This window comes from Lacerta agilis, chromosome 2, assembly GCF_009819535.1.
Source record: "Lacerta agilis isolate rLacAgi1 chromosome 2, rLacAgi1.pri, whole genome shotgun sequence".
Classification (NCBI taxonomy): Eukaryota; Metazoa; Chordata; class Lepidosauria; order Squamata; family Lacertidae; genus Lacerta; species Lacerta agilis.
The window spans coordinates 52474874-52533605 of record NC_046313.1 but is presented as its reverse complement, the minus strand read 5'-3'; the positions used below and the strand labels follow the sequence as shown (position 1 = coordinate 52533605).

The 58732-nt window shown below is 42.8% G+C and overlaps 1 protein-coding gene across 2 annotated transcripts; it reads right to left on the bottom strand.

Moving 5' to 3' along the window:
* Positions 1–5096: 5096 nt before the first annotated feature.
* SEPTIN8 (septin 8) lies at positions 5097–52656 on the bottom strand. Of its 2 annotated transcripts, none has more exons than XM_033140046.1 (10): positions 52332–52656; positions 31250–31364; positions 28439–28634; positions 26479–26665; positions 21972–22133; positions 19911–20007; positions 18174–18342; positions 17767–17899; positions 16234–16424; positions 5097–5271 (listed from the first exon to the last, which is right to left on the bottom strand). In XM_033140046.1, exons 1-10 carry the CDS (start codon positions 52359–52361, stop codon positions 5217–5219), a joined length of 1335 nt encoding a protein of 444 aa, XP_032995937.1. In that variant the 5' UTR covers positions 52362–52656; the 3' UTR covers positions 5097–5216. The 2 variants fall into 2 exon arrangements, with proteins under 2 accessions (XP_032995937.1, XP_032995938.1); XM_033140047.1 differs by lacking the exon at positions 5097–5271 and adding an exon at positions 11329–11435 and having other exon boundaries at positions 52332–52651.
* Between the last annotated feature and the right edge of the window lie 6076 nt (positions 52657–58732).

Here is a 58732-nt window from a genome sequence, read left to right as displayed (position 1 = left end):
GTTGCACTTAGAGGAGAGATTGCAGGAAAGTTATTCAAGGGTCACATTTAGCAAAAAGAAAAAAAGGGGGCAGCATTTAAAATTATTCATATTTAAAATTATGTATGGAGCAAGCTTCCCTTTCCAGTTGTCAGGGAGCTAACCATTAGTATACACACCATCACCACCCTGTATTAGGTTTCTTTTACAATGACATGCTCGGCTGAAGCATACCTGTATCTGATCATGCAATTCAGCTCTGAATGAATACTGCAAGCATCATGCAAAGTTCATTTGAGTAGATAATTGTGAAGTCCTCCTGTACTTGGTGCCTTATTCCTAAATGCAAGAAATGGGCAGGCCTGTATTGATGCAGGTGAAATACGCTTGCTAATGAGGTTATGAACAACAAAACGTTGGCTTCGGGCCCTCTTATCATATCTATGGGAAGGGGGTGCAACCATTTCTGCACATAGCATTGGAGAAGGATGCTATAGCCACACTTCCCCAGCTATGCCATAGAACTGTGGAATGTTGCAGAATTCACCATCCCAGATTCTTTTTCATAAAAAAAAGATTCTAGCCCTATGAAAGGACATAAAATACGCCTGCACAACTTGTGATTCACACAGTTGAACATAGTATCCCCAGCCATGTATTGTAGCTTACCAAATAGTTCTCATTGCTCTTACAATTATAGTCCCTGGCAGGCAATAAAAATTGTTGTTGTTGTGGAGGGACACCATCTCTGGTGATCTGTATTTGGTTTGATGGGCCATGTAGTTCAGGACTGATACAGACAATACAGTGGTGCCGCCGGTTGCGGATGGGATCTGTTTCGGAGCTCCAGTAGGATCCCAAGGTTTCCGCAACTGGAGGGACCGTTTCTGTGCATGTGCGTGCGGCGGTAGACCAGATTGCTTCTGTGCATGCACGTGGTGCAGTACAGTGCTTCTGCGTATGCGGCGAAACCCGGAAAAACACTTCCGGGTTTGCTGCGTACATCTCCCGAAGGATATGTAACCAGAGGTGAACTTAAGTAGAGGTACCACTGTAGTTCTATTAGATTTTTATTTATACAAATATATTACCTGTCTTTTAATGATAAAATCAGTTATCCTGTGCTTCTTTCAGAGAGCTCAAAGCGACCCACATAGTTCTTTCTGTTTTTATACTTTTATACTATAGGTTAGGCTGAGAGAATGTTGCAGCCCAAGGTTGCTAAGTCTAAGTGGGAATCTGAACACAGATTTCCTCGGAAGCTAAGCAGGTTTTCTAGTGATGCAGAGTAGGATATCAGGCAGCTGGATCGTCTATTGCCCTCCCACAAAAGCAGAAGTAAGTTGTGCAAAATAAGCCTTGATAATGCTTAATTTTCAAGAGTCTCACAGATTTTAGCTTTTCTTGATGCAGCATTCATATTAACTTGAGCATGTTGCTTCAATGTTAAAAAGCATACAGAGCCCTGTCTATGAAAGCTCAAACCCTTGTTTAAGCAGGAAGATGTACAATAGCACAGTGCTGAGCTGTGCACAGAAATAGGCTCAGATTCTATAACGCTGAAGAGTACAGTGGAGCAAAAATAGTTCAATTGTGATTGGATACCACAAGGAGACACTAGATCAATGTCACATTGGCAGGTCTAGTCTGCAGCAAGCAGTTGAAAAGAGAGATAAGGGAATAGGTACAGATACTCACTGCAGGTCCAGTATTGCTAGATGAGCAGTCTCTCCCTGGTCCCACTTGGTGTAACAATCAATAAATAACTATGCAACAAGAATCCCACGCCTGGTCAGTGCTGCAGCAGAGGTGCATTTATCACCAGATACAAATGCATTATGTGCTCATGCCAATTGTCCTTAGCATTTTGGAAAAACTGTGTCTCAAGTTAAATGCATTAATAAGGACACACCTTAAATGTTTTAGCCCCAAATGCTTAAAAAAGCCGTTCGTGCAACCACATTGGGCCTACCTTTAGAGAATGCTGTGAGGGTGAAGATGGCCCCAGATACACTTTGGCACCAAATGATACCCCTTCGCACATAGTAAAAATGTCACAGTCAACTTCATTATTGACTATTTTTGCTCTCTCTGCTCATGGTCCCCCAAACTGTGCTGACTGAGGTGTTCCCTACCTAATGGTAAGGGACAGAAGGATCAACAGTGCAATATATGCATAAAGTCTTTTTAAAGACTCAGCAAAACGTCACACCAATGTGAAGATTGAATGTGAATAAGGGATCTTTTGCACAGCTGCTGTGGAACACAGTAGCTATGCAAAAAACCACAGGTGATACTCTGGTTCCCAACCTATTGCCAGGTGGATGTGGATACAACACTGCAGGTGCTCGAGAGACGAAAATCTGCATTATGTTAGCAGTCGGTGTTTCTGCCGCAGTGTGCATGCTTCCATTCAGCTTTCTCACACGGCACTCTCGGAAACTTTTCCTCTGGTAACCACATGCCTGATGGTTGCGTGAAGAGGCCCTGAAACACACGTGGCAAGTGCACGTCGCAGCAAGTGTCTGAATACGTCAGGAAAGCACAACATGAAAGCTACCAAAAAAACCCTCCCAACTGTGAATGTTACGCTTAGTGCTAAAGAACTCAAAGCAGTGCCTTGCCAGCATGGCAGCATAGGAGTGGTGCTGATACATAGGAAATAAGCTAAGAACCGAGGAATTTAATTATGCAGCATGTTAAACTGCAAAATTTGTTGGAGTATATATATCTAGATGTCTAGTTATTCAGGGAAAGCTTGGAACAAAACGTCCTTGGTCTTTCTTTTCTCTTTATGGGACCAAAAGCACTGTCCTTTTCTTTGATCACAAACTGTGACTTGACTGTTTATATTTTTAATATAGGAAAACATTTTTTTGTTTTTCATGTGGGTGACCCCTCCTTTTGTTATATAAAAATGCACTTGAAATATTGTGTCTGTGTTTTTTCTTCTTCCCTGGAATCACATCTCTGCAGTTTCTTTCAGTCTGATCATAGAATGGCAATGATACTGAACTCTGTTGATTGTTTATATTTACTGTATTATATAATGGGAATACTATATAATGGGAATATATGCAATATATTCATAGAGTTGGAAGGGACCCCAAGGATCATCTAGTCCAACCCATTGCAATGTAGGATTTATTTTTGCCTAACATGGGACTCAAACACATGGCTCTGATATTAAATCTCGTGCTCTACCAGCTGAGCTATGGGGAGAGCAACCCATGCCCCTGATCCGCCGTTACGGAACTTGTTCAGATGGGGTGGAGGTGACCCCACACTGGGGCTCTGGCTTGAGGAACTCTGCGGTTTGTTGGGGGAGCCTTGTCAATGAGGAGCACCCCAGTGTGCTTCCCAAAATTGCACGTGTTGGCATCTCTGGCAGCGTTGAGGGAGGCCCAGCACAGGATTCTGTGTGGACTGCTGCTGTCAAGTGAGGGCAACAGACCTGATTTGGAACTCTCTCTTGCTAGACTGGAAGCTGGCACTGCAAAGAGATACTTTCCCCTGTCCTGCCTGGCCAGCATGAGTAGTAGGGTGTAGCAAAAGACCGTCTTGAGAGCACCAGGCTGGGCTGGGAGAAACAACCAGAGCTATGCATCCCATGTTTACACCACATTCTGTCGCCTACCTAACAGAGTTCAAGCTGTTTCTTATTTGTAAAACACTGTAGCTTCTGCCTTTTGATGCGTTACTCGTAGCCCTCATGACACAAAACATCTCCCCTTGAATTCGTGCTCATCAAGATCTAAGGGCACAGGGACATAAAAACTCTGGAAACAGTTGCTATACAATCGCTGAGCTTGCATCCCTCAGACATTTCGGGGCGATACCAAGAAAGGTGGCTGAGATTAAGAAAGTAACCAACTATTGAGACACTGGGTGCCGTTGGCCATTAACAGGAATTTCTCTATGGAATTACTGGTGGGAATTCCCACCCGTAGTCAGGAAGAATAGGGAAGAGTGGCCAGTTCACACTGTGAATGACCCCCCAGAGAACTAAATTTGGAGAACATTGAGCCAACTGCTGCATTTTAGGAACAATGTAGGGCACCAACTTCACAGCAATTCTCACATTTTGCCTTTTCAATACGTGTTGTTTTTATTTATGTGTTTCACTTATTTTGCTAAAAATATAAATAAATTACAAAATACACCAAAGCCCATATCGGTCCCTATCCACATAGCTTTCTGTCTTAACACAATGAGATAGCCAAGTAACAGCATGTTAACGGAATGTTTAACATTATTTTGCTTCCTAGGTGTCGTACTTGTCTTTTAGATTTTATCTCTGAACAGGGCAGGAATTTAGGCCTTTGCATCACAAAATAAACCCTGTTTGCTAAAAGGAGAGCATGGGCAAACCATATGTATGGCAGTCCCTTTGCACATGCTTCCTGGCTCTTCTTCCCCTCCCCAATCAGTTGTCCTTTTAAAATGGTTTCACAATCAAGTTCAATTTATTATTTGCAGATAGGAAAATATTGGGGGCACTCCAGCCATTTCCTGTAACAACAAACAGATGTAAATACAGAAGTAAGGAAGGAGAAGAAATGGGTCAAGGAGGAGCCCCCCCCTATCAAATTAGGCACCTTCTTTTTAGGAAACTAGTGAGTGACTTTCCTTCCATAGAAAATACCTTGATATACATTTTATATAGGGGAAACCTCTGCAAAATGGTTAGCGCTAAAACATACTAAAATTTCATGGGAAGGTTCGGGATAGTTAAGATTTGGTATTTTAAGCCCCAATCTGAAATACATTGGGCAGTTATTATTAGTCCCACAAAAGGAAGTTATAAGGAGTGAGACTTTTGTCTATGAAGCATAATTAGGACACAGTGTTACTTTACAGACCCAAAGCCAAATTTATAGACAAAACATATCAAGCCCCCATTTACAACGGCAGTTTAAAGCAGCATTTAGTTCATGCTGAACACATGCCAAGTGTGTTCAGTCTGCCACTGGAAAACTTTTGTTTGGGGTTCTTTCACCCATCATGTAAGAAGATTAGTTCTTTGGTTTTAGTGCATGCCATGCATTTAGCTGGAATTAACAATTTATGGTTGAATTATCAGAGGTCTACTTAATCAAGAAACCTGGTCAAGGCAATGTTGTCCAAATCACTTCTCACTTTGGAATCTCTTCTGTGCAATACATTGCAAGCATAAAAAAAGTAGAAGCACCAATTAAATTTCTTCTGCATGAGGTGTTTTGGCCTTAATAAATCTTCTAATTTACATATCTTCCTGATGTTATGGAGCGCGAACTGGGAAGACTAAAGAAGCTACAGAAAGAACAAGAGAGAATCAGTGTTTAGCTTGCATGTTCACTCAGTTACATCAAGTGTATAGCATTAAACCACACGGTTGCAACTCAAGGAAATATAGAAGTCCAGTTATATGCATGGAAATTCCTACCGTCTTCTGTTTAAACCCTTCTAAGGGAGATATGTAGTCACTACCATTCTAGACAGATAAAATATAAAAGGGGTTTGATAGTACAGCAACAGCTAAGCCATACTGCACCCTACACTTAGCATCTTTCATATGCAAAAAAAACTTTCATAACTAACCTGCTCCCAATGATTCGAACAGATTTAAAAAGAACTAATGATTTGAACAGATTTACAGAGATACAACTAATGATTTGAACAGATTTAAAAAGAAAGCAAATACAATTAAAGAACCTGAATAAAGCTTGCGGATCAATATTGCCGCCTGGCATCCTAGATCAGCCTCTGGGCTGTCAGTGCCCCAACAGGGCCCATCAGGCAGCTAGGTGTGTAAGCCTTCATTTTAATTTCCCAACATGATACAGCACTGGGCACTCTGGGAAATAAAAATGGCAGCAGCTGCTGCTGCTGCCGCCACCACCACTGCCAAAAAAGCCTGAGGGGTTCATCAGTATAACCGGCATATCAGAATGCACTTTGCCCCCATATCTGGAAGCAGCCTTGAGCAACTCTGTTGAACGCTTCACTGACACATTTGGCCATGATCTGGTTTCAACTTGCGAAGCTTATTGCTCATCTGCCCTTCCCACAGTTCTCATCACTCATTGGAATATAGCATAAGGAGTGCCCAAAAGAAGTCAACTGGCTCATCTATTTCTCCTCGCCTAACTACACATACAAAGTCTATATGCAAAACCATTAATTTGCTTTTACTCTTTCCACCAAAGACGGAAGGATCCATGGCCCGACGGACTACTTTATCAGACTGTAACCAGCTATTTGACCATTCTGCCTTTTTTTGTCCTCACTTGCCACATGATGTTTATGACTCTTAAAAGAAGATCAAGCCATGCCCACTCCAATATTTAAGACACCATGGTAAGACTTAAGAAGGCAAGTCCCATAGGTAAACTCTTGAGACATTACATTGTAAAAATAAGCAAAAGGTGACAAGTGTGGGGAGGTGCACTGTGCATTTGGGAACCCTATGAGATCTAGGTTCCTACACACGCAGGAAGCTGCCATGGATACGGAAGGGAACCTGCTTCACACCGTTCTCCTCCATGGTTGAAGGGGCGAAGTTAACATGTTTGCCCTTTCTTCCCCACCCCCAAACGTGTATTCCTTATACTGAATTGCAATACCTGTAGCAACTGTGATGCTTCAGAAGCAATTCAAAGTTCAATTACTCATGCTATCATTGTAAAAAAAAAAAAAAGACATTACTCAAGAAAACTTCTATGTCTGTTCTATAGATATGTTTTTCAGGTGTTGTGAATGACGTGTGGAATCTCTTGGACCTGTACAAAGTACATGCATCTTCCACTATAACTTGAAGCAGTCGATAGAAAACACATTGTCACTACTCAGCATCCATTTGAGTGGGCCTGCCCTGCGTACAACTCAGGCCCTTTTAAAGTGAAAGAAGGAAACAACATCTGGTGGACTATATGTTGGATGCCCTAGTTTCTAGGTATTCTCACCGCCCGTTGGTCCCATTTTTATTAGCTGGCTCATTGTGAAGAAGCAGATTTCATGCAAGCATCCTCACTTGTTCTGCCCCAACAACTGCAAATTTGAAATTCTACTACATTAGTTTCTTTTACCTGTAAAGGAAAGGCCTCTTCAGATTTATGTTGCCAATGCATTCCATAATTCAGAGTTAGAACTATTATCATGGGAAGTCAATGCTGATAATACATGACAATGCAACTTCCTTAAACTTCTCTCTAACCAGATTATTCCTTGCAGACGCCATGCACATTAGGCACTTTGCCTCATGTCCAAGCCAAACCTCATCTCCCTTAGATTTAACCAGAAGTGAAGCCTTGTGTTTATTTTGAGCAAGTTTGGCCTTATAGCATTATGCTGCGCCATCTTGACAATTCTGTAAAGAACACGATAGCCTTTGATGTATACCAGAGCAGGGTAACAAATGTGTGAACTTCCTCCACCCTTAGGAGCAAAATGATATATAAGTATGTAATGTCACCCAATGCAACTGTTTTAAAAGCCCAGACAAACCCTAATTCCAAGTGTTTGTGTATGTAAAAATGGTCTGGGCCCATTGAGATCAGTGAAATTATGGTTTCATCTCACCAGCTTAAGGGGATGGTAGAGCAGAGCCTCACATGCAAAATGGATTTGTTAAATTATCCCCCCCCCCATTATAGAGGTCTAATTGATATATGTTGAAAGGAATATATATATATATCAAAATAAAAAGACCAGAACTCAAAATAAAATGTAACATTTAATAAAAAGAAAGAAGTACAAAGGAAACTGAAAAAGTGAAAGCTTAAAAAAACTTGTAAAACAAAAATGAGAGTGACATGTTAGCAATTCATGAAATCAGTTCCATAGGTTTTCCTGTTGCCTCCTTCTAAGTTTCATTCAGTACGATCTTCCAGGTGGAAATAACTGCTTTGCTCCAATCAAAATATGCAAACTACAAAATGAATAGTCATCTAAAATATGCAAGCTTGAAAACAGAAAAATATGCATGTTCACTGGAAAGTGGTCTTTCCATTTGTCAAACTACATACAGAACGGAGAGATTTGAACAGATTGTTGTCTTCCTGTTTTTCTTACCTCACACATAAGAGGTGAATCTTCAAGCTTAGTTTTAAGAATTAATTTAAGATTAGTGTCACATTGTAATAACCAGGAACATATTAAATAAGAAATAACATATAGAACCTACTATATGCAATTTGGTCTCATACAAAAAATGAATAGTCAAGTACTACCCCAGCTGAGAAAAATGATACTGGTTTCTACTACGGAAGACTATTGCAGAAAGTTTAACAAAGAGACTGAGGCCAGCAAATATTGAGGCCAGTATTTCACTAAAAATGACAAAATGGTCAGCACAACATAAAGGTACAAACACACACACACACAAATACATACATACATACACACATATATATATAATTGTATTTAATATATTGTTACATACATTCTGAATGTCTTCATCAGAAATATATTGCCATTATGGCCATGTGTCTACATGTTTTATCTTTTTATTATTGCTACCACTTTTTCATAAACTTTCAAATAGGGCTGAAACAAAGTGATTGCCAGAAAGCCAATCCGAAAGAAAATATTTGCATAGATGATCTTGCTGCCTTATGCAACTGCTGGAAAACTTACCATGCTATATTAGTTTGCATATCTGATTTTAAAAACCACACCTTTATTCTACAACCCTGCAGCCTTGTTCATATTAATTAATTTCCAGGCTCATGTGAAATCTTGTTTTCATACAAGTGAACATGGTTTGCTTTTGCAACTTTATCTGATCGTGTGTCAGGATTGTCATTGTGTACATAATGCAGCATATTTGATCCTGCGCACAACCATTCCCCCTTCCTTACTATTTTGAAAGCTAGTATTTTTGAAAATATATTTAGCTTAATAGAGGCACAGCCTTTTTATTTATTTATTAGATTACTACAAATGCCTAAAAAAATGGTTAACTATCCACTATACCACCATTAGGTGGGTCTGCTATTAAACAGTACCAGTATAATTTTTTCATGAGGTTTTTACAATTATCAAGTAATACTGTAACATATTTTTTTCAATATATTCAGACGTTGTCCTTTTAATAGAAAAACAAACAAACAAGACAGGGTTTCAGTATCTGAGCATGTGTAATGGGCTTCTGCGGGAAAAGATGAGGAGCCTTAGACCCGGACTGTAGCTAAATGCTACTTTGAGACAGGCAAGAAAAGATGCCTTTTTGCTGTTTTAAAAATTAAAAACCGGCTATGCTACAGCACCGAAGAGAACTGAAGTGGAAGGTTAAATTAATTCCATAGTGAAAAAGAGATGTGAACTGTCACTTAACATTACACAGAGATGGGTGGTGGTGGGGAACCGTGTGACCCCTGGCTTGCCCATGTCTCCCTGTGGGTGACAGGTACATCCCAGGTTTGCACAACACAGCAGAAAAGAACTGGCAGGAGACTCTCAGGCTGTGTACACATTATTGGCTTAAAACGCAAGGTGGTTGTTCTTTTTCACTGTGTTTCAAAACTGCATTTGCATGCTGTTGTACACACCAGCGTGGCTTGGTATATTTAAGTCTCCCACTCAATGTTCCCACCTGAGGTTGGAGACAGGGAAGGGATTCTTTTACCCAATGAGCAGTTCTCAGTTCAGATCGAAGCTGGCTTGGGAGTGGGGGCTGGGGGCTGGGGCAGGCAGGAATAAAAATGCAGTCTTCCACAATGAACTACAGACTAGATAGATGCAGACTGCGGCGAACTTTGTGCGCCCATGGCTTCCCAAACCAATGGTGGGAGCACACTGAATGCAGAGGAAACAGGAACGTGTACACAGCCTTAGTACATCTTCCATCCTCCCGTCTGTATTTCTCTATGCAAACAAGCTCTTACAGCTAGCTGTGAATATGGGTTTTCTCACCAAAGCTTGTGAAAAGAATAAAATGTGATGTTCAACAAAATTGTGGAAGTTCATAGATGACCTGAGAAATCTTTGCTCTGCAGACCTGATTAGTGTTAATCGGGCCATGCAACTCGTTTTTCCTCACTACAGGGAGATCTGCTGGACATGGAACTTTGCCATTTTCACTTTTAATTCATGAAGGTGTCCAACATATATCTGCATCCCCACCTACAGCAAGCAACCCTGCTGGATCTCAGGGTTGCCTGTCTGGCAGGCCGAGATGCTCCTAATAGTTGCAATCATTTCACAAGCCCTTGTCTCAAATGCATCCTTCCACAAAGCATGTAGCAAAAAGGCATGATACATTTGGAAAAGCAAATCATGTTAAGTAGCCCTCTTAATTTCATCTAAAGGAGGTTTTTTTTTGTCAACTCATGTGCATGAGCTTGGCTAAAGACTGTAAATCCGCACAAAGACATTGTCTTAAAAATATTCACATCTAGGTGTTTGCAGGATTACTTTAACTGATAGCTGCCTAGGGTTCAAGAAGTACAGGGAATTCTTTCTATCAAAGCCATTTTTACTGATTGTTTCACAGCCACCACAAAAAAGGAGAACATCTCCTTTCAGCTACTGAAATATCCAAATCCTGTTTGTTTCTACAGTCATTTTAGGACAGTCAAAATCAACAGGTTTTAAAAAATGGAAGCAGCATAAAAGGCAGAATTAGCATCCAGAGTGGAGATGGATGCAGAGTGATTTATAAACATTAACTGCAATTTTCTAGATTCTACTTTTGATTATGGAGTTGTATTTTATTTTATTTATTATTAAAAATAATAAGTTTGAGGATGAACATCTACTCAGGCAGGAGCATACACTAGTGAAAGAAAAGGAATTACACTTCTCAGCCATAATGTGGTGTACAGTGAAAATAAGTCACCTTAAAGCTACTGTTTAATAAGGAGTTGCACTTCAGCAACATAATATAAATAGAAGAACAATATACAAGATGTTTGTCTTATTTAAACTGCACACTAGTGTGCACGTTATGAAGCAGAAACTGCTTTCTTCAAATAATAATTTTAAAGTGTCACTTCAAACTTGTAACACATTCAGATTGCAATTTTTGTTAAAAATAAAATATTGGTGATATTTAACCTAAAATAAATTTGAAAAATGAAAATAAACAGGTTTCCAAAAGAAACTTTTATATGGAACTCTTTCATCAAGATTGCATTTTTAAAAATGTATTAGATTTGGTTAGGGCCATTTTATAAATAGATAGTAATTCATTGGGTTTAAAACAAATTAAACCCCTGACATTTCAGAACTAGCAACACGAGTATTTTCCACAGGGAATCTGCAAAGACAAGGCAAATGTTTTCTTAAAAACGTTAACATCCTGCATAGTCACAATCCAGTCACTGAAAAACGCACCAGATGGTCAGTTTGTCTTTCATGCTGTTTCACTTGCACAATGGTATGACAGAAGGATTCACAAGGTGGAAAAGCAAGCAACTAAAACATATGAATGCACAGAGTCCGCTCCTGGCATACAAGTCTGTGTGTGAGATCAACTGAAACGAAAACATAAAAAGCAAAAATTAAATGATAGAAAATCAAACATAACGAAAATGTAAAGCAGTATCATATACAATGTTAGCGGCAAAAAAATCAATGTGATCCTTTGGGACTTACATGCCACACTAAACCCAAGGTCTAGTGTTGTGTGAATGAGCCTCCCCAAGCCTGTGCAAAACATTAGGCAAGTACTGTATTTTCTTTCCTTCCTCTGTTGTGCAGCCAACAGAACTTCTGCTGATTTTAGTTTCAATTCCAGAAAATATTGGCTTAGCGTTACATATGAACCAAGTATCCTGGTTTCTAAACAAGCCAACCTCAAACTATTATGGATTATGAAGCTGGCTTGTTTCACTAACCATTACTAATTTCCAACCAGGGCTGCTGGTACATATGTAAAGCTAAGCTGAGTTTATTTGCAAGTTAAACTAAGCTCAGCAGAAGTCACACTCCTGGCTGAAGAAGAGGGAAAGTGATGTGAGTGAGTCTGACACTTTGCTTGGGCTTGCGAAGGTTTGGCCACATAACATTAAACCATGGTTTAATGTTATATGTAAACCAGACCACTCCAGGATCAAAATCAAATCATTCTTGCCTTACTTTTTAAAAAATACAAAACAAAAAATCTAATTAATTGCACTAGAAATAAGATTAATCAGTTTACCTGAATAACACACCACATGTTTTAAACTTATGAGTCACCTAGTTCAATCTTAGGCATTTCTCTTTTTAAGATCTCTGTTAGAAGGACTGGGGTCTGTTCAAGATCCTGGATTGGTGGTGGCACTCTAGACAGGCTATTGTGACTCACTTTAGCTCATCATATCATAAGTCATCTTGCTCATGCTAAATATAAGTTACACTGCTGCTCCATAAGATTCATACAGAAACATAAATAGACTTTTCAGCAAAACTGATTTTTTTTAAAGAAAAAGAAATAGGTACTAGCAATGTTAGATAGAACTAATCAAGATAACCAGGAATCTCTCAAGAGGATATGATATCATATTAAGCTTAACACAAGCACAAATCATCACCAACATTCTTAATTCATGGAAGATAAGAGGCTGAAATTTAGCATGAGTAAAGAACAAAGAAGCCATTTGTATATGAGACAGAAGCCCCTACAGCAATCTTATAGCCCAATTCTGTAACTTTTCTGCGACTTGTGCTAGACGTTTTAGTTTGAACTCCTAGTAAGAGATGGGCAATTTATCTTACAGTCGCCATCATCCACTTACCTAGAGTAAGTATGCATGGAAAAAATAGATTGCACTGTGTATTATTATACAGCAAATATTACATCATCTGAGACTATGTAGTTGTGGATCAGTTCTATAGCTTAGTCACACAATCATATCATTAAAAAAAGATAAAGAATATAAATCACATAAAACCACTAGGGTTCTTTGCTTGAAGTTAAATAGTTAATGCAAAACTACTAACATTCTGAGGCAAACCAACTTGCTAGAATTTTGTAACGCACATTAGCTCAGAAAGTCATTGGCTGTCAAGTTCACATCAACTTGCTTCAGGAGAGTTCCCCCCCCCAACCTTGCCTACACCATTTTTTGCACCCTCCCCAGCTCTGGTACACTATATGCCACTTGCAGAATTTCATCCATTCCTCTCTTTTACACTTTAGCTGCAAGGACAACAGTTCTTGTATTACACAGATCATTAAAAATCTCTTATAAAACCTGCATTATTACTCCTAGGGCCCAAGCTGCATGCATTGTATCTGGGCAGTAATAAGCAACTAACAGAGATCATGGATCCAAGGCAGGCTATTTGACATCCCTCACAAGATGATCATTGGGGGATTCATTCACATGGTAGAGTGATGTCACCACCACTTCCTGACAACAGTAGGAAAGAAGGATCCCTACCACAATCCTAACTCAGACAAGTTCCTTCTTTACAGATGTCACTAATCTAGCAGTGGCCTGGGGTCCAGGCAGAAGTGGCTTTCATGCTACAAAGGTAACACGTGAGCCCACTCTTGGGAATAATAATCTGGAAAAGCTGGCAGCTAGCATCAGCTGAGTATCAGCAGGGACCCTGACCTCTTAACAACAGCCTGGGGATATCAACACATGTGCTAAGCAACTTCAGGTCTACAAAGGCCTTCACAACCATGACTAAAATTGCGCGGCGAATAAAAATAGGACTGCGCACCCTTGCCCTGCCTCCACATCCATGCTAGCCTCTCTCCAATTCTGTGTTGAGGGCATGTCTGCAATGCAGGAGCCTGATGGACATGTGGGATTTCCCTGTGAGCCAGAACCCTCAGCAAACATGCACAGACAGCACTGGGAAGTGGCTGTGGTGTGGGGCAGGAGGAACCAGAACAAAATCGAAAATTCTTTCTAGTAGCACCTTAGAGACCAACTGAGTTTGTTCCTGGTATGAGCTTTCGTGTGCATGCACACTTCTTCAGATACACTGAAACAGAAGTCACCAGATCCTTAAATATAGGGGGGGAGTGGGGAGGGGTATTACTCAGAAGGGTGGTGGGAATGGGTGATAGGCTGATAAGTGTGGAAAACCTGTTGACGACTCTAAACGGCTGCAATTAGTCTTGCAGGGAAAGGCAAGGGGTGAGATGGCTAAAGATGGCTTTGTTATGTATAATGAGATAAGAATCCAATGTCTTTGTTCACAGTGTGGCAGTCCTGCTCTCACAGGCTTATTGCTGTGTGGTTGTGAATACCTGAACAGGGGAGTTGCCTCTGACTGAACTGAGGGTAGAAAAACCAGGGACAGAGGCCTGGGGAGGCTACAGACCACATCAGAGACCAGAATGCATGTTACATTCTCTAGAGTTAACAAAGCATCAAAAACTGCCGTACTAGTCCTTGAATGGACCAGAAGGAGAAGATATGCACAGCTTCTGCAACTGGTTAGCTACATATGCATATGAATGCTGGCAAGTATTCATAGGCAAGTGTAGGTTGAGGAAGATGTTTCAGCGTTATCCGCGCCTTTTAAAGTAAAGGACACCTTTAATCTCAAAGGCTGGACATGCAACCGTATCACACATGGCAATACTTTGAAACAAAGACTGCATTACAGCAGATCACTGAAAACTGTCGGACGTGAATCAGGGTATATCTCATAAAACAAGCTACAGTATAGCTCTTGGATCCTAGATCAAGTAGAAGATGAGAGGCAGACGTCCTCCATGGTATTAGCAAGAAAAAGAAGTATTAGCAAGAAGAAGAACAATAAATATGCCACAGAAGTTTCAGTACATTCTAAGCAGGAAATTATTAATTTGCAGTGGAGGGATTTCATTGTCTTCAAACAATCTCGCACAGGTAGCAGGAAACTGTACTTAAATTAAAACTTGAACTGAGCTAATCCTTGCCTTGTATTCTCACCTTCATTATCATTATGATGCATGGTTACCAAAAACAAGGCCTGGACCTCCATGAACTTCAATATTTTAACAAGTATAAAATACCAGGTGTAGCAAAGTAGTAGTATGGTTTTTATCCCTGTTTATCCCCATTTTGTATTGCAGCTGGCTCAACTACGAGTAGCAGCTATAAAGAGGTGATAACCTGCCGGAAGAGTACATCGGAGAAACACTTTTAGCAGTTGATTCAAAACAAAAATGTGCTTATTCGGATATTGAAAACTCGTTTGCGGAATTCAGTATCACAAGATGCAGTGTGGTCACTGGTTTAGATGGCTTTACAATGAGGTCCAACAAATATATTTTGGATATAGAAGTCCTGTTTTAGTCTGCCAGTTAACAGACACTGGAGACAAAGATCAAAAGTGGTATCTCCACAATATCCTCTTTTCTAGACTTCCCAGAGACATGGCTGGCCCCTGTTTGACTAGAAGACCTTTGATCTGCTCCAACAGGGTAATTGCTAGGGTCCCATGTAGCAGTTTATCTGGAGGGATGAAACATGACTCAGTGGTACAGAATATGCTTTGCCTGAGGGAAGGTTCTCAGTTTTATCTGTAAGATCTCCAGTTAGCAGGACCACACACAGCAGTGTACGAAAGATCTCTGCCTGAGACTCTGGACAGCCACTGCTTCTCAGCATAATGGGCTGGATTGGCTAATGGTCTGACTCTGTATCAAGGCAACTGCACACGTTCATGCAGAGGTATGACACAATATGCAGCCTGAACATTAAATTTGTCCACTATAATGAGTAGACCTACATGGAGAACAGAACCTACTCTAACCAAAAATGAAATCAACTGCATTTCAAGATCCCATGAAACAAGAATCCTGTTAGGGATGCTTAATGTCAACACTACATAAAACAACACTGATCTGTTTATATAGAACTCTCTTATTTCCCTTCCATGGTGGCCAGCAGACAAAGAATTAATACTAGTTGTATGTATGTATGTATACATATATGAACTTGTTTTTGTATGAAATTGTTTTTATGCTTGTTTTCATTGCTAATGCACTTCAAGAAAAAGTGACAAGACTATCCTGGGGCCAGAAACAGCATTTACTGGGTCAATCTTCAGTCTAAGATGGAGGTCTTTTCCCTCCTTAAATCTTTGGTATGGTTGAGAAACTATGGCTAAAATTTATACAACATTTACTTGGCTTATTCTGTTAGAATGGGAAATTGGGGCTTCTTTATAATTCTGGAAATTATCTAAACTGCTTCTTGAGTCCCTCCTCATTCCTTCTCACCACCCTTTAAAAAATAACTCATTTGTTGCAATATTTTTAGATGACTTGACTTGGGTGTGAATGTCTTATCTTGGGAAAGGATGGAAACAAAGTGAAGCTCATGTCAAACTGCTTACTTTTTCTTGTCTTTGTCCTTCTTCAGTGGCTGCTGTGAAGTGGCTTGCAGAGACTGACACTGCAGGGTTTCAACTGCCACTTTCCTCCTGTTGAAGGCGTTCATCTCCTCCTCCAGCTCTCTTCTCTTCTCCTCCACTTTCCTCTTCTCTTCCTGATGCATTCTTTTTAGATGTTCAAACTTCTCATGCAGCTGGCCAAAGGAGGGAGGTGGGGAGAGAAACTCAGTCAGCACTGCCTCCACTGCAAGGAAGTAGAACCCAATCCTGACCTACAACAGGGCACTACCATCCAAACAAGTGTGTCCTATAGGTCATCACAGAGGGCAGAGTTAAACGCTAATGAGAAACATGGGTGTCACTTCTGGATCCAGTGCTGCTCTGGTTAACATCTACATAATGGATCCATGTGGGATGGACTAATTCTGCTTCTCAATACATCTGTATACCACCACAGAAAGAATAATCTGCCTGACTTGTACGGGTTCTTTCCACAGACATCAGTGGAGGGACCACTATAGTGAAAACAGCAATTCCTCCACTCCATTAATATATGGCCTGGCCCTTAGTTCCAGCTGAAGAACAAAGGTTTACAATTACTTGACACCCTCTTGCCTGACCATCATGTGTCAGATGAGCCCCCTCTGCTCCTGAAAGATAGCAAAATGCCTTCATGATTACAGTGGTACCTCGTGTTACGTACTTAATCCATTCCGGAGGTCCGTTTGTAACAGGAAACCTCTCGTAACATGAGGTGCACTTTCGCTAATGGCGCCTCCCGCCGCTGCCGCGCTGCCAGAGCACAACTTCCGCTCGCATCCCGGGGCAAAGGTCGCAACAAGGGGCATCTACTTCCAGGTTAATGGAGCGCGTAACCCGCAGCATTCGTAAGGGGGATGGTACGTAACACGAGGTACTACTGTAGTTGAAAGGTTTCTTTTACAAAAAAAAGAAGCAGCTCATAGCTAGGGTAAGATAATGCTGGAGATATGACATGGATGAAGTCATTTTGGGATTGTTTCATCTAGGTTTTAGATACTGAAAGCCCTGGAGTATATCTTAATAAATTCAAACACAAAAATTCAGAAGTTTTAAGACTTTCCCCTCACAGCCTTCATATCAAATAAAAATTGCTAAGTTGGAGCCAGCCTATGAAATGAATTGGTAGTAGTTTCTCACACGCAAAAAGTAAGGAATATACTACCGCAAGGTATAGTCAAGAACAATAGATTAGATGGCCTTTAAAAATGGATTAAACAAATTAGGGAGCAATCCTAACCCTCTAATGCATTCCCCACAGGATGAATGTCCCTTTAATGCCCAGTTTCTAAGGTCCCAGAAGGATCTGGCTGCTCATATCAATGGAGACAGACTGCTGGATTTGACAGGCCTCTGTTGGATCCAGCAAGAAAGTTCTCATTTTCTTTGCTTTTCAGTGTTGGAATATTATAATATTCCAACCCCCACCCCCTCACCCACCCCTATTACTTTTGACCATATGACTCTGTGGCCCAGATTCCAATCTCTGCCACTCACTTCTCTCTCCTTTTCTTTCAGTTCCAACTCTGTTTCCTTGACCTTGTTCACAAACATTTGCCTCATTTCTTCCTCTTTCTTCTGCAACTCACAGAGGAATTCTTTTCTCTTGGTCTCATAGGTTTCTTGAAGGCTGGTTAAGACACAAAAGACACAAACCTCAAATCACTTAGACGTTAAAAGGTGCTGAAAAACAACGGAAGACAATAAGCAGCTACAAAGCTACACCTACGTACATGTGCTGCGCATGCATGTGTCAAAGAGGGAGGCGGTGAGGCATTAAGGACATTACACATTACTGTCATCCTGCTTACAAGAGTGCCCCAGATTCCGACAGAACTTGAAGCCTTCACACACCTGTACAGGTATTCCAGCAGAAAGCAAGAATGGAGAGGATGCTCTCTCACCTGAATGGCTGGCTGTCAGGATCAGTATCTTTGAAGCCCATTTCTTCTAGCTTACACCGCCTGTAAAGCTCGTAGTGGCGAGTATGAGTTTGCTCCCGCAGATCTTCCATGTTGACACGAATCAGCATCTCTCGCAGCTTCACAAAGTCACAGTGGCTTTCATTCTCAACTGGGAAAACGAAGAGAAGGAGAGTAGCCAATGTGAAAAAATTGATGGTTTATACACACCAACCTGACTCAAAATCCTGGGGTTTCCTTTGTTGGTGTAACATTCTAAGCAGAATTGAAAGAATGTTTCCTCTGTTAAGAGGAGGGCAGCTTCGTCCCGTCCGATTAGCAAACTTTTTTAACACAATCCTATGCAAATTTACTCAGAGGTCACCCTTGGGTTCCAAAAGGGCTTACTCTCTAGCAATTGCATTTGGGATTGCTGCCTCTGTATGAATAAATATGGAATATGCAGGATATCATCCATAATATTGTTATGCTGATTTACTGTTTTAGGCTTGTTTATTTGGAAGCAGGAAATGTTTGTGTCTCGTACTTATTTGCTTTTAAAATATTTTTCATTTCTTTATTATGGTATTTATATATACCACTAGCTTCTAACAAAAATATTGTGGTGGTACACACCAAAAAAGTAACATAAATCGAAACATCATAATATAAAAATAAAAAATACAGAACCAACAATGAACTGAATAAATTTTCTAAAAATACCTGATGAAACAAAAATGTTTTTAACAGATAAACACCAGAATTTTAGGTGCCAGTCTACTTTAATCAGGAACAGTCTTCTAAAACTATTTGTGCCACTATGCTTGAAAGCCTTGGTTTAAGGAGAAGTTTAGTATGTGGCATGAATTTGTGGCGACCATGAGGGTGTTTTTGTATCCTTGTATTCAACTGTATTTTAATTGTGTATTGATGCATTTATTGCATTATTACCACCTGCTTTTGATATATATTGATAGATCACCTGAAGTGTTGTTTAATTGCTTTTATATATAATTTATTTTTAATGTATATATGCAAACGCTTTATAAATGTATTGATTGTACTGTAAAATCACTTTGGGATGCTTCATAGGAAGCAATTAATAAATTAAAAGATAACAACAGCATCCGTTTTTAATAGACTTTGCTATTTTTGGAAACCACTTTCAGCTCAACTTTGTTGTTGGAAAATCAGCTTCCAAAAACAAGTGTAAAATAAAACACCACAGAGCCTTGCCAGATCAGCATCAAGGCGGCTCTCCCCCCACTTGCTTTAAAGCCAGCCAGGGAGGAGGGGAGCTCCGCTTGCTTGATGCTGTGTGCGGCTCCTCTTGCTCCGGAGTTGCTCACAGTGTCACCTGCATATGCTATATATTTTTTTCCTGCTCTAAAAACTAAGTGCGTCTTATGGTGCGAAAAATACGGTAGTTGTTGTCATCTAAAGGTGACATGATAGGAATGTTCCTTATCAAAGACTTTTATAGGAAATAGGACTGTGACATTCCCTGGAGCTGAGGGCAAGCTGACTTTGGCATAAAACTGAACATTAGTAAATCCATTGGGTTAGTCATACTCTGGGTAGGCATACTGGAATTAATGGTCCATTAGTCATGCCCATTCATTTCAAGGGGTTTAACTCCAAGTACGAATAATGATGACTACAGCCCAGACAGCTACAAGAGCAGGAAACAATCAAGGAAAGTCCACACAACACTGTCAAAAGGCCTGGCTTCCGACTTACCTTGTACCACACCCCAAGGATATTGTCGAGCCCTCACCATTTTATTTCCAACCTTTACCTCTTCTGTGCTTCCTACAACAGCAAACGGCAGATGAGCCTAAAATGACACATAACCATGGAATTCAATGCAAAATATAAGATGTCATTTGCGCCCTCAGCCTCAGTTCAACTCCTCATAGCACAGAATCACATTTCCCACGTCTGTGGTATTGGCATTTTTGCTGACAGCAGAACTGCAAAGACAGAAACTTACTCTGCAAAATCTTCCGCTGTTACACTAAAACAAGACAAAAGGAAAGAAAAACCTACCATTTTCAACTATAAACCAAGAACTGAAGATTTCACACAGTCACTTTCTCCATGAACAGACTTGCCAAAAAGAATGCTTATCCTTATCCCACCTGACTCTTCATTGCTCAGACGTATACTATCATGTTGCTTGCTCAGGGCTTCCACAGACGGGACTCATGGGGTGAATCCTGACCATTTCATATCAGTAAATAACTGTAGGGAAGCTCCTGCCCAAGCAACAGGTTTTGCCTCAACGACCTCTTATATCTGAGATATAAGAGTAATCATATTGATCCACCCAACAGGGACGCAACTCAAGGTGAAACAAAGAAAGGCAATCTGGATGTCTGGTATTTCCACTCACTCAGCTTCCACAATCCACAGCTTATTCAAGTATGGGAAGAGGCAACTTGTAGATCCTGTCACATACAGAGTATGTTTAGAGATAGCATTGCAAATTCACTCCCTGTTCCAAAGATGAGTGTGAAAGGGATGTTCCATATCTCTACTCTGTCTGGCGCTGTCTGCTGTTACGAAGTAGACCATAATGCAAGCTTAAGCAAGAGGCATTTTAAAAAGAGTGTCCAGTTCAGGTAACTGGGTTGTGTAGGACTATTTGTGTACCACATTTCATTGTTCTATTTACTGGGAAAGTACTAAGTAATTTTGGTAATACCCATGAGTATTTATTGTATATGATAATAGCTGTGACGGAAAAGTTTGTTTGTGCTAGGGCAGGTTGGGTCCCCAAGTATTTTCTTTTTCTTTTACCCATGCCAGAAAAGGGTTAATGTAAGGCAGCCTCTGATTGGTCGAGTTTCGGGGGGGGGGGTGGAGTTGAAAAGGAGAGGATTTGGAGACACAGTGGGTTTTGGAGGGAGTGTTAGTAGGAGGTTTTGGAGTAGGTTGGGATTGAGGTTGGGAGGATAGGCAGGAAGAGAGGGAGTGAGAGTTGGTTCTAGGTAGAAGCATCCACTCTGAGGAAACTATCACAAGCTAGAGAAAGGAGTCTCTGAGCTTAGTGTGAAGGACAGTGTGTGGTGTCCTGTAACAGTAATTAGGCCAGGAATTAACTGGGAAGCTGAGGCTGAGCCAGGAGAAGTAGAAGCTGTGAGAATACAGTCCACTTAGGACTCATTCCAGTCAGGAGGGGAGAGATTCTTCTAGTAAGAGAAGACAAACCAATGAAACCTTTGGTCTATTACTTGGAGTACCTCAGGAGTAGGGTTGTCTAAGGGGTGTGTAACTGACAGAAAGTACCACCTTGTTAAGAACCAAAGTATTAAGTATGAAGCAACTGAGAAAACCTTGAAGTGAAATAACATTGTAAACTGAAGTATCCTAAGTTTTATCCACTCGTGTCATAAACTTCCTTGTTAAATAGAATCGTTATTGTTTATTTGAACAAATCCTGCCTGAGACTCCTAATTATTAAGTTTCACCTCACATAAGTCCCCCACAAGATAATCTGAGGTAGTTTGAGGGAATTTGTGGAAGTGGTGTTCTGTGAGGTGGGCGCACTCTATTTTTAAGTGAGTGCGCCCCAACAGCGCCAGGGGGAAAAGTGCCGTTGCGCCGTCGCAGTAGCCAACCCAACAAGATCCCACTGCTTCCTTATACAACAAGGAGTGCTCCACTGAGAAATGGGAGGAATAGCACCAAAGTACTACTACAAACTGAGTCTACCAGTTCACACAATCTTCAGTTTTGATACGTCACTGCTATCAATACAAAACTATAAAAACTTGTTGTAGTAAGCACATTACTCACATTCATCACAGAGTTAATCTCAGCCACAGCATCATCATCCGTGGGGAACTGATAGATCTGGACTCCATTACTAACCAGTTCACTCATGATCTTAATCTTAAACTTGTGCAACTCACTCTTGGAAATGGTGTCAGCTTTGGCAATTATAGGGATAATGTTCACCTGCAAAAGAAATAAAACCAATGTAAGCATTTTTCCTCCTAAAGAGTTTTGGAGGCCTATCATTAATTGCACTGTGTTAGGGATACTGGGCTCCCCCAACCTCACTTGTATAAGCACATTAAATTAGGTCTCCGCTCTCCTTTAATATCCCATTGCCACCAATTCACACAGAATGCTTTCAAAACCTCCCAATAGTGTGTATAGTTAAAATTAATTAAGTTAGTCCTGTTCATTAATTTCAATAGGTCTACACTTGAGTAAAATACTCCAGAATACAAGCTGTCTGGAGTATCAGCTAAGAGCAGAATGTTGCTTAGCATTGTGAATGCAAGTCTGTCACATCAAACAGTTGAAATAGCAAGTGTTGCCACTCAAGCGCTGAGCATTTAGCCACCCTTGGCCACAGTGTATTCTCTTGCATTCAGATATCCAAGGAAATTTACATTATTCTTCCAAGTATTATTAATGTAGTATGATTAGGGGCTTCAAAGTAAAGCAAGAAGAAGAAAAAAGAACTATTCCGAGTGAAGTCAATGTGACACAATTAAATCTAACCAGTGTCAAAAATTGACTTTCTATCACAAATATCTGTTTTTTCTGAGGCCTTGCAGTAAGTCAGCTAGCTTGGAGTTGCATTCCAAAACATCTGGATGAACAAGACTGTACCATGAGTATAAAGTAAAGCAGAGATCTACTTTGATCTGCTCTAATCCTGTCTGATAACAGTATTTTGCTTTCAAGAGGCAAATGAAAAAAAGAGATTTTGGCCGGGATTCATAACCCCCTCCATACAAACGGAAAACGCATGATGTGTGTGTATAATACTTCCATTCCATGGCAGCCCCTTGAACCTCTTGGGTGCAATTCTGGGAGCTCCCTGCCTCAGGTAAGACTTTACGCAGGTTGTAGGTATTGGATGCTACTGTTGGAAAAGAGCATGTTGTGCTTTAGATCTAAGCCTCCCCTTGCTTTAATTTCCTGGCAGGCTTTGTGAACAAATGGAATTTATAAGCAGCTGGCAGCCAATTAAAATGTTGTTATTTCTTAAACCTAATTGCTAAACCAGCCATTCACTGATTCCAGCAATTAGCTTGAAGAAATGCAGAGGTGCTGAGTTTTTAAAAAGGTGAATTTATGAGGGGGTGGGGGGTGAGCATGGATGTGTTCCAAAAAGAACACAGAAGCACGCTCTAAAAAGGCAGTATGAAAAAGCAAGCCAGGCAATTTCAGGGAAATTGAGCCTAAAAATTGGATACCTGGTGGCCCACCAACACACAGGTACTTGAGTGACAACGACTTTTCCATGTCTGCCTACAGAACAAAGTTCCTAGCAAACTCTATTTGTATTGAATTGGCAGGTGCATGGCTTTTTGCTCTTTTGCTGCAACAAAGCACTGTCAGGGTCACCAAGAAGACACAGTTGTCAGTGCTGGCCTGGATTAAAATAACTGCAAAACTAGTCTGTTCACCCAAAGGAGGTTTTAGGCTTGTTTTTCCTTAAACAGCAGCTTCCCCCACTCCTTCAGCGTGAACTGCTTTGGAAAAGAATGCAGAGTTGTAAAAGCAGTTTGTGATCTAGCTTGAGAGTCAGCTGCTGAAAAGAGTAACATATGCCACTTGGCTGAACCAAGCCCACTCAGTTTTTTGGAGCCCAGCCACCATCTCCCATCACTATGTTGTGAATTACAGAGCAAGCTGGACAACTTTTCATTATCTTGGGATTTCTCTTAAATATTCCCACAGGTAATCAATCTGTCCTCCCAAAACTGCATCCAAAATTGCATCTTCTTGACCTTCACCCCCAATCCAATTTCCAGAGCTGGAAACAAAGCCAGAATCTCTCTTCTGAATTATCAGGTGAAACCACCACAAGGAAAGAAACAAGCATGGAATGAGATTAAAGATATGCAACATCAGCATGCTAAATATTGAAGCCAACATAATAAAATATACATGTATCGTAAAAGCCCTTTTAGAAACAGGTGGTTTTGCAAAACAGAGCTGTACTTTACTGCGCCAAAATGTATGCTGAGTTAAGATAAAGTGGTAAATGAGACAGGGTTGGATACTTTTAACTTGTGTGTGTCAAGATATGAAAGGCTAGACATGCTGCAATCTCAGCCATCTATTATTTAATGTAGTAATTCAGCTTTGAAGACCATTTTTGGCTGTCTGGAAGTAATCAGTTAAAGTAGGCAACAGATCCTTTGGTTACGACTTCAGCTGCACCCCAGTGCATGATGGGAGAGTGAACTGCGGAGAATGATCCTCCACCCTGGAAAAGCCTGGTGAAGTCATTTGGATGAACAAGATACATTAATATCACAGGAAACCCAGACAGTCTACCCAGTGTCTGACATCACCATGCTGACATTGCAGAGTTGTCGAACAGCTGCCCCCCTCCCCATCAATGCATAGCCAGTTCAGATGCCTACATCTTTGCTAAGCAGATGTTTGATCTCAAGCCAATGTAGTATCCAAACCACATCTGAATCAGGAGCAGCTCTTGGAAAGGGACAAAGAGCGAGTTGGAAATTGAGAGCATTATTTCCTACGTATCTCACAGACCTGGGTTCTGAGGTTCAGGCTACACTTAATCATTACTTTTTCTTTACCAAGGCACCCCATTCTGAAAAATTAGGACACCTCTCTGGCCACCAGAAACATACTGTTTATTATTATATTAATATTTATGCCCCTGTAAAGAACTCCCTGTGAGCTGTAATGAAAGAGAGCAAAACATGACCAAGTTCTGCAGTGGAAGCACACAATTCTAGTTAGCCGCGTGTCTTTCTACTTGTTATTTCTACTATTTTATTATCAACCCCATGCTTTGAGATCTTGGTATCTTAAATACTCACTTCATATGCCAACAAGGATTAAACTGGAGCTATGAACCAGACCTTAATGTTTACTTGGGGTTGACACACACACACACTCTCTCTCTATTACATATGCATACTATAGCATTATACACATATGCATCTGATCAAATATCTATGCATGCAGGATTAAGGATTCTGCTAGTGTCAGAAGTGGTTTCTGCGGGGGGGGGGGGATATAATATAGCCTCCAAACAGCAACACATAAAAGTAGTGGGCAAAGCTCAGCATATGCAGCTCAGGGTTCAAGCTGATGGAGCCGAAATATATAAGTGGGGGGACTCATTTCTATTCTTCAGCAGATGCAGTATTCTAATTAATACTTAGCAAAGTGCATCCTTTGGTCATTTAAAATGTTTTACGTTCTTAAAGTTTAAAAGGCCGCACAATAAAAATGTGAACTTTTTTTGTTTTGAACATGAATCCTTTCACATTAATGACCTTTGCCCTCTGCCTCAAGCTCTCCTCACAGCATGGACTTCAGAAGACTTGCTTTTTCACTTTGAACATCACACACCTAGTCATCAGCTAGGAGGAGAGTTGGCTGGCTGAGCACATGCTGCATGGAAGCAATTATCAGCATTGCTAAGGTGGTCTACATCTGGCTACAGCCGCAAATGGTTGCTGCCTTACTGAACTCACCAGAACAATGCATCCCAATGACTACTGCATCAGAACTGCCGTTAACACAAACTGATTTACTGCGTAACTTATAACTTCTGTTAAGTTGTTTTCCACACACAATAGTCAGGGTTGTCTTACTTTAATCAGAACAGTGATACGTAAACTCCATGAGCCCACAAGATTTCCTTCCCCTAACCCATTTCCCCAAACCATGCATATCTCAGCACTGGCAGCACTGTTGATGCACTCTGGACTGCTCAAACAGAGACATTCACAACAAGAAATTTTATAACGCTGAAGTGACCTGGAATGAGTGTAATGAAGTGGGAAGGATAGTGTCTAAGACAACTGCTAAGAACAGGGAAACTTTGACCTCCTTGGTAGAAGAAGTGAGGAAACATTTATATTTATTTATTTATTTGGACCGTTTCTATGCCACTTAATCTTTTTTTTAAAAATCTCTAAGTGGTGTACAGGAAAACTAAAGCAAATACAGTGGTACCTCTGGTTGCAAACAGGATCCATTCCAGAGCCCCGTTCGCAACATGAACTGAGCACAACCTGAAGCGCCACGTCTGCACATGTGCGCTTCTGAGCATGCGCAAGGCGCAACTCGTCGCTTCTGCACATGCGCAAAGCGCCGAACCCGGAAGTAACCCGTTCCAGTACTTCTGGGTTCGGTGCAATCGTAACCCATGCCGAACGCAACCTGCAGTGAACGTATCCAGAGGTATGACTGTAAATTAAATTACACAGTGATTGGTAGCTGAAGGTGCCACCCAAAGCTTGTACTTAATTGAAAGTCAATGCTTGTAGGACGTGTGAGGTAAAGCACATACCTTACTATCCAGCTTTTTCATGGTTACCAGATCCAAGGACTTCAGCGAGTGACCAGTTGGAGTGATGAAATAAAGGCAGACATGGATTCTTGTATCATGATAATTAAAGAGGGAACGCCGGATTTTGAGCTCTTCTTGTAAGTAGTTTTCAAACTGCGTGTCAATGTAATCTACTATCGGCCTGTAACTAAAAACGAATTCCATTAGCAACCTGAATGGTAAAGTTAACAAAGAATGACTGGGCACTTTCAAGGATGCTGTTTAGAGCTGAAGCATCTGCAAAAGGAATGGCCCAGTCTCCCCCATCTGCCAAGCTTTGATCAGAATTCAGTAAAAGAGATGTTAAAAACCTTTAGTGTTAACTGATAACAGGTTACCTCATGAGGTAAAGCTAAAATTAGGCAGAAGGTGGTGCACACACAAGAAGTGAAATTGGAAATAAGGCCAAAAGCACTTCTGGGGGGAGGGGATGTTATGCTGATGAGCTGAACTTGATAACTTTGTTATAAAGCAGAAGTGATAACATGAAACCACAGTTACTCACTACACACTTGAGTTATAACCAAGGGTGTTCAAACTGTTCATATGTCAAGTGAGCATCCAATGGCAGCCCATTTACGGAGTTCACAGAGTTAATTGGGTTAGTCACCATCTGTCAGCTGAACCAACCGTACAGAGTGGTTGCAAGACTAAAATACTGTTCCGCACTCCCCGGATGAAGGTCAGGATACAAATATAACTAAAAAAATACATAATTAATGTATAATACAATAAATATTTGAGAGGCATTTACTCAATTTATTACCCACTCTTCACCATAAGGTCCCAAATGGTGGGTATTTATTTACTTTTTGCAACTAGTTTTCCCCCCGGATGAGGAAAACCACGAGCTGCCCTGAAAAGTAAAAATTTGGTAAGAGATTTGATCCTTACAAACTAGAACACTGAAATTTTAAACAAGTGTTTTCAGTTACACAGCCTAAAAAAGATTACCAGGGTTTTAAAAAAAAGTGTGGGAGAAGAAAAAGAGCATGGGAGGGTGGTCCAAGTCTGCATTAAATTATGAATCTTTTACTCGGACATCAACTGTCCTCGACTACTTGTTTCTAAGAATGGAAGTCAGAGAAGGGTGGGGGCTACATGCAAAGTGATAGGGTCACAAAGGAACAGAGAAAGCACTGATTGTTTATCATCTGCCCAAGAAGAGAAGAGCAGCCCTGTTGGAGCAGGTTAAAAGGTCCGTCTAGTTCAGCATCCTGTTTCCCACAGTGAACAACCAGATGCTTCTGGGAAGCCCACAAGCATGACTGAAAGGCCCTCTCCTGTTGATGCTGAGTGCCCTTATGGACCTTAGGATTCCTTCATCCAAATTGTTATTTCCCTCACTCTGGAGGAGGCACAGCAGCCGCCATTTTGAAAATGAGTCAGGGCAAAACTTAAGAACCAATTAGCTTACTGTTTAGAGCAATGGGAGGATAGGCAGAAGCAGTTAATGGAAGGGAGGAACAGCACCTCAAGCATCAACCTAGGTGTAACCCACCGAGTTGAGTAATCAATAATCAATACAGCTGGTATGTCCAAAGGCCAGAGGTTCCGGGTCAACATTCAGTACATAGTGTCCCACCAAGCCCAACTGTGAATGGGATAAACTTAGTAAATTGTTGTGTCCTAAGGTGTCCATTGCTAACCTGGTGCTGTCCAGATTTTGTGGGCTGCAACTCCCATTGGCCCCAGCCAGTGATAGGAGTTGCAGTCCAAAATGACTGTGCTGGCTGAGGTTGATGGGAGTTGTAGTCCAAAACATCTTGAGGGAACCAGGTTGGCAAAGGCCACCCAAAGCAGCTGATCAAATTATGCATGGGCGCTCTCATGTGAGGCCCAGCGTCTTCCCAATAAATTACATTCCTTTACACGTCAAAGCACTGCAGGCTTTTCTACACCAAATCGGAAAGTGACTTGCCTTTCATCTTTATTTATCTGATCCCCAAACCCCACAGCATCTACAATGGTTAATTTCAGGTGGACGTTGCTTTCCTGCAAGTCGTAAGTCCGTGGCCGCAAGCGAACAGCATGCTCATAGTGACTGGCTTCTTCAGTCTCAAATGTAGTATTGAAGAGAGTGTTCATCAATGTTGACTTCCCAATGCCAGTTTCACCTGATAAATTCCAGAAATAAGGAGATGCATCATTATCTTTCCCCCCGCTAAATATTTCTCATGGGAGTTCGCAGTAAAGACCCTTTGACTTGTCTACAACTTTCTCCCCAAAGGCTTCTAACAAACAAAACAAACCTTCAGTATGTGCAACTCCTCAATTTCTGTTAAAACCCAGATGGTGTCTCCCATCTCCCACCCACTTCCTTTGTTTTAGGAGCAAAAGGCAGTATTAATAGCATGAGGCAATATCCTTTCTATAAACATACCACTGTTTTTTAAGTTCAATCCTCTGTGCTGCTAAGCAGCCATGGGCTAGCATTGCTTTTCCAGACATAAAACTGAAAAGAGCAGCAAAATGTGAAGACTAATAAGGGAAAGGTTTACAGAATGTCAACACGATCTCTCCGCAACCCTATAGGAAACTTCCAATGTTCTAATTATGGGCAAACTCCCCTTGAGAGATCATGAATCAGTGTGGAACAGTGTAATAATTTCAATCTAGTCTGGATATTTGACAGATGGCAGAGCACCAGAAACCCCTGGGCTGGTGTATGATGCAAGGACGTGTTGCAAGGAAAGCTGGCAGAGCAAGTGGGAAGTGAATCAGGGAATACTTGCTCCTGGCTATGGCTGGCGGCTACCCAAGCTTGTGAAATAGTGGAGCTGTTTTGTCAGAGAGGCAATGAAGTGTGGGTATATTTTGAAACATGAGTTAACAGAAAGCTTTCGAGGCTGGCCCAGTCCCATTAACAACTGAGATTCTATCAAGACATTCCAAGCTGCAGAAAGTGCCTTTATATATTTCTTTTGATTTATGGCCTTTAACCTTAATTCTTCCTGCTTGCCCATAATGCTGCCTACGCAACAACAGTATATGCTTAATCTTCCTGTCAGAGTCAGTGTCGATCATCTTTATCTTGTTACATTAATCTGCGGTGAATGGAGAACAGAGAAAGGGATTCAGCATTATTGGGGGTTTCCTTAAAATCAAGGTCAAACTCTTATTTTCTGAAAGCACATATCCAAGTACCATGCAGCTACAGGCTCAGAAAAGCAGGGCTTGGACATTTGAACAACCTTTAAAACTACAGGTTATTCCAATAATAAGGATAAAAATATCCCGATTCCATCACTCTGTTTCTTTAAGTCCCACCACAATTATGATAATTTGCACACCATTTGTTCTAGTACAGAAAATAAATGATGTTTCCCTGGTTAAATAACTTAGTTGATTAGAAAGACGTGATGTGAAAAACAAGGAGAAGGGGAAACATACCAATGAGTGCGACAAAATCACATAGAAGTTTTTGTACACACCTATAGCTCTCAGTAGAGACCTGGAGTATATTAAATTCTCTCCTGAGCTATTTTACCAAGCAGAAACCATGAGCACATAGAACAATGTATTTAAAAGTATTTTCCAATACTCGCCAGATTGGACTGGGGAAAATTATAATTAGCACAGTAAGCATTTATGGAATTTTTTGCTGCGGCTAAATCTGCAAAAAGAAAAGCAAGAATTTGGCCTTGTAGTAGGTCGCCTTCTGGAGACCAAAACCTGTTCCCCAGAAATCATATGCATGTTTTAAAAATTAAAACGAAGATCAAAGGCCCCAATTATCATTGCCTGAAGCAAATTATTCCAATCCGATTCCAATCTAACCACCGTAACTTTAATGCTCCCTGTGAAAGTCATAAAATAGGGGAGACAACTCTATCAAACTATGGAGGAGAAGGCAAGTAAGCAAGCCAGTAGCTTTGGCAACAACATATGGGGCAAGCCACCCAATCCTGTATTCACTGAGTTTTATTCTAACCAGTGGTTGAATCTTGTAGGAGCAGGTCCAGACATTAGAAATGCAAGCTACCTAAAAATCCAGCTTCTAAAGTTGTGAAAGCAATATATAAGTAAGTCATGGCCTTCATCAATATGACATGAAACCCAATCATATAGAAAGCAAGCAAAGATCTTACCCCACTCAAAAAAAGGGGGGGTGAATGGTGTTGAAATCCTATTAGTAGTTTTAGCCTTGCCTCAACAAAGTACATCTCAAATTTGGGAGATTCAGCTCTGCACATCAGCCATGGTATAAGGTGTTGGGACTGCTCTATTAAGGCAATGGGGAAGTGACCCGCCAAACTCAGCCTGCCCTCATTCAGCCCCCACCTGCCTGCCTGCCTTCTTACTTACAACCAGACCAGGAAGGAGGGTAGCTCAGCCTGTCATTGGCTCTGACTCCACCTACTGCTAAGGCTCCCTGTTTTCAACCCCACCAGTCCAGTCCCAATGGGCACCTGCCACCATGGGCAGAAGGCTGTGGTTTGAAAACAGTGCCTGAAAAACACAAGAAGCTACCTTACACCAGGTCAAATTCTTTGTCCGTCTAGCCTAGGAGAGATACCGTCAGAGTAGATGAGGCAAGATCTTAGGCTGAGATCTCTCCTGGCCCTTTTAACTGGAGACGCCAGCGACTGAGCCTGGGACCTTGCGTTCATACAGAGCACGTGTTCTTCCACTAAGCGACCGGCTCTCCCCAGATTCTAACAAGTTGGTTTCTTCTACGTGTTGTTTTTGTCCAAGTGCTTTTCTCGTTTGCAGTGCACGCTTCACTCACCCACACAGAGGATGTTGAAGCTGAAGCCTTGCGCTACAGATTTGCTGACGAGCTGATCAGGAAGACTGTCAAACCCAACATGGCCTCCCAGAGCGAGATTCCGTTTCTCTTCATTCTGCAGGGGGGGAGAAAAAGAGAATGCTATTATTTAGCAGGGGTTTTCTGAAAGGAAGTTAGCAGAAACTGGAGACTGGGGGTGAAAAATATAAAAGCCATAAACACACTACCATTTCCCTTGAAGCCAAGCAGACTCCCTAGTCACAGAAGCAATCCTAGTGCTGCCCACACAGAGGTTTATTATGTTTTTATATGCCACATTCCAGACATACTGGTAATTATAGTCAAGCATCAGAAAAAGGGGGGGGGAGAGAAACTCTCCCTGATCTAACAAGGAATCGTCTTAAAGAGACAGGAGGCTTCAACTGTGAAGCCATTTCAAAAGGAAAACCAACATACAATCGGATCTGGCGGCTTTCACTGTGCAAAGGAGTGGCGGGGGGAGGGAAGAGACAAATTTGCATGTTTTATTTATTACTTCTTAATCCTTTCATTTTCTAAAGTCTCCTGCATCTGAATCGTGTTAGCCAAGGGGAGCAGCTTTGGGAGCCCTTGATCTGTTTCCTTTGAATCTGCCATAAGCAGCTTTGTTCACCCGCACTCCTGAAGGGGGGGCGGGCGAAGGTGGTGGGGGCTGCACATCACTCACCTCGCCATCTGCGACCGCACCAGGTTTTCTTGTTACGGTGGTATCTTGGGGGTCTTTCCACACTTTCCATTTACAGTGGGATAATTACTGTTTGAGCTGGCGGTTGAAAGAGTGGGTTTGGAAGCTGACTGTCTGCACCTTTGCTTACATGTCACTATTATTAGAGGGCAAGGTTTTTCTTTCTACACCAAAGGCAGGCTATGACCAAGTTGAGAAAAGTTCCATGGCTGTAGGTCACACCCATTACACCGCACTGCGCTCCTCCAGCCAGTAAATGGAGTTATAAGCATGTGCATGAGGGCAGATGCTATTTATTTAATGCCTAGTATTTTGGAGTACTGACCTAGAGGGAGAAGAGGACCTACATGTCTGCCAGAGCTATAGTGAACCTGTCTACCATGAGGAAATTTTGTCTGAGGATAAGGATCGCTTTTCATGGGCAGTACTTTGACTCTGTGCTGTTGTCGCTATCTGCCATCTCTCTCCTCTGTCATCTCTCTCCTCGGAGCTCGCAAACTAGCAGCTCGCACTGGTCAAAGGGAAGTGGCCTTGAAACAGACCATCACCTAAACCATCCCCACCCCACAAAATGTGAGGTGGTGCTTGTACACATGCCACACTACTGAAAATATCGAGTATATCCATTCCAGATCTTTCGCAAAAGTCAGATTTATTTTTTTTGCACTATGAAAAATGGGATGGGTTTCTCACCCCAAAACAAATCTCCATATACTGTCGCGTTAGCAGAGAGGTTGCAGGCACCCTGTTGGTGGCCCCGATTGTACATATTTGAGTGCTTGTCCTCCAAATCAACACAGAAGTTATCTGTAACATTAAACCAGGGGTGGCCTTCCAGATGTTGTTGAACTTCAACTCCCATCTGAAATCAAAAGAGGAACTTCCCTCATCTATCATTTTAAAAGTTGTCTACCCAGTTCTCTGCAAACACCCTTCATTTATGGGGTCACACCTTTTAATGATAATTTTATTAACAGGGTTGCAGTGGTTTGGTAGCTCCACAGGTAACAATTTATAGCAATGTCCTAGAAGGACTACCCTGTGGGTCTACTTAAGTGAAAACTGAGGTAGGCAGCCCTGTTTAGGGAAGCTTTTAAAGTTTAATAGATTATTGTATTTTAACATTCTGTTGGAAGCTGCCCAGAGTGGCTGGGGAAACCCAGCCAGATGGACGGGGTATAAATAATAAATTATTGTTGTTATTATTATTAATTATTAATTATCCCTCAAAACTATATGGTGGTTAACTGAGAGTAGGAAATATACAAACACTGATGTTTCTGGATTGAGTTTCTCCATTCCCACCCGCATAAATCCTGTCTTGATGTTCCATCAGGCAGAACAGTCTACAGAAGCTAAGTGTTTATGAAAACCTTCAATGGCTGCCAATTTTAAAATTTATTCCAGTGGAGGACTTGAAGTCTTGAGACTTCTCTCCAAGATTACTAAACAAAAGATTGACTTGTTGTTCAACTTAAGACCAACTCAAGCATTTTAATGTTCTATTTCAAAAGACTAAGCACACACTCCCTTTATTTTAAAAGGCAAGAGAAGAAACACCAAAAACAGCTTTCTTGGCTGTGACAGAACTCTGCTATTCAAGCTCTCTTTTTGAAATGATCTCATCTTTTTTTTACGGAACATATTGACAGACATTTGTGCTCCCCGCTCCTTTTTCCTCCACCAAATGAAGAACAGCACAAAGAGTCTCCAGACAAGATTTCAGGATAGGAAAATATCCTGACCACAACAGTTTACTCCACTATCACCAGCAACATTTTAAAAACTCATCTACACCTACTGCGTTTGTCAGCAGAAATTGAAGCCATCACTCAAATCTGTATATTTTGTATGATGCTGTTCTAGTAAATCACTTCAGGACTCCCTGTTTGTGTAACACAGTAAGCCACGTTATGGTATCGCTTAGCATGCCACCCAAGTGGGAACTTGCAGTTAAGCTCCCTCCTCCCTAAGCAGAGTTCTTCAACGTGAAGAGGGATCCTGGGCCAATGGGCACAAACATGCGCGCGCACACACACACACTTGTACATAGGATTTCTTTGTGTGGACATAATATGGGGGTTCAACAAATACATGGCAAGTGGGGCTGATGCACAGTACAAGTGTGTTCACAAAGGTTAAAGGTAAAGAGACCCCAGACCATTAGGTCCAGTCGTGTCCAACTCTGGGGTTGCGGCGCTCATCTCGCGTTACTGGCTGAGGGAGCTGGCGTGCAGCTTCCGGGTCATGTGGCCAGCATGACTAAGCCGCTTCTGGTGAACCAAAGGTTACTAGCCCAGAAAAACTGGGTAGCCTGAAAACCTGCTCCACATACGTATGGTAGGCTCAAATATTAAATGAATGTAAGCATCTAAGGCAGGCATGTCCAAAGTCTGTTCCGGGGGCTTTATCCGGTCCCTGTGGCAGTTTATTTCCCAGGGTAAAATCCTAAAGAAATCTCAACTTCAATCCTAAAATAAGCTCAACAACTTTGGGGTAAAATAATAAAATAAAATAAAGCTCCACAACTTCAATCCTTAAAAAAGGGTCAACAACTCTGGTCGGCCCTCACGGCCCTCCACTTCATAAAATCTGGCCCTCTTTGAAAAAAGGTTGGACACCACTGACTAAGGTATCATTTTAAAAAATAAAATAAAATAAAAAATTCTTTCCAGTAGCACCTTAGAGGCCAAGTGCACTTTAGAGTGCATGCACACTTCTTCAGATATCTTTTAAAAAAGATATCTTTAAATCTCAATGAGGGGATGGAGAGGGGAGAGCAAGAAAATGACATCAGGCAGGGAGAGAATATTGCGCAGCGAGAGGGTGTCTAATCATTTCCACAACCACAACCACCCTGATGTAAGCCACACACTCAAAACTCACTGCTGGCACGACTGGAAGTTTCTGTTCCAAGGCCAATTTCAGCTTGAGGGATGGAAGGATGGTGGCAGAGGTTTTTAGCAGCACTGCAACACACAGGAAAAGGATCAAATCCTCCTTCCTATATGCTGCAGTCACAATTTTACTCCTCTTCGGCAGCTGATGTATTCTATAGATATGTATTGCTGCTGTCTTTTTGTAAGTCAGCCATTATCATTTATGTTCTGCTTTATGCTGCATTTATTGACTGTGTGTCGTTAGCTACCCAGCGCTCCAAAAGGGAAGAAGGTTAGGATATTAAAAAATGCTAAATAAATATTCAAATCACTTTTTAAAAATGCATATTACATGCTTGTGCCATGTAGCTCAGTGGTAGAGCATCAGCTTTGCATGCCAAAGGTCTCAGATTCAATCCCTGGCCTCTCCAGGGAAAGGCTCCCTGTCTGAAACCCTAGGGAGCCACTGCCATTCAGTGCATACAATAGTGAGCCAGTGGTCTGACTGGATACAAGTCAGCTTCCTAGGAATCTAGTTTGGCCCTTAATTCATTTGTGCTGGAGGTGGGGAGAATATTACAGAAGCTTCTCCTCACCAAAGGAAGCCAGGTGAGTGACTTATTACAAGCCTGCTTTTACTATTGAAATACAAAATGTGAATTAAGGACTATCCAATCACTTCAGCTGGCAGTCTGTATTCTTAATGAAAATTGCCTAGGGCTGATATGTGTTCCTCACACCCACCCTCTCCAAAGCATAAATGAAAGACAAGTTATAAACATAAAACCAAAACCTTTGAAGGCTGTGTCATTGACACTGCCTGGAAAGGAAGTAAACAAGGTTTTGCCAGAGAGCTATGATTAGAATATGAATGCCCCGAAAGACCAGAGACATGTTCCTAGGCAACAGCCAGAATCTGTATTATGGGTTTATAAGAAAGCTCTGTCTCAGACAAGCCGAATTGCAAAACCAAAACAATCCAAAAATGGGAAGATGAAAAGATAATATGTGCTTTGGGAGTTATTTTATGATCCCCCTCCTCTTCTAATATGTTCACAGTTGCTTCTGAGTAGCAGCCAAAAAGGAGACTGCATTACTCAGCCCATTTCTCAAAAATAAATCCTGTAAAACCAATGAGAAAGTCAATGGTGGCCTTACTGTTGTAGTTTTCCATCCGATGCCAAACAAACAATTCTTGTGACTGAAGTAGAAAGAACAGAAGCATCAGTTGTCAATGAAGGCTCAATCAAAGGCCTTGATCCAGCAATCCACAGACTTATTCAGGTGGATCAACTCCTGCACTTGGGAGAGCCCATGGGCGTCACGAGGGGGGGAGTGGTACGCCCTGGTTTCCAGGGGAGCGGTGACACTTGGGGCAGCCCCGCCCCGCTGGCAACCCAAGCAAGCTGCGGAGCGAAGCCGCTCTGCCCCGCGGTCTGTCCGGTGTCCACCCGCTGGCACCGCTATGGGGCTGCCCTGCGCGATCGGGATGGGGAAGCCCCAGGAGCTGGCGCTCGCTTGGTGGGTCGCCACTGGAGCAGCAGCGCCGGCAGGATGGACTGCGTAGTTCATCTCAGCCGGCGCTGCTGCTCCCCGGTGACCAAGCGCCGGCTCCTGGGGCTTCCCCCTCCGTGCTGCTTTAAATGGAAAAAACTACAAGAGAGAGACATTGCACATACTTTTGTAAATCAAGAAAATCTTTAATAAAAATACATTAAAAATGAAAACTCAGGGGGGGGGCTGTCAGCCCCCTCAAATATTTTATTGTGGGGCGGGGTGAAGGTACATCAGACCCTAGGAGTAGACTCCTATGGTGGATACCAAGAAACACGATACTTGCAACATCTGCCATTGATGTTAGCAGCCTTGAGCACCATTTGGTGGAAAGGCGGGATACAAATGCAACAAATAAATAAGATAAACAAACCTAATTCAGCTTGGGCAGGAAAAACAACAACCAGACAACATATCTGAAATTACTGCAGCACATAAATTAATCAAGGAGGGCTTGGAACTGAAAATGATAGTCTTTGACACACTGCACAAAGGAACTAAACCACACAAAAGGGAGAAATGTGTTTGAATCTTTACTAAGACTATAATCAGCTGACTGACCTTTTCTTTATAAGCTACTTTAGACGTGCTGCCTCAGCAAGACCAGACTCACCTACCGGTAATTAGTTTGTTGAGTGAGCCCTAAAGAGCCTTTAGTTATTAAGCCCTTGATTCTCCTGCCTCTTACTCACTGCCCAATAAAAATCTAGTCTCCTGATTTAGGAACGCCACTGCTGTCATTTAAGTGTCCTCTCATTTGACCCCACGTAGGGCCTTTAATTGTAAAAAAGGTGTGCCAGAGCAAGTAAGCAAGCTCTCTAGGCAAAGCTGTATGCCTGGCACACAGGAAACTGCCACATGCCTATCTAGCACTTGTTGTCGATGTGGGGAAAAAAGTCTGGTTCCTTGTGTCTCCATTTTCCTTGAGTGAGGCACAAAATCTCCAGAAACCACAGGAAAGGTGCTGCCTGGCAAGAAAATTTGGGAAATCCTGGTTGCCATTTCTATCAACTGCCTATTTCTGCCTCAGAGGGTGACTTGGGTCTTCCAAACTCCTGGCCAGGTGTCACACTAGTTACCTGCCCAATGTGGCATAGGTTCCAATTGGAAAAAAGGAGCTAGGGGTGTGTGTCAGGCAGGGCCAGCAGACCCATGAGGCAAAGTGAGGCAATTGCCTCAGGCAGCAGGATCCATAGGGGCAGAGGATCCAGCCTCCAAGGAATGCATTGCCAGTGGCAGCGACAGGTGCAGTGTGCTCCTTGGAGGTCAGATCTGCCACCTCCTCAGCAGCACACCCAATGCCACATCTATAGCGATAGGAGGAACTGCTGATCTCTCCCCACGCCTGGGGAGCAAATGGCAGGGGCTGCCCTCTGGGGTCTCCACCTGTGATTCAGACTGGGCCCTTTCCCCCCAACACCATGATAGCCTTTGATTCCCACTTCAACCACCAGGTAAGGTTGATTTGATTCCTCCATTTGTTCCCAATGTTGGTCTTCACTCTCCCCCTTGTTCCTGATATAAATCTTCACTCGTTCTTCTCTGGCAGGAGGCACCATTTCCTGGTTCGCCTCTGGTGCCCGAATGCATTGGGCCATCCTTGGGGATGGGGAGAACCTCAGAACAGCGTGCAGGAGAGGGGCGAGGCATTGTTCTGCCGGCAAGCTGATATGCTTGCGCAGATGGAATATTCCGCACAGCGTAGCGTTCATTCATTTTTATAAAGAACAGCTAGGCTTGTTGGCTTTAAAAGTGAAAAATAGTTGTAAATTCAAATGTCATAATGCACAGTAACTATCTCTGAGATATAGGGCACTCTATAGGATCCATTGATTATTTTACCGGTAAGGAAATCTGTGACTCGGTTAATGTCACTCAGGGTGCCCAATTAGAGCACAGCTGCAGGGCAGAATATTCAGACCACTAAACTGCTGGCATGAATTGCCACTGCAGGCTGCAGTCCCGAGATCAAGAGAATTGTGACATGTCCTCTATTACAGCTTAACTTGCATGCTCTATGACCACCTTCTCATACCCGCAGTTTTGAAGGGGGAAGCATCTCCCATCCATGGCACCAGGTGAAAATGTTCCTCTTCAAGCAAGACTTTGGCTGGTTAAACAATCTATGGTCTTTAAAATGTGTTTGTGGGAGGGGCAGCTATTAGGATATTTGGGTTTTTTGCGCTATTATATTATGTATTTTGTATTTTCGTTTTGCATTTTTATGTTGTAAGCTGCTCTGCGACCTTCAGGTGAAGGGTGGTTAATAAATTTAATAAATAAATATAAATGCAACATACAGTGGTACCTCGGAAGTCGAATGGAATCTGTTCCGCAAGTCTGCCTGACTTCCAAAATGTTCGGAAACCAAGCCAATCAGAAGCTGCGGAAGCCGTGTCGGACATTCGGGTTCCAAAGAACTTTTGCAAACCAGAACACTCACTTCCAGGTTTGCGGCGCTCAGGAGCCAAAACATTCAACTTGCAAGGCGTTCGGGATCCAAGGCATGACCGTACTTTCAGCAGAGTGCAATCGTGGGCCCATCAGAATACAGTTTCAAAAACAGGATATGATATAGTTCTTGAACTGAAAGACTTGCTACAGATGCAGAAAGGCTGCTTCCACTGCTCCCCCCCCCCCCGGGTCCAGGAGGGGAGACAGAACTCATGGAGGAAGGGTGGGTTGCCTTGGCCCTACTCAAGAATCATGGACATGCTAGGCTACATTGGGGTGAGCATGTGCAACACACACAATTTTCTTATTTTAAGAAACCTGCCGGCATCAATAAATATATCATGTTCAGAACTGATTGTGAAGCGAGTACATTTACTGTTGTCAAGCTTTCATAGAGGTGTCAAGAATACCTTTATGCAGGGGTAGGAAGCCTTCACGGTTGTCAAATCAACTTTGTTTTCTATTAGAACTACCAGCAAAAGCCACACGGTTAAAATAAAACAACAACAACAGGGTGCCTCTGACTACATTCCAAGCCTAGGAATATCAGAACTGAACTGAACTGAGGGCACAGTCCTTTCACACAAATATCTATTCCTGGTTAGGTTTCTTCCTTTCAGCAGCCTAATTTAGATTTGGGGGAGGGGGGTTATTCAGTTGTTGCTAATGTTTAAACAGCTGGGAGTCAGGAAAAACCCTTGCTGATCTAATGCAACCCCCTGGAAATATACCAGTAGATCCCAATCTGCTGTGTGGCAACCCCTACCTTAATATACCACCAGGTTTTCATTATATTTTTCATAACAAACCTCATGCATAGTAGCCTGAGCACCTACAAAGGGGAAAGCCCTCTGTCATACCAGCCAAGGACACAAGGGGAAGCCAGTTTCTGCCTTTCAATATGAAAAAGGCTGCAAAGACTGTGCCTATGAGCAAAGAGTTTGAGCACCACTTCCAGACATTGGACTAAGGCACTGGAAAAACTGTATGCCCAGTGGGAAATTAAGGATCTACTCCAGTCCCACAACATCTGCAAAGCAGGAGAGAAACTACTTCAGTCATTCCGCATTTCCTTCTGTGGCACATGCCTCAAACACTCTGATTCTGTTCCAAAGGAATGGCATTGATTTAAATAGGGCTTCTTTGCTTCCTGAATGAAAGGTTTTAACGGCTTAGCAAACTATCCCATCCTGTGGCTCAGTGGGATAATTCAGACCCTGATAAAAAAAGAGTACAGGATTAGGATAAATTGGGTATTTTGTACAGTAATTGGGCAAAAGATACTGTCACTGGTTAAGCAGTCACATCATAATCCAAGCCAGGAGTTGAGAGACAGAAACAGAGACACACAGAGGGGGTGGGGTGGGGAGGGGGGAAGAAGAATAGTTTGAGAACTGCTTCAGAAGGCAGGGTGTGGGTAAGCAGAGCAGAAATATATCTTATAAGAAGGACAGTTGCATGCAGCTACTGTGGAATTTTGGTGGCCTAAAGGCAATGGTTTATATTAATTACATGCAGCTATGTATGCTAATTAGCTGTGGTCCTCTGGCCCACAATGAATTGCCAAATGTGACCTTCATATTGGTAGGCCGTTCAATGGCCCTCTAAAGTTATTACAGCGGCTTGTTCAATGAAAACCAAAGTTCCATTCAATTTGTGCAGCAGAACTCTTTTTGTCAGAAACTAAGTAGGTATCAGCCATTTGATGATGATGATGAAGAAGCTGTTTAAGAATCAGTTCATTCACCATTCAGGAACAAACGCTTTCAAGCACCAAAACCCAGACTGCATCTGTGCTAAGCAACACTCGTAGGCAACTGGAGCAGATGGGAGGGTGGGGGGAACACAGGAAGGGTAACATTCTCTTCAGCTCCTTCATTTGCAAACTGCAGTACAATCCCAGGATGCAGAGCAGGAATGAAGGAGGGAGAATCTTCTGAACAACTTTGCTGTGGTGCTGCTTCTGTTGATCTGGAGTGCATAACACCCATACCTTTCAAGCTTTGTTTCAAGCTTCTGTAACAAACTGTACAACTTTCAAAATGGGTAAACCAGAGGTGGATTTTGGGCAGCGTGACTGGTTCCACTGCACTGGGTACTGAGCCTAGGGGGCGCTCCAGGGTGCCATGACTATGATGTAGTGAAATGAGCAGAAAGGAAGGAGGGAGGCCGGGGGGGGGGACTTTTGACCTCTCACGATGTGCTGCTGAAAAGTGAAAGACCAAAGTCTGCCTCTAGGTAAACAACTTCAGAGTGGGATGTTTATTGACTTCTCTGATTCCCCCCCCCCCACTTCTCCAGTCAATGTATCAACAGAAATTTCATACTCCTCTTGTACCTTTAACTACAGGTATCTGCGGGCAGATCCACACCACACTTTTTAAGCACACTTGAGGCACATTTAAAGCACATGGTTCCCCCCCCCAAAGAATCCTGGGATGTAGCTTGTTAAGGATGCTGGGAACTGTGTCTCTGTGAGGAAAAAACTCCAATTCCCACAATTCCTTGGGGGAAGCCATGTGTTTTAAATGCACACTGAATGTTGCGAAAAGTTGATTCACTAGGAATATGAAGACAGTCAACCTCTTTGCTGGCCTATCAAGCTCACAAGTTCCAACACATTACTTTGCAGTTTCCTTTTCCTTTAAGGGATCACAAACAACAACTCCGTCCTCATATTCTGCTGTACCCATTAGAACAGCAAACATCAAGAGGAAAATCTTTGCTTCTGCTCAGCAAAGCAAGAGCTTTATTAGCGATGCCACTCAGACCTTTTAGAAGCCCTTCTCTGATGCTGACAAAATGGGGTTCTCTGGAAGGCAAAAATGCCTCCTCCTCAACAGTCCCAGCATATTTAGGGAAGGCTATTCAATGGGCTGGGGCTCTTACCAAGCAAGCCGATCTTACATTTCAGCCTCTTTATCTAAATGCTGTTTCTGGACTCACCTTAAAAAGCAAACAATATGTCACTTATCTTTGCTTAGGTATGTGCTGGATTGCTCAATCTCCGACTTCTTCATTGCTAAGCATAGCTGAAGGATGATCAAGGTATTAAAAACTTACGTTGTGAAAGAAATAGCTGCTCAGTCCAGAAACACATGCTCTCCCAGTTGCCCTTCCCATTCATGACAGTGAGAAGTTGATTGCAAGCATGCACACATGGGGAGCTGCCCATCCCATTCATTCATGACGGCAGAGAGCTGCTCTCTCTTTCTCACAATGACAAACAGGACATTTGGTGAGCTTTTAATTTCAATAGCAGGCATGAATGCAAAATTAAAAAAAAAAACCACCTGTATTTGACTATAAAAGAAAAGGACAGTATTGTACACATCAATACAACACCAAAATACAAATTCATATTTCTAACTGGCCATGCTTGGATTACATTACGCCTTAAGTATTTCAAAAACCCTGTGGATTTTTGCATTATACGGTAATATTTTCCTTACCTAAACTAAGGATAGACTCCAAGTTCCTCCAAATTTGGGGAGGAGAGTTTGAATGGGATCCAAAACGCTGTGCATGGCATTTTGTTCATGTACAAGTTTCTTGTGCCCCCTTCTCACTACAGCCCCATGTGATCCTCAAGAAGGTGTCAGGGAACCCCTCCAGAGGAGAACAGCAACACAGTGTAGAAGGATTAAATGGGAGCAGGGAAAACATGAAACTCCCTGTGTGTATAGATTGACATTTATGCAGGTCTCTTTTAACCCTGGCCTTTGTTCCCCTTGGCACAAATTGCAAGAGGTGCTAATTAATATCTCTAGAAGTTCTCTTGCCTGAATCACATATTTACAGCAGTCAAATATATTTGCACTGCCCCCCCCCTGCCAGAATCCTCTCCAATGTTTTCTAAAAGCATTCATGGTAAAACCTGACAGACATCTATAGATCAAAACTATGGTACTCCTTCCCTTCTCTAGACCAGACAAATAAGCCAAAGATAAACAGATCTGGTCAAAACTCTAACCCCTGTCAATGTGTGCACACTGCAAGAATAGCCATCCAAGTATTTGTATAGATGGGTAAGGCTTCAGGAATGACGCTCCCCCACCCTACACAAAGTGAAAGAATGTTGCACTTAATCAGGTTTTTCTGATCTGTTGCTGTATTTATACAAGGCAGCCTAATGTTGAGACAGCACAAGGGAACAAAATTAGGGCTTGCTCTGGTCTAGTTCTCATTAAAGTGGTAAACCTGTCTTGGACCTGGGCCACTTCAGCGGGCAGGCTCTTTATTTATTTACTTTGTTAATGGTTCTTAGAAAAATAACATACAAGGAATAAGACTATACCAGTGCTATTCCCCCTGTCACGTTCAGGGATTTATTTTTATTTTTATTTGGAGGAGCAGTGAAATCTGGGGGCCCTCCCATCTGCAGCCTCAAGTGGCACAGGCCAGATACAGGTATACCAAATTAACTGGGCCTCTTATCACTGCTGCACAGAACACATGTAAGTTGGATCTTGGAGAAGTCATCGAAAAACAGAGGGAAACCATGAAACAAAAAAATGAAAGACATTTCCTCCAGAATGACCTTAAGGATGAGAAAGTTCATGATTTCAGCAGAACAAGAATTCCATTCCCCAAATGAGTACATGCTGGAAAAGATAAACAGCGTCTGGTCTGGAAAATGAAAGGCCACAGTCAGTTCTGTTAGCAAGCCCCTGCTCAGTCGAATTTTCAGGGGAGCTAAAAGCACCCTTCACCACCAGTCTCAAAGCTCTTCGGCAACAGAATAACACAATAATACACATTTGAAAACAAAATATTTCAAATCCTTAAGCAGTTGTTCATTCAAAACTCTTAAGATAAATCCTTGGAAATTTAGAAATTTTCCCCCAAGGCCCACCCTTCCAAGACATTCAAGGTGAGTGGTGTAGAGAGGGTTTATCCATGCAGAACTGTAGGGCAGGTCAGAGAAAAGCAGCAGCCCAAGGTAAGCACTGTGTTCGAGTGGGGACTCGGGTCCAAGACTAAAATACTATCCACTTATCACTGGTGCAAATGGGGAAGATTGGTCCTGCCCTTCATCTCCTGTTCACTCAAGTTCTTTCCCAGGCACAGGTTTAGACAAGTCTGCACTAGAATATAAATAAATACCTCCTGTTGCATCCTAAGACAAAGGTTCTGTATGTACCCTGTATCAATTATGTAAGCCGCCCTGAACATGGCTAATGTGGATTTAATAACTACCTGTGTTGCTGATATTCTGTCGTTTTCCCTTTTAATCTCAATGTCCATTTCATAAGCAGTTCTGAATTTTTTTTGGAGTTAACACACCTGGGATATAAATATATTAAATGAATAAATTAAATAAAACATAGTCATTCAGATGTAGGTGGTATGTGCCTTAAATCCACAGGGCCAAGCAGCAGGAAAAGGGGCCATGAATCCATAAATTCACTCATGCAGTGGTAAACATGATGTGTGCCAGTCTCGTCTCTCTTCTCCCCACCCTAAGTTTAGAGATAGGAAGGGAGCAGTTGAAAGGCCTTGCAAGTTGCATTGCATCAGTCACACTGCGGTTCTAAAGTTCTATGACAACCTGGAAAGTGCTGTGCAACTGTAGGGATGATCCATGTCTGCGCTCCAACTCCATGCTCAAAAAGAGGGCAGAACAGCCTTCAACATCCTAGTGATGCCCAGATGCCTTGATCTACAATTCCCATCTGTCCCTGCCAACACATGCCCTGAATCTGCCCTTGGTAGGAGGTGCCCAAGCACTAAGAAGCATCAGAGAAAAGACAAGACCCGTACCCTTTGTAGGAGAAGTGCAGGATCCCAGCAACCATGGATTTTAATCTTGCTAAGGCACCAGCCTATGCGTGCAGATCCCTTCAGGGAAGCTGTCTGCCCAACAAATTAAATTAGTCGGATGGTGATTGGAGAACAGGCACTTTGGGGACATGACGTATGGCACCTTTCCTAGAGAATATCTAGGGAGGCTCATGTCATCCCAATTCCGTGGTGGTGGTGGGAAATCTAAGAGCACAGCTCTGGCTCAACTCCCTTTTTTGAAAAGGAATTATTTGCCCTATATCCTTTTGTGAGGTAGGAAGCATCCCAAGGTGGCTCCAAGGCAATTCAAAAGGGAAATCACAGCCATCAACTTTCCCACAGCGGTCCTCCACAGAACATTTCACAGTTGTGGTCTGTTATGAAATGAGAGAGAGAGACACATGACCTCTTCTCACACTGTTGCCTCAGCTATTGGTAACATTTCTGAAATGTTTTTCTAACTCCTTTATTTGCCAAGAACACCCTATCATCTCAAGAGCTTTACATCAAACCTCAGCAGCTGAGGGTGAAGCATAAAACCATTAGCACAGGGGGAGGGGGGAGGGATCCCTGCAGAACAAGCCCAGCTCCCCAGATTGTGCCACATCAGCTGTCAGCTTCTTATAATAGTTCCTTCCATTGCATTTTGCATTTAGCAACGTGGGGGTGAGGGGGGTAGAGAGAGGAGAGGGGCTGGCTTGTTTTAAACATAGTGTGGGAAGTGAAGGCAGCTTCCCAAAGAAAAATGAAAAACAACCCCCAAACCCATACAATCTAATGTGGGAGGGAGGTTTAGAAACGTCAACAGTTGACAAGGAAGAGCGACATGCTTCATAAGGGTGTCCAATCCAACAAAAATCTGTTGTGTGTATTAAGGGCCTCAGGCACACAATATAGCCATCTCAAAGTGAAGAACCCATAACAAACAAACCCAGAACAAAATCCCCAATATGAATGATGAATGAAGCGCCAAGAAGGCACTTCACATGTACTCAGAAGGGTCGCCAAATATCCCGAAGCCCAACTATATCCCTGCAGGGCAGAGCTTAAACACAAGTTGCTGGCTCAAGAAAAAAAAATTCTATGCTCCAAGTTGCTCCCATCAAGCTTTAAGGAGAAAGGGAGCAAGATGAGTTGCACAGAAGTGGCAGAGATACACTCTTCATATCACACTTAAAAAAAAATCACACTTAAATTACAATTATTTTTAATAGATGCATTCCACACTTCCAGTTCTGCAACCATGAATAATGGTTTAATAATGAGACCTTAACTACTGGGCGTTGAATCCTTATTCATCAGGATTCCATGTGACATTGGCTTTTAGGTCATGCAGGGTTTCTGTGGGAGTGCTGGGTGTATTGAGAGTCAAATATTATTCCAACCACAGCTTTGGATTCAATGATCACTACTAGTATTTAAAAAGGAAGCTCAGAACTCTCCCATAGAAGCCTGGTTCTGACAATCATTTCTCAGCTTAAACAAGCCAATATATGCACAAGCCCTTTGCTCATGCTCTCTGTCGTTTTGCCACCTTTTCACTCCTTGGCATACACTGCAGCAGTAAGCTGGGAAGTTTTCAACTAACCATACCTTCTCATTCCATCCAAACTGGGAAACTATGGTTACCTGGTTTCGGAACTAGCCAGAGCTTTAAACCAGCTATTGCAATGAAGATGAAAACATTCAAAATGTGAAATCCTAAGTCTGCAGTCCTACACACACTTAACTTGGAGCAAGTCCCGGTGTATAGAAATGTAGGCTTGCAATGTAATCCTCGTAGGGTCAGAGCAGGTGTGCAGTTGTGAAGAAGCAATTCAACCATGTTTTATGAGCACCAAATCAACTTTTTGCCCTTCCTTTTGGCATCACAGGATACGAAAGTGATTTAGCACCTAAATCAAGGTCTGCCAACGTAATGGGCAGCCAAACTGTATGTATGGATGCTAACTTTCTAGTGACTTCCATGGAGGTCCTTAGACCTTGCTTTCAAGTGTGCACAGGAATGCAGCCTTAGATTTCATTTAGTGTATATTGTATATCTTCAGGGACACCAAGTTACCCAGCAGATATTGGTTATCAGCCCTGAGAATGTAACACAACTAAAGAAACCATCTCTGTGCCACTATAGGGCAGAGATTTATATTTTATCCTCTCAACAAACCCCTGTAGGATGGATTAAGTTGAGAGATCGTGACTTGCTCAGGGCCACCTAGCAAGATTCATGGTCGTGCAGGGATGGATGTTCAGTTTGGCTATATCTCTAATTAAATTAGGATTGATCTGCTCTTCCAGAGGCCATCATTGAGGTCACAGGCAAACAGAACACACTGATGCTCCAGCAAAATCTTACATAACAACTGGGGCTGGCAGGGGGTGGGGGGTGGTATTCACATTCCATTGTCTTACACAAACATAACCAGAATTTATGATAGTGAAAAACAAACTGTTTTGAACAATATTTTAAATTTAATTTTCAAAATGCAGAACAATTCCCACAATATATTTCATAATAACCTAACACAGAGCAGCTCCTCTTGCTTGACAGAGGGCCTTTCTAAGGTATTACAATTCAGGGACATGGTGCTTGATGTTCAAACTAGCATTGGTCCTTGGAAAAAGTAATGGGGGGGGGAGCGAAAGCCAGGTTGCTGAATCCAGTATCGCCACAGACACCCAGTTTTGAACCAGAAAATGTTTTCCAAGGATAGACTGTGCAGCACTCAGATAAATGGGACACAGCCCAGTTCATTTCATGCGTTACTTTCTCCCCATAGCCAGAGCTGCATAAGGGCTTGAAACTAATGCAGAATGCTAGAACAGGTCCCAGAACTCAACATTTTTGTTCAGAGATTTGAGAAGGGAAGGAGGAGATGTTAGGGGAGGGGTGCACTCAAACCACGGAGAGAAAGGAATTTCTATATATTATGTTATCTCAAACTATGACAACTTGAGCTTGGGAAGTTAAGCTAGTTCCGATACATGAAAATAAAAGGGGTTGGTCATCACTGTAATTCCTCTTGAATAACTCTACAGTAACATATAAGCTTTTGAACACCGCCAATGGCAACTTTAAAGCTACACAAATCCCATCCAGCTTGGCTTCTGGTAGCAATTATACAGCATATACTGCCCGCACCATTCACCTAATAGAAACGATGTTTTAGATTTATTGACGCCACACAAAAGCAAAAACCTGAGCAGTGCTTACTTTTGTACTTTGTTTTGCATTCTGAGTGGTTCAAACATTATCACGGGAACAATTTTCCTCCAAGCTAATTACTCTCAATAGAAACACAGTAACCACTGAGAGCAAGTTTCTGGCAAGGTTTCAAGGCATTGGCGCTGGAAAGGAATACAAATGACTTGAGCTTGCTGTTTTAGCAAAACCCTCAACTCGGTTTATTTTCATTCCCATTGTATCAATGCCTACATGGATGTGCTTTCAACACTAACAACAAACAACAGAACCTTTAAGTTATTCCTCCCATCAAAAAAAATGGCATTACTACAATTATTTGGCATTTATGCTATAACTAGTGGAATTCCATCATTATGATGGACTGGGGAGGGGGAGGGGGGTCCACGTTGCAGGCACTTCAAGATACGCAATTTGGCTGTGTGCATAGACAGAGGAAATCCCACTAATCTAACAGTGCCTGTTCCAGTATCAAGTTTTGCCCTCCTGCCACGATGTACCCAAGAAGAGCAGTTTATGCTCTTGCGCATAACTGAATGCTTTCATTCTCACTTTGGACTGTCCTCCTCTGTGGACTGTTTCAAATGCTCTCTTTTGCAAACTGCATGCAGACGGCAACCAACAGTACGACATGTACACGTGCATTTCATTGCACACACATGGGCAAGTGCAGTTTCCATACATGTGTGCATGCAATCAGTGAAGTGGACGTGTGATCATCACACGATACTTTTTTCCACTCCCCCCTCCCCCCCCATGCAAGAGCTTTCCATTCAGGAGGAAATGCTGCAAGCCCTGTTGATTCAGGCTGCTGTACCCATCAGATTAACTGGGCTCTTTCTCAACATTCCCACTTTGATTTGCCCCCACACTAAAACTCCACGGAAGGTCCTGATATACCTCTTGTCCTCCTGCATATATAGGCACCACCATTTAGCTCAGCCTACTGGACTGGAGTGTTTGTCTCTTGGGTATATCTTGAGTATGAACGCAATTTCCATCATTCCGCTTGTGGAATGCTCTCCCCAGGGAGGCGCACTGGGTGCCTTTGTGACATATCTTTAGGCACCAGGCAAAAACATTCCTCTTCTCAATCTATGGCCTTTTAAACTGTGTGTGCATGCATGGTTTTATTGTTTTTGTTTGTTACTATGTTATGTATTTTTGTGTTTTTACATTGTATAACCCACCCTGTGATCCTCCGATGAAGGGCAGTATAGAAATGTAATAAAACTCCTTTTAGCACCCATTACAATGCCTCTCTCCTTTTCCACTTCCCCCTATGAGGCATCAACTACCAGGCTGTGTACACACCGTACCTTTAAAGCACATTTGAAGCACATTCTTGCCCTCAAAGATTTCTGGGCACAGGAGTTTGCCCTTCACAGAGTTACAATTCCCAGCAACTCCTAACAAACTTAACCCTTAACAGTGCCAGCAGCAGTGCACAAGCTCAACTGCCATAAATAACAGGCGCAGTTGCACTACAGATTTTGCACATGCAAATGTCACCTCACACCACCAATCGGTTTTGAATGTTCCACTGACTACCTTATTAACAAGGCTTCCGGCTAGTGGGATGGCTGCTATGCAGCCATCTGAAAGACGCCTCTGAATATTACCCTACATTCATTTAAAGAATTTGCATCTTCAGAAAATCCCAGTGCAGGAGTTAGCCAACCCTGAGTCGGTTCCTTTCATGACACAGAGTTCCACTTGACTTATGCCATAGGCTGCAACACAATAAATAAACCTCCAGATGGCCAGGGAAAATGCTTTCGTGAATTAACACAAGTTAAAAGCCAGGAAGGAAACAATATAATTGTTCAAATGAGCAGTTAGAAACCCATAGATGCAAGGCAGTATCAGATCGTTTTAACTAACCTGTGCCTCATAGAGTGCAATGAGATTATACAATGTATACGGTTATATGTACACATTGTATACATAAGGGCAGCTGTATATTTTGTAATTGTTTCATTTCTTCTTAACAGGAGGTTCCTGCAGACCCAACATAAATATACAAAACACTTCCCAAACTTTCCATCTGACATTTCAAACACACTACGAGGCACAGTCTTAGTTTGTGCCTCATAAATGTGCATTTAAATGATGTTGCCATTCAGAGACACCCACAGTGTTGGCTTAGAAAGCCATTCCTTGGCTTCTGTCTTGTTTAGATGCCAACATTTACACAATTAAGGATTTGCAATGGCCAGAGACATCTGGCAACTCAAACAAAACATTGGCTGTGTTCTAGACAGGATAATGGCACACACAGAGGTTTGACAATCAGCCTTCAAAAAAAAATTATTCTGAAAGAAAAAAAATGTTGTTTGTTTTAGCAAGCATACTAAGGCATACATACAACTAGTATATCCCAGGGTTTTATGGGGAAATAGATCTCTCATTCTTTCATAGAGCTAGATAAAAAGTGCCTGAAAGAGACAGCACAGAGTGGTTAAATGCATAATGGACATGAAATTTCATTCATTCATTCATATTGCACCAATGCATATCACAGACTTGAGGAATTCAAGGCTGATAGAGGGTTGAACTATTACCTGAACTGTGTTTGCATACTCTCACATCGAAGATAATGTGATATATGTGTGTGCAGTGTCAACGGCACAAATGGGAATTCCAACAGACAATTCACATTTCCATAATCAACTTATGTCAATAGGAAGATATACTATTCAGCTTCAGTAGAAATGGTAGGTTCAGGCCCGTAATTATAGCTGCACATCACTACTGGAGTAAAAGCAGGGTTTGAAATTAGCAGGCTGCCAGGTGCATTTCGCACCTAAAGATTATCTGTTTGCGAGCACCTCAAAAAGTCTGGGTGCCATTTTTTGCACCTGGCTGACACTCAAGGATTACTGAAATATATGTGCTTTGTAGTATCAAAGTATATGTTAAGGATAGGCAATATGTTCAGAGCACAGTAGAGTGTTTTGAAAACTGAAGTATGGTACCAATATTTTTTATTGTGAGCACCAAATTAAACATGTATTAACAATTTGTTAAAAATGTGATATTAACAATATGTCACTTATGTGAATTCATGCTTATAAAATATAAATAAAAAGTGTTGCTGCCCCCCCCCCAACGGCAACTAGACATTCTGTTTTGGCATCCACAACCCAGGTCCCAGGAGCCATTTGGCTCCTAGCTTTTCTCTCCCAGTTTCTAACACAGAGTAAAAGCCACTAGCAAACAGAAAAGCTCACTTTTGCTTCTCTCTATTATGCACTGCAAGTTTCGAGTTGCTTAAGTAATCGCAGCAATATATTGGCAGCCAACTATGTGGGTACTTCTGCAGAGCAACTGACCTCCCCGCCCAAGGATACCTGTGGTCCTCCTGAGGTAGCTGGACTCGAACTCCCATAAGCCCTGGTCATGAGCCAGGATAGCAGGGTTTTTTGTTTTTGTTTTTTAAAAAGCATATCTGGAGGGCCAAAGGTTTCCCACTCCATCAGGATTAAATGCACCAAGAAGAATCTCCTTTGGGCGACAGCTGGTTCAGAATGAAAGAGGCTCATCTCTTTGAGTTCCTGCACACAACATCCACAAGAAACAGCCCTTGTTTTCAGTGCGACTTGCTCATAGGTGAGCAGTGGGAATAGAGTCCATGCAGACATGCACAGGATCGAGCTGCAAGGAGGCTTTTTTGAATTGCAGCTGCTGTTTCCATTCCTGAAGGCCAGCTGCCCATCTCCTGCCGCAGAGCCTAAAGAAATACTGCAGGGCAGGGCAAAAAGCCCATCGGAATGGGAAGATCCCCGACAACTCGGAAAGAGAAAGTCGGCTGGTGGGTCTTATCCGACTACCTACGACAGTCCACTCCTTGGGTGCAGGCCACATGTATTAAACTGCGGCGGCGGCAGCCTTGGCGCCTGGCGCAGCTGTACAAAACCCCTGGAGGATTTCCTCCCCCCCCCGAGGCTGCAACCCTACCCAGAAATAAGCCCCACTGAATTCGGAGGGGCTTACCCCCAGGTAAGAGTGGTAGGAAACGCAGCCTTAGCCCCCACACTCCCAGAGTCGCGCTCACTGAGGACTACAGGTCCCCCACCACCACCACTCCAGTCCCTCCATCGCCATCTATCCTGGCAGAAAGGCACAAGCCCCCCCCCCCCCGGACAAACGCGTGTTTCGTGGCGGGGCTGGCAATCTAGTGAGTAAGTGACAACACGCCTGCCTGCTGGAGAGTGCGCCGAGGCGCGCAGCCTCTTCTGCAGAAGGCGGCGACTCCCTTCCCCGGGAGATCCCTGATGCCCCAAGCTCAGCCTAGTTCAGACGGGCAGCCCTGGCGCGGCCCGGAGTCCTGTCCCTAAACTCCCCTGCGGCGAGCCCTTTCCCACAGCGCAGCCCTCGCCAGCCGGGGTCTCTAAAGCTCTTCTCCCGCGCGCTTGGAGGGAGCGACGTGCGCACGGCGCCCCTACCCTCCTCGCTAGAGACGCGGCTGCTGCGGCTGCTACTCACAGAGAAGCGCTCCAGATCCGTCGCAGCCATGGCAGGGAGATCCAGGGGCCGAAGGGCGAAGGGGTTCCTCCTCCTGGGGATCTAGTAAGCCGTCTCGCCGGGAACCTGCTCCTCTCCTCCGCCCTGGGCTGAGGCAACTGAATGAATCCAATATGGCCACTTCCTGGAAACTCCCCCTTCTCCGGCTGGGGAGAACGCGGGACGCCGCCCTCGCCCGGGGCGCCGCGGTGCGGCGAGGAGCTGGCGGAACCGGGGAGCCCGCTCGTCCCACGGAGCCTCGACGCCCAGCCCGTCCGGCAGGAGAACGCCCCGCGAGTAGGAAGGGGGAAGGCGGCGGCGCTGGCGAACCGCAGCTGCCCGGCGTGCACGGTCCGGAGAAGGATGCTGGGAGTTGTAGTCCGGGGCTTGATTGGGTCGCTGCGTTTTTCGGGCGGAATTCGGTGAGGCTGGAGAGAAGCTGCGCAGCGTCGAGAAACGGCGACGCAGCGTCGAGGTAGAGTTTTCCTTCCAAGCGCTTCCCAGGTATCAGCGCAGAGATCATTGCCGCCTAACCTATCTCACAGGATTGTTGTGGGGGTAGCACGGGCAGAGCGAGAAGCATGAGACCCCCGGGTATAGGGTGGTATATATAGTCAATAAACAGTAGTAATAATAATGTAGTCCGCCTTGAGCTCCTTGGAAGAAAAGGTGGGCTACAAAGGCAATAAAGAAAGAAACGCATAAAACAACCTGTAAGCACCTTGATAATATGCTCCTTTCTCTATCTTGCTGGGAGGGGAAGAGTGGCTTGTCTATAACCCTAACACCATCCACTCCAACCAGATGTCCTTTAGATATTGTTAGATCACACAGCTCCCAGCATCACTCAGCATTGGCAATTTTGGCTGCGACTGGTGGGAAGTGGAGGACCAAATCATCCTGGAGGGTCACTTGGAGCACAAAACCTATGATGTTTCCTAGGAAGAAAGCAGCACTGGATTTATCACACCGGGTGGTTCCCCTGCACCAGGCGCTGAGCTGTGGGGGCGCAAAATTGAGAAGATCCATTTTGGGTGCCAGATTTTGGGCTCTCTCATGGCACCATATTATCAAAGATTACCAAAGCCCACCCCTGAAGGAAGTCCCAATGAATCAAAGGGGGCTTCCTCCTAGCTCATTTGGAATAAGAGGGCAGCCTTCGAGAGTGACTGGAAGGGCGTTCCCATTTGTTGACTTATTTGCAACAGTCGCACAACTCCACTTATTGTTAGCCACTATGTTGCACCAAGTATTCAAAAGTTCTGTGAGCTCATAGGAATGCCCATCCTGCTATTCTGATCACAATATGTTTCCGTGCTGAACAATATATCTGTTATAAGTCCCATGGGTGTTGGGGAAGCACTTCATGAAGACTGCATGGGAGGCCTTTATCCATCTGGGTCTCAAATGGGCTTGTTTCCAGAGCCAGCCCAAGTGGTAACTTGGGGGAAAGCAAAAACATTTAATCAAGCAATGGATATTATGATCAGCATCTTCTTTGCAGCTGCTTGGGGTGCCTCAAATATAAACATTTAAATGTTGTTTTTAAGTCACTCCACACTTTAAAAAATAATAAAGTGGTGTACAACACAATGGAAAAATTTAAAATAAAACCAATACCTTTCCAGTACAATCATAAAACTAGCAAATCCCAAGCAAACAGATTAAGAGCAAGCTGGTATTAATATCCTAACAAAGAAGGTCTGGCCTGGCCTAATCCTTTGTCCAGTTGAGAGATGAGAGCCATACACTGTGAGCTTGTTTCACATCTTCCCCTTTGAAGATGAGATTAGATACCATTTGTCAAATACAAAATCCACTTTGAATGTAAGAGAGTTATTTATACTGTTCATCAATCTTTTCACAAGAAGATGTCTCAAAGCACTTACAAATCCATGAAAACCAAAACACCTTGATATTCAAAACCAAAATGCATCGAATAAAAATACAATAAAACAAAAGCCCTAAAAGTGCTCATCCACTAGTAATGGATGAATCCTACCAAACCTCTACTCTCCTCCAGACTTGAAGACGAACACCAAAAAACAGACCAGATATCATAGAGCAAGCATGTCCAACAGGTAGATCGTGATCTACCGGTAGATCATTGAACATCTGCGGTAGATTAGTGCCCCCCCAAAGAAGCTGAACAACTGTGGCTCCCCTAAAAATAGCTCAACATTTAACCTCTTCCGTGAAAAACCTCAACAACTTTGACCCGAACCCCAAAACGGGGGGTAGATCATTTCCAGTTTTTAACTCTGAATATACTGTATCGCAGTCTCTTGGGAGTTGGCCACCCCTGTCATAGAGTATGTAACCAATGTACCATGTTCAAGCTGCCTGAGTCCCTGTCAGGGAGAAAGGCAGGGTATAAATAAATATATAATGTAATAACATTCACTTGTTCACGTAAATGAAGAGGGTATATTTCTCTCCACTTAATTTTTGTACCCGCAAGTATACCTCAAGCTACATTTCAATGGCTGTGAAAGGTTCTCTTTTGATTCTACAGGACACTTCACTTTCCTCGACTTGCTGCAATCCAAACCAGCATGGGCAAAGCCACTGCTGCACCTCAGCACCGCTGCTCACACCAGCCAGGGTGAAAGGAGGGGGTGTGGCCGGGGTGGGGGGTGGGGAACACCCCTTGCTGTGCCAGATCCCAGGCTGCTTCAGTGATGATTGGGCCTCTTGCTGTCACATGATGGGAGGAGGGCCAGCTCAGGAGCCAGCTCTGCTCTCACCCTCTCCATTTCCAGTGGGGATGCCACCAGCAGTGGCTTCCATTTGAGGAGGTGCATTTGCTTTGCTCCTCACCAGCTGAGCCAGGCATGTCTGGCTAAACCCCCTTCAGTATGATGGATTGTGTTTGTGCGTGCAGATGGCTCTGCTAGGCAGGGCAAAAGTTGGCATTGATATCCCTTCGATACTCATGTCATAACCATTCTCCTTTCTCACAGTAATAGGAAAGAAAGACCTATTATGCACTATGATTTGAGTGTTAGAGGCTATGCAAGATCATGCACTAATCTTTTCTGGATATTTATTGTCCTTATAATTTTCAAGTGAGCAAGACCAGAGACATGTCACTAATCTCTAAAAGTAATTAAGAAAATCAGAATCCAGGGTTTGGAAATCAGATACAATTCAGTTTGGGAGATGGAAGATGCAGACAGGGAGACTCATTTTTAAAATAAGCCCTGTCTTTAATACTACAAAAGGAAGATTCGCTGAAGAGGTTTCTGTGAGGCTTTTTCTAATGGAACCAGATTGGTCACTTACACAGTGGTTTACATCAAAAGAAGAAGCATGAATCGCTGCACCATAGAAAGCAGTACATTCCAACCATGGCACCCTGTCAAGGGGATCACTTGGTAAAGACGGTTACAACACAATGTTAATAGTGACTGATAAGCATAGAGAGCATATAAATAATGGAAACGTTTGCTTCTGTGAAGTTAGGTATCTGTAAAGCAGATACGTTTGTTTTGTGAGGTACTTGTTTTCACAAACCATTATTGCACAGGCAGATCAACATTTACCATGACAGGAGTCTCACTCAGTCACTTCTGTGTAGAGTTACACTGAGGCTTTCCTTTACAAACAGGCAGCTTTAGATACCTGGTCAATGTGCAACAAGCAGGGCTTGCCCCACTGTGTTTTCCAACTCATACAGTTGGAAGGAATTCTGAATGCCATCTTGTCCAACCCCCTGCTCCACGTATAAATTGCAGGATAGGATAAGGACATGAGAAGAACGCTCCCGGATAAGACAAAAGTCTATCTAGTTAGGGTGGTCATGTGTCATTTTTTACGGAACAATGTCCTGCACCTGAAGAGCTGCAAGAGGATAGTCAGCCCTCAGTTTGAAGGATTGCCTGGTCTAAGTCCAGATTGCAGATATATTAAAAAATAAAGAAAAACCAAAACTCATAAGGAGAGGAGAACCCTTTAGAGTTGCCCGTCAACAGGTAGCAACCTGGACAATGTTAAGGTCACCTAGTCACAGTCCAGGAGCAAAATGAGGCTTTATTTCACCTAGGTCAAAGACCCAGTTTGGCACACACACACCATGTGCATTTGTGTACACATACAGGCTGGGAGTCTCAATCGTGCCCCTCTGGAGGCTTCACTCAGGGTAAAAAACATGGCTAGCCTCCCCCCTGCCCCCATAGCTACAGCTCTCCACAGGCTTCCCAACTATAGTAAGATACATTGCATTTCTATCAAAATTATTGTTGTTGTTTCTAAATGTGCATTCCCCACATACAAATTAACCCCTTTATGCAGACCTGCATCATACTTTGTCCTCTCTTTTGGTGACGCTTTGACAAGGTGGAAGTGTTCAGTTCAGCATACTTTCCCAACAGGAGCCCTCTCTCACTCGTGTTCCCCAGCAACTGGTATTCAGAGAGGCCTCTTATGCTGGAAGACGGTGCACAGCCATCATGACTAGTAACCATGGACGGACTTATCCTCCATGAATTTGTCTAATCCCCTTTTAAATGAAGCAGCTACAGCATCTGTGGCAGATGGCCATGCGGCCTCTCCTTGAATACCTCCAGTCAAGGAAAGCTCCCCACCTTTTGGGGAAGTCGCCTGTTCCACTGCTGAACAGCTTGTTCTGTGAGGATGTTTCTCTTAACGTTTAGCTGAAATCTGCTCCCCTGAAATTTCCAGCTGTTTTTTTTCTAGCCCTGGAGGACAAATTCTGTTCCATCTTCTGAGTGTCGTCCTTTTAGATCAGGAGTCACCAACCTTTTTGAAACTTTTCGTGGTCACATTTCGAATTTTGATATAGCGCTGGGCGTGCCAGCCACAAAATGGCTGCCGCCACAGGGAACATGGCATAACATAACATAGAGCAACAGCCAGCTGCAACAATTTTATGCTTATCATGCCAGCATTACACACACACAAACACATGCACACGTGGGCACATCACACTCACTCCTGCACATTTTGTCCCATAATGTTCTTTCTATAAGGGCTAGAGAGGTTCTTATTTTTTTAAGTAGAAAACTCAGACGCCATGGCATCTGTCTGGGGGCATGAAAGAAAGCCTTCACAGGTGCTATGGTGCTTGTGGGCACCATGCTGACAACCCCTGTTTTAGATATTTGAAGACTGATGTCCCTTAATCATATGCAAAATGGCTTCCAAATCCTGCACTTATCCTGGCCAACCTTTTTCTCATAGCCACACAGTTGGAGCCAATCGGGTCAGATAGCCTGTGCTAAGGGACATGTCTCTTGAATTCTAGGGTAAAACAAAAAATCCTTGTAGTGAGCACACAAATCCATGGAGAGAGAGAGAGAGAGAGAGAGAGAGAGAGAGAGACTCACCATGCTTAGCTTAATCTGCAGCACTCAGAAAGGGTAAGTGACACAGATCTGGGCACCTCTTCCATAACCTGAAGACTCAAGAAAGTGAGGAGTTTGTTTTCAATTATCTCTTCCCATTCTGCTATGGAACAGTTGGTTGGTGCTGGGTGAGTCGTGGGATCCCAGAGGGCAGAATAACTTTGGAAGGGGGTTGTGGAAGTTCAAAACATCTGAGAAACACTGCAGCACACATCACGGGATCTGTCAATGAGTGGCTATAAAGCTGCCCTCAGAGAAGGAGAGCGAGTCCTTGGCAGGCAAACAATGTGCGACTGTCCAGAGAAGATGTGTCCCTGTTCATCTCTCCATGAGTATCACCAAGAGCCTTTCATGGCTTATAATACAAACAGTTTCGGAGGCTTCTGAAGTGGAGATAACATTTGCATTGGATTTCACCCATTTGCATCTCCTCTCCAAAGTCTTAAGATTGGCTCAGTCGGCACACATTAATTCTGTGTTTTGCTTTTTAATGGGTCTGAGACTGCATAGTAACATTTGACTTAAATGTCTGTGAGAAGCCCCCCCCCCCCCCGAGACATTTTCTCTCTTTTTAACCCAAGGCTGCAATCTCCAATGGGCACCTGCTTGGTCCATATTTGAGTGCATAGGTGCAAACATCTTAATCCTTTCTTTTGCTTCCTGCTGGCTTCCCACTGTTAAACCCCTACCTCAGATTTAGGCACAACCAATAACAATACCCGAAACCCTGTTTAAAAGGCCATAGATAGTTTAATTAGTCAAAGGCCTGGGAAAACAATGTTTTTGGCTGGTGCCTAAAGATATGTAATGAATACAGAGGTAAGTCTCCCTGGGGAGAGCATTCCACAAGTGGGGAGCCACCACTTGTTGTTGCCACCCTCCGGATCTCTCAAGGACTCACACAAAGAGAGGCCTCAGACTGCAGGGTCCGGGTCAGTTCATATGGGGAAAGGTGGTCCTTGAGGTCTTGCAGTCTTGCAGCACTTTGAATTGGGCCTGGAAATTAATTGGTAGCCA

What these genes read in the sequence shown, in the direction of transcription:
- SEPTIN8 (XM_033140046.1), bottom strand. Translation starts at nt 52,361, where the DNA reads ATGGCTGCGACGGATCTGGAGCGCTTCTCT. An exon ending in AGATTAACTCTGTGATGAAT is followed by an intron (nt 20,008 to 21,971) that starts GTGAGTAATGTG and finishes GTGTCATTTTAG; the next exon opens with GCTCATCTGCCGTTTGCTGT. An exon ending in TGAAAGAAAAGGAGAGAGAA is followed by an intron (nt 16,425 to 17,766) that starts GTGAGTGGCAGA and finishes TCCTTTGGCCAG; the next exon opens with CTGCATGAGAAGTTTGAACA.